This window comes from Guyanagaster necrorhizus (genome assembly GCF_019112545.1).
Source record: "Guyanagaster necrorhizus MCA 3950 unplaced genomic scaffold BT62scaffold_9, whole genome shotgun sequence".
Classification (NCBI taxonomy): Eukaryota; Fungi; Basidiomycota; class Agaricomycetes; order Agaricales; family Physalacriaceae; genus Guyanagaster; species Guyanagaster necrorhizus.
In genome coordinates, this window is record NW_025064888.1 from 264,603 (window position 1) to 329,147 (window position 64,545).

Here is a 64,545-nt window from a genome sequence, read left to right on the forward strand (position 1 = left end):
TCAAAATCTTCAAGACAGAGTATCTTGGCCTCATCATCATAGAAGGAAGATTGCAAATAGATCCAGTAAAGACTGCAGAAGTATGAGAGTGGCTGACATCTACCAAGAAATGAGGGCTGTAGTCTTTTTTATGATTTGCAAACTTCTGCTAATGATTTATTAAAGGATACAGCAAGGTAGCTCTACCATTGATGAAAGTCACTGAGAAATCTGAGTGGAAATAGGAGAACACATAAGAGCAGATATTCTAAGAGATCAAACAATGAATCTATTCTGATTTCATTTTAGCTATTTTTGTAGATGAAGGAAAATTCAAGATAGAAGCTAACATATCAGAAGAAGCTCTTGAGGCTATTTTCAGTAAGAAGCAGAACAGACAGTGAAAGCCTATCACATATTTATCTAAGGTGCTGTCTACCACAGAGTACAACTATGACAAGGAGTTGCTAGCTATCATGATCACTCTGGACATGTCAGATGACAACCAAACAATTATAAATGCAATGCACTGCAACAGCTGGAGTCTGACACTAACTGAAGATAAAGCAAGAGGATGAGAGTAATGATGTTTTGAGATGATGATAAGAGGAGAGAGGTATAGGAGTTGATAGGCTACAACTGCCAATATTGATACTAAAGTGGTAGTCACATCAAGAGTTTAGGAGTTTGATTAGTATATTGACCTTAGCTTGAGACTGAAGCATATTGTATACTACTGACTTATATACTGTATAGAAAAGTCTTGGTGATCAGGTACAAAGCCCATGTCTCAGTGCCTCAAACCCAGCCAAGACAGCTGAGCATAATCAGTCTCTGATCATAAGCCAAGGCAGCCATGATTTAGAGGCTAAAATCATGATACACAGTTAGTTATTACTCTGATTAGTTATTAATAAAGGTAAACCCAAAAGGCTTTATCATTGACTTCTATCTCAAACAGACTCAATTCTTCAGCTATCTTCTTTATTTCAGTCTCATAAGTCTTGAAACAGATATTTCTTGTCATCCTTGGAGTATCAGACATGAGAGACCCTAGGCTTTGGATCAAACATCTCATGTGTGATAAATGTCTCATTGTCTGACATCAGAATAATATATGTGCATACTGGTTAGTAGTCTATAACTAGTGTGTAGTCCTCCAGTGAAGCAGCTGCATAAATATGACTGTTAAGTATACTATGACCAGAGGTGATCACATAATCAATGATGTTATCTCCTTTATTACAATCCTTGGCCTAGCATATCCAGTCTAGGCATGCTGACCTGTCAGAATTCTTTTGCCATAGGTCACAGCCATTAGTTTATTGAAGAAATTCCTGAAAGTACTGCTGATTGTCATCTCCAGCAGATGCACATTCAATAGACAAAACAGTAGAGTTAAGGTCACCAGCTATGGATCATCTATGAGGAGAAGAGTTGCATAAATTTGCAAGTGATAGCCAGAACTTGGTGCTATCACCACCAGGGTTTCAAAGAGCATATACCACAAACACTCAATATAAGAAGACATAGCCATTACTGTCAGAAAGGGCAATATTGAGTGTCAGAACTCAATATTTGAGAATAGCATTAGGAATATTCAAGCATTGGACTACTTGAATGTCTTTCTGAACCTCCATCATAACTTCCCACTTCCATGGACCAGTTGTAGGTTGTAAGCATTTCTCAAAAACATTGTAGTTTCCATTCAAAATGCATCCAGCTGTTGAAGTTGAGGACTTCAGCTTTAAGATGATAAAGATTGATGGGTTTTGTAATGAGCATGCCATAGACCTCCAATTTCAACCCAACTTTTATTGTCCAGAATTTGTTCTTGACAAAAGAAACCTCAAGGGTGAAACAACAGGGCCATGAATACATGCAACTTTCTCAAAATGTCCAGACCATGAAAGGAGGCATTGAAGGCTTGTCTGACCTAATGTCATTGAGGTGCAGGAGCACCAACTCATGCAACTTGTAGCGCATGCGAGGGATCACCAATCTCCTTCCCCGGCTTACTTAAGTGATCCCGGATCTCCTAGACCTAGTCAGATCGGCCCAGGCTCAAATTCAATGACTCGATATATAGCCAAGGTGGCAATTGAAAAGGTGAATATACAACTTTTATATTCACTTCAGTGATTGATTTTGCTCAATAGCTAGACCTCAACAACTCGGACACTCAGCTATAAGGCCTTGCCATTTTTGGGAATAGAAGGGTCATTGTCAGGGGTGTTCGGTCTGATATAAGAACTAATAATGTTGATTGTCATGTAATCGATTGCTAAATAATTTCATGTGCCTTATTAAGCCTCGACACTTTTTTCGACATTACTCGGAAGTCTTCGAAAAAGTTCTCGTAAATGTTACTGTATATGATTGTAATGATACCAGTAATAAAGACATGGTGGATGCTGCAACTAGACTACAATAAACCGAAATGTCTCCTTTATGTACCGAGCATTGAGAAAGCGAGATAACAATAAAACACAGCTATATATCATTTAACACACCCAAAATCATATTCAGCGTCTCCTCATCAAACCCGCCTTTAGCAGCTAGAGCCGTACGCCAGGAGGCTTTCAGTGAAGCAGCTGGTGACTCCGTAAGTGGCGCCATGATAGCCCGGCACGCATTTTCAATCCTTCCAGCCATGGAATCCAGCAGCAACATGAGATCAGTACCCGACATGCTGTCATTCATGGATGGAAGAAGCATGTCAGGATCGCCATACAGATACTTGGGAGGGACGTCTTCGGCATCTTCGATGGATGCTGAACTCTGCTTCCTTTCCGGCGTTGGCTCCTCCTCGACCTTACGGAAGATACGCCCGGTCGCTAGGGCCTCAAGACGGAGGCAGAGCATCCCAAGGTCGCACATTTGACTGATGCTGAACTGAACACGAGAACCGGAAGGATTAGAAGAAGCAGGCTTCGCTTGAAGCTGCTTCCTTCCTTCCAGCTCAGATGGGTAAATTGTAGAAAGGGTCAGAGGTGTCTCCAGACCTTTTAGCTTCACTTCGCCTACAGGGACAACAACCATCCCCATACGGCGAATACCCTCCAAAGCCTCATATAACGGATCGGAAGGATCAACCTCCGCCTCAGAGTCCATCGCCCTACTCACCTCTAGCTCCTTGATAACCTCCGCACTACACATGATCTGCCCGCCCTGCGCACTCTGTTCAATCCGTGCTGAACGATTGACCATGGGGCCGAAGTAGTCCATTCGATGGGTGATAGGATCAACTTCGCATATTGGAGAACCGGAATGCATGCCCATGCGAACAGAAAGGCCCCGCGCAACGAGACGATCTTGGTCATCGTACACCGGCTTACCATCTTCACACTCCAGCATCTCCAACGGCCAAGCCTCCTGCAATAACGTCAGCTGGATCGTGAGACACCACCACAGCGCAGAAACGGCCGTCTGGAAACAGATCACAAACGCATCACCCTCAGTCTTCACTTCATAACCACCGCAGAAGCGCAGGTGACGACGGAGCAGCTTATTATGCATAGTAATTGCAGATCGCATCCCCGGATTGAATTCCCATAGAGGAGTGGAATTCCTGATATCCGTGAAAACGATTGTGACGTGTCCAGTGGGCGCAGGGACCTCTGCCGTCAGACGGCTAATGTCTCGGTCGATAATCTGATCTCGTGGTCGACGAGGAAGACGCTTAGCGACAAGCAATGGGTCGACAGCTGGATCCAGCGTTGGCTGACGAGAACGCGAATCAGGCAGCTTGAACAAGTCACCAACAGAGATAACCATAATCATGGTGCTCCCCTCTGCACCATAACTGATCGCAAAATCGCGCAGCTTCTGTGCAGCAATCATAGGATCGCCTCGTTCTCGTCGGGCAATGTCAATGGCCGTCTGATAAGATACGTAATCCCAAAGGCCCCGATTCCCAATGATGACAAACTCGTCCAAGTCGTTCAGCTCCAACGAATGTACATCTGGGCGGGCGTTGACAACGGGAAGAAGATGGAAGAAACCGAACGACCGCGAAATGTCGATCTCGTCATTGACCAGTCCAGGAGGCGATATCCAGCCTTCAGCTTTTCGTATACGCTTCGTCTCTTCTCTGTCGTACGGGTCATGCTTCGTAGACAACAACTGCGCATTGCCACCTCTGGAGACCACCGCTAGCGCATTACCCGCGTTTGCAACATACATTGTCTTCCCAACAAAATACAGCACAACCCCGGATGCACCGCTCCGCGTCAAGAAGGCGTCGTGTGAATGAGAAACACTGCCGGGGCTGGAGCTCCCAGACAACTTTCCATTCGAAGAGAAAAGAGAGTCATGCAAGTCTTGGTTGAGCTTGAGAAATGTGCGGCGCAAAGCATCCGGGACTCCTTCACTATGCTGGGCATTCAGTGAGCTCAGCTGGGTCATGAAGACCTCGATGAATCTGTCGTGCAGGTACTTTGCTAGCCGATTAGAGCTTGCACCACTTGCAAGCGCCTTCGGAGGCTGCGCTCGTCCGAACATTGCAAACACCGACTCTCCTGGGCGACCGGGAAACTCATGAACGAGATCAAGCATATTGAGATGCTCATTCTTTCCCAGAGTGTCCGCGATGCCATATCCCATACCCATAACAGTGGAAAGCGACGTTCGGACTCGACGGTCGTCGTTCTCATCGGGAATATCAACGCTGGCATTTGACCCTGTAGTAGTGATGGTAACGTCCATGAGTCCCAGCACGCGAAGCTGCGTCAGGTCAGTGAAGCCCGCCAGTGACTGTCGACTGATAGAATTCAAATCGCGACTGTAACGGTGGTTCGCAAGAAGTCTGGAATCAGCCTTGATCTGTAGCCTCTTGTTCCCAGAAAGATTGAGATATTTCAGGTTCTTATTGAAATTCCTGACAGAGTAATACTGATTAAAGCGGTTCACCACAGGGAAGCATCCATGTAACTCACCAGTTCCAATCGAATTCCCAATTGTTGATATTGTAACGCAAGATGTTGCTTCCCACATCCAAAGTCATTAATGACTTGATCTTCCCCAGCTCCTGAGGCAGTGTCTGTAATTTGTTCCCATTCAAGAACAATACAGAAAGCTTCGTCAACTTAGGAAGATCCTCCGTTGGAATAGCCGTCAGCTTATTTCCACTTAGGTACAACTCCTCCAGTTTCGTAAGATACCGGAAAAATGTCGCAGGTAGATCTTGAATCTCATTGAAGGAGAGATTCAGGACCCGAAGCTCCCTAAATATCGTTAAGGGAAGTAGAACTTCATCGGTGAACTGATTTTCTCCCAAATACAGCTTCTCTAATGAATACGCCAGCGGTGGCATACTACAGTGAGTTAGAGACGCCGTGGATGTTTTCCTCTCCGTCACAATGGAAATATCCCCAGATGAGCTTCTTGCTCCGACGCTCATACTTGCTGGATAATGCCAGATGTTAAGCAAGTTCGACGTCATGTTGATCTTCAACAGAGACGCGCACTGCCAAATTGATGCAGGAAGTTCCGTCAGACTGTTGTTGTGAGCATCTAGCGTTTCCAGTTTTTGCAAACGTCCGATAGAATCCGGCAGGGAGTCGAGAGAGTTATCTGCACAGGAAAGGATCTCGAGCCATTGCAGTTCACCTAATGAGTTAGGGATATATCGGAATGAATTGTGGTCGAGATTCAGTGAGCGGAGGGATGTTAGTTGGCCGAGTACAGTTTCGTCAAGCACGGAAAGTTTCGCATACGAAACATCAAGGGATGTCAAGGCATAGGGAGATTGTCCGATGGGACCCGGTATCAGCGAAAATTGCGTTATGGCATTGTGCGAGGCATCAAGCGAAGTGAGATGGGGCCCAAGTGCCACCTCCAGCGCATGCACGGAGTTATGATCTGCACTGAGTCGTTCCAGGCGGGGTAACATGCATATCACCGTTAAATCCGCCACTTGATTCCTTCGGCAATCAAACTGCTTCAGACTGACGAGTTTGGAAAAGTCATGAGGCACTTTGGAGACTTGGTTCCCGACAATGATCAGTCGTTCAAGATTTCGCAAATTTCCAAGCTCGTCCGGAATTTCCGAAATTGAGTTGAAGGAAATGTCCAAATCCTTCAGATTGCTTAATTCGCACACGACTTCGGGTAGTGTGGCGAATTGGTTATTAGAAATGTTCAGCGTAGTGAGATTTCGAAGTCGGGGAAAGTACCACGGCAGCTTCTCTATGCGGTTGTTCTGCACATAAAGATACTGAAGGTCGGGTATATGATCCAGGTATGCATCATCGAGGTCAGCAATGCGATTACAGGACAAGTCGAGTCTATGAAGGGTAACGCTGGATTTGACACTATGAGGCACTTTCTTCATAGCCATATGTGACAGCCGCAATTCACGGAGAGTAGTGCAGTCTTGGATGAAGTCGAGGGGTATTTCCAACATGGGGTTGCGTGATAAATATAGGGAAACAATAGAATCGGCGTGTTTATGCAAATCGACCGGAATTGCGCGTAAGCTGCGTGATGTGAGATCGACATACTCGTAGTTGTCGAAATTGATATCCTTCTCCTGTAAAAGACCATCAGTGACACGTGCTTACCATGGGAGAGAGGGAGATACGAACTGCTGGACCGAGGACTTGACTCTTATACACAAATCTTAACAGGAAAGACAGCCCTTCCCCTCCTCCGAGCAGCTCCACCCCGTCTGACATGTCGTAACCAGCCTGTGACAGCCGCCGTTGCACGATTTCCGCCGGTCGCTCCTGTTGGGCCAGAACACGTTCTGAAAACCATAAAAACCAAGAAGCAAACGAGAAACAAAGACACGAACCTCTGCCTCGCTCCTTTAGATACAATCGATGTGTTTCCCTGTCTGCACCCAATAATAATTTTGCGTTAAGCTTCGGCGTCAGCGCAGCAACCGTTACCTGAAACCCGACCTGTACGACATGATAGTTGTTGTTGGCGCGATAAATACGGATCGTGTAGTTTTTATGCGCCTCAGGGTGAATTAAAGACTTAGGAATCCCATTTGACGCTTGTTTGGCGATCCGAGTCTGGTTTCTGTGCGGATTTAAGCTCGCGGGAAGGCTGTCGTCAATGTTTCTCCGACTCTGTACGGAACCATTGCTACTGCTCATAGACATAAGGGATATTGAGGTCTTTGAGGCTACCGTATCATCTGGTAACGGCTGGGCAATATTATCCTCGCTCGAATAACCTTCTTCGGGATCCTCGCCTTCTGCTTGCACGGCCCAGCTTTCGGGTGCGACCCATGAAGGTTTGGAATCATCCGCCTCTTCATTCGGTGAAAGGGGTCTGATAACAATGGGCTGAGGTGCCACACGCATCGTAATGGTCTTGGGCGATACTTTACGGTCCATAAAACTGCCATGCATTTGTCTGACGGTTGCCATTGAAGAAGTGCGTGGAGGATGAGAAGGATTCTGAGGTTTGAAAGGGTTGTTAAAATCGGAATGGGACAGTGGCGGAAGTCCAACGTGTAAACTGAGAGTGCTGTGATCGGACGAGTGGCTACGGGAATGATTGAAGTTGAAATGTCCGCCACTACTGGGAGAAGTTGGAGAGTCACTCTTGGCCCATAAAGCAGGATCTACAATGCCGTCGAGGTCCTCGAAGTTGGTGTCTAACCGCAATTCATCGTCTTTCGGTGGCGGCGTGGGCGGAACCTCCAATGTCTCCAGAGCGTCCTTCTTCCTTCTCTTCTTCCTCAAACCGTGTTTAGGTGAGAGCGAGGAGGGAGAAGAACCAATGGTAAGGAAGTAGGACTGAGGACTGGGAACGGGAGGGGGCAGAAGGGACGGATGCTCGGCTTCATCTGAGCTTGAGCGTAAAGCCCCCCTAGATCGCTGCGGACGAATAAGATTTCGAAAAACGGACGACTTGGACTTGCGAAGCTGAGGCGCCTGGGTGAAAAGAGAGGTGTCGAGCATGCTGGCGCTGGTGCTGGCGCTGTCTGGTATGCTGAGCAAGCTATGGGATTCGGATGGACGGCTGGCGCGATTAGATATGTTTCCAATACTCCCCTGCCGGAAAGAAGAAAACGAGGATTTGTGCGAAAATCCGAAGGTCCGCTTTGCAGGCGGCGAAGGCTGTTGGATAGACAGGTATCAGCATCAATCAAAACGAGGCGCAGGTGAGGAGGCAAGGCCATGACAGGCTGAGAAGGCCTTGACACATGATAGACGCCTCGGAAACAAGCTGCACGACGCACCGGCTCCTCCCAGGGTGCAATGTCGACGTTCTTAGTCGGTGGTAGATTGCTATCCGGCATCATGGTGGATTGTCCCTTGTCGTCAACGACATCGACAATGCGCAGAGATACTTCCGTCGTTGAAGACATTGCTGCCGATCTACAGGTAGCGGAATCCGAAATAGGCCCTTGAAAGAGAATAAAGGCTGAGGGTAAAATGTCGAGACAAGGTAACCAGTTCCTGAGCAGTCACCAGGCTACACCCGCATCTGTAGCACGATCCGACAGTTTCGCGGTGCAAATAGCCCTCAAATGCCGGAGACGCAGCAACAGAAAGGACCAAGAGAGTACAGAGAAAGTGGTAATCGGAACAATCACTCCGAATATCCTTCGCTAGAAAGGCCATTGAAAAGTAGACGCAAATAATTGGCACGGCCACCGATCACGTTGCCGATTCACTTCCAACACGATGGTGGCTTCGTAATTCTTCACCAAGCTACCACCAATATTATGTGGCACCGTATTTGTTTCATTTGTCTCAATACTCGTCTAATACTTGATTTTCCTGCATGTCATGAGACATTCACGTCCGACCCACGGAACTATAACACGTCCTTCGACAGTCTGGACTCCTGAAGACTATCACTAACCTTTGTGAGGGAGAAGTATAATCTCTTTCGCCACACTGCTTCCCTATGCTCTTCAAAATACCCTTTTCAACAGATATTCTGACCCAACTTCACTTTCAATGAAGGATTCGGTGTCCCTTTTCCCACACGTCACTGAATATGTCCAGACACTAGGAGAACCATCACAGGTCACAACTTCGACTAAATATGGTGTACTTGCCCTCAAATCAACGTACTTACCTTGGTATCCATCTTATCGTACGTTGGACTCTAGGAAATGCGCCTGGAGCCAGTTTTTCCATGACCACATACACTACCAAATTCGACACCTAGCATTGATACGCCTTCGCTGGGTATTGTTTTGCGCCACTAATTGACGTTACCCCTCAATCCAGGCCCTTTTCTTATGTAGACGCACCGTTCAAATCTCTGGCTCTAGACTTTCCTCGACGTTCACTCTTATCTTTGCCAGAACCATTGACAGGTATCTCCGGAGAAACGTGTCATTTGGTGTCATCCGCTCAAGGTACACTGATTGTATCTACGACTCGCTCAAAGTCTCCTCGTCAATTGCTGTGCCTGTATGTCAAATTCTATCTTAGTTGACGTTGCTGAATGTCAATAATTCCGGGTGCCTGGTCCCGTATTTCATACCCTTGAGTTCCAGTGTTCCCTGCCTACCAACATATGTCTCTGTATCCGGCTTGACCTTCAAATCTATACAACGATGGCTATCAGGATCTGGCCCAACGTCGTTGCTTGAAACGCGTTCTATTCAGTCTCTTCAGTGGAAGCGATTGGGGAAATATCTCAGATGCGGCGTCGAACGAAACCCATTGGCTATTTGTGTGGATAATATCGATGATTCAGATTGGTCCTACCTTCGCTCAACTGACTCGAAGGCAAAGCTCGAAATCTGCGTGCTTGATTCGCGATACAATATACACAAGACAGCTATCCGAGACGCTGGTTTTGCTAACATTTAAAAGAAAGAAAGCCTGTCGTAAGCTGTCGTATTCTATTTTGTACCTATGTTTCAGCCCCTTTCTGGCCTGAGATCTTTGGCCTAATTAACCGATAGAAAGAGATGAAGGGAAGTTGGTGAGTGAGACTAAGCGTAGATGTAGCACAAGTATCCGCCTTGGGTGTATAAGACGTCTCCGACCTGTATGTCGGAGAAGTTGAGTCAACCTGCTTCAGATAGAGTCAAAGAACCGACCGTGATGTTGGGAATAATATCGTACACCCAAATACTAGTTTCGGCACTCGTTTCCTAGCACAACCATGTAAACCCTTCGCGAGTAACTTGAATAAGTACGGCACGCTCACCACCCAACCAGTCGCCGGCTCAGACTGAGTTTCGTATCCAGCACCTTCGATATCGAAGATCCTGGTTTCGTTGTCGCCCTGCCACGTCCACCACACCTGTAGCATCATCCTTGTAAATCAACAGTCTAGCACAAACGTCCACCAAAGACGCACCCAGTCCAGGTAAGTGTGGTGTAAAAAGAACATCGGGTCATTGGGGGATGTCAGAATATTTTCCATCTGTTTAGTAGTTAGGATGGAAAGGTGAACGACCTTAATCAGTGCTCACATCGCCTCCGACCCCTCTGTGACCAGCGGTGTGAATTGTCGGATTGAGAGTCGACTGGAACAAGGCGAAGGTCGTCTGGGCGTTGACTTCGTCAAAGTATGTTTGATTTGCGAGTGTGGTGTTCCACCATGACATTTGGCGGGTGAGAAGATGAGGTGTGTTTGTAGCTCCTGGACCGAGATTACGAGTGAGGTTGGCAAAAGGCCCATCCACAATAACATAATCATTTTCTTCAAGCCCTTCACCGCCGAATTCGATCATGACAGATGACTCGTTAAATGCGCCAGCATCTTCAAGTTCGTACCAATATGGCAACTAAAGTTGGACATCAGTATATATATTCGCTTCGGTACATTTCAACGTACGGCCCCAGTATAATTGCACTCCTCGCGAAGCAGGATCTCATGGGTATGCATGTAGTATCGGTGGGCCTGGCATGAACATTTCAGTGCTTTAGTACCCGGTTCATGAGATAATTCATGTGAGTTACCGCTAAGAATCTGCATGATGTGATGAGACAAAGATTGGCGCAAGATCGTAGACGCTTACTGTCCAGTCGTATGCCATAAATCCGTACCGGCGCCAGTGTCGGACTGCATGGAGTGCGCGCCAACCTGCCCACGTTATGCATTAGCCAAAGAAAGAGGCCAATGATTAGTTTCACTTACGAGGTCATCGTATCGTGTAACGACACCAGGAATAGACGACTGAGCAGGCAAAGAAAGGAGACACAGCTCGGCATCAAAGTAAGCAGTCTTCTCACCATCCGTCAGGGTCAGCCTAGACAGTAATCCTTTGAGTGGGAAACAATATATTGAATCGACAGAACCGAAGTCTCACCAATTAACGCGAACAGTCGGATCAGTACAGTTTGAATCTCTTCGAGTAGAATCCAAACGCATCGGTCGCGCAAGTAGTTGGGTTACGACCGCTGCTACGACAAAGAACCAGATTGACAGTGCAGGAAACATGGCTTATGGCGAAGAGTAAAACAGAAAAGATTGTGCGAGACCAGGAATGACACAGGTGGGGTAATTCTCGTCAATAAGGAGAGCTCAGAAGGACGAGCTTTTATATCAAGAGGGAGGCGTCGCAGTCGTGACCATGTACCCCAGAGCGCTGAAACTTGAAAAATTTGCATTCTTTTTGCGGGGAAAACCTGGCTGGAAGGGCCTCCGGGTGTCCATGCCTCTGCCTACTATTTTACACGTAGCTAAGGGAATAAGTCCGCAAGGCATGTGCAATCAGCAGGGACGTGAGTTCATGGAAGTGCGCCATTTTGGCCCGTTTTGGTGACGATCACGAACTGTCGGAAGAGATCTCGACAATCTGTTACGAGGGAATAAGGCTTGGAAAGAGGTGAGGAGATGGCACCAGTTGGGACAGCGTGATACACCGCCCATATGGACGACATTCTTCGTCCACTTCGGCGGTCAGTTTGGCTCGAAATTTCGACTCTGTAAGATATCATTAGCAGGAATCATTTTTTGGTCCACCACGCGGCGTATCCTGTATTTTGAACATATATGATATCCACGCGGAAAATGATGACATTGTGTGTAGTATATTTTTCTGATGGCGCGCAGTCGTAATACATCCAGTGGCACTGTTGCCAGGTCCCGACCCGGTTTTTGAGAACAAAATTTGGTTCAGAACACAAGTTTTGGCAGGATAAGGGATTTCCGCGTAACCTGAAACGCATTTTCAGTACTCAGTCCCCGTCATTACATTTCACCAGGCACAGCATAGCACAGTGAAGAAGCCACTGAAACTTGAATAAGCCGCTCCGTTCCTCGAGACTACCTACAAATTAGACCTGTAACTGGTCAGGCGCGACGGTGAAACCTTTTACAGAGCACACAAACCGGTGTTATGCTGAAAAACCCGGGTCCTTATCGGATATGTATCTGCGGCGTCTACAAAGTTGCATCATTCGAGAAAATCAAAAGCAAGAGAGCAAGTAGAGCACGCTGAAAGGAAGAAGGCACTGGGACGTCGGTGCCGCTGCTCCCGGTCCGGTACCGTTCCGAATGACTAAGCCTCCCGCAAACTTGTTTTCGGCAGATTCAGATCCATCTTTAGGCCCGACATTTAGGCAAGTACATTAACGCAAGACGGAACGTAGTCTCTTTCGGAGGATCGAATTCCATTCTGTCGGCTTTTCCAGTGCGTGGTAGTCAGTGTCCGAGTCCTAATTCTGGTAATACACTGGCACTCGAGCAGCTGGTATCAAGGACACGCTGGGAATCCGGCCGTTATTTTGCCACAGGAACTTCTTTCTCCACTGGGCAGATGTACCACCGCATGGATACAAGGCATCCGGGCTAGCTACGTATGGAGTATGCAGGCGGCCTGTTGAGTTTCGGAAACGTCTGCGCTCAACAAGATGGGTAGAATAATTCGGTTTGTACGGAATGTATATATCTCAAGATCTTCTGGTGTCGACTAAGCTCAAGGCGAATTATCGTAGTCTCATAAACCAGACTCAACGATCCGTATGAAGATAAGACGCTCAATGGTTGTAGAATTATCGCTGTCACCATTTTTCGATTCAAATATTCATTCCATCAGAGACATCTGATCATCCTAAGCTATCATGCTTCACGAGCAAGAAATTCGGAACCCGATGATTTCCTACGGACAACGGCGATTATTCCGGGGGAATGCCACGTTCGAAAGTGTCCGTACAGCTCCTGGTTTGGAATTGGAAGACTAGCGGCAAAGAAATGGTATGCTATCTATTATTAATAATGCGCGACTTGTTAATTGCTATCGGGAATAAGTTGAACTCGTGTCTTTGATGCAAAGCCGTATATCGTACTTTTTATTTGTTGACTGTCTTTTTAGATTGTAAGACATGTCAGTATGAACCAAATACGCAAAATCTGGAGCACCAACTAATCCTCCGACTTCCTGACTTATATCCCTCAGTTGTACGTGCGCCGAACCCATCGCGATGTCGAAAAAATATCGAGGCTCCAAAGGCACAGTGACTCTTGACTGCAAGTCGCGTCTTGTGAAGTCCAGATCCTGTGAATCCCCTTCTACATCTTCACAGCCTTTAGAAGATCCGAATGATTCTCTCCAACGAAGTCTAATCGCCTGTTGGTGGGGGCCTCCGATGATGTTTGCGACTGAGGTTCTTGCAATAGATTCATTTTTCCACCACGGTCACAACATCTCTCTTCCCACCTGAGCGGGTGCTATACCTGTACCGATCTCGGGAATAGGACGTTTTACAGCACAATGGTCAAGATCATATCATTGTCAACTTGAGAACAGTGCCCTATCCATTTTCAGATCGAAAGGATTTCGATCGTGAATTTCATCTGGATACTCTCCAGATACGCAGCATGCTCTGTGAGATAATTTGTAAGAATCGAGCTCCTTACCCGTCGGACCACCACTTTAGCCTGTTTGGGAGGGTAGGGATGCATGTCATCAGCACCGTTACCTACAAAATATATCGCAGCGTCCAAAGAAGGTGAATAGTAAGGAACAGTCAATAATATAATATCAGTACGTCTATACAGGGCAGTATGCACGTATCTAGATACATCATGGGCGTTGTAACGGTCGAAACGTATATAGAAAAGATACGCCTTATCCTGTATCCCCGTCCTTGGCGCCAGTTTCTGAAGGGGCCGAATTCGGGGGTAAGGAGGCCACTGCAACACTCCCAGCTCCAAATTTCAGTTTAAATTTTTTCGGAGGCGGATCATCCCCGGGTTTTGCTCGAGGACCTATCGGCCCGCCTGCTCCCTCCTTTTGTGCACCATGATCTTGCTTCTTGATCTTCGTCAGACGTTCCATTAGTTCATCGTCTTCATCATCTGGCCGTCGACGCTTCTCGCTAAGCCGCACGGGACCGATGCCAGTCATTGAAGACATCATTCCAGGAGCAGGGGACTGTGGACGAGGCGGCAGTTTTGTCTTTACAAGGGACTCCAGGAGATTGTCTTCTTCGTCATCGTCAGCGGCAGGTCGTTTCGATGGCGGGCCAGGTGATAGTGACCGCCGACTCGATGGCCGAGGACTCGGCGAGGCAGAAAGCTCTGGAGAAGGTGGTAGAGATGTCTTCGATGAACTTAATGGCTTTGGCCCTATTAGCTCTTCTTGGTCGTCCGAGTCTTCTTCATCATAATCTACCAGCGGCGTTAAAAGCGTACGCATGGTAGGGGGATGAGTGGGTATGGGAGAATGTTGTATGGGAGAGTGTTGCGATGAGAAAAATCCTCTTGATGATCCACGTATCGCCATTCTCCGCTTGCGTTTTAGCGTGTTCACGGGTGACGTAGAGATGTTGTTGCCACGGTGCCACGAATGACTAATGGAGGGAATGTAATCGTCCTCGTCGTCGTCTGCATTGAAGTAATCCTCTTCCTCGGCTTCAAGCGTACGGGCCTGAATGGGCCAACCACGGTGATCGAGCTTGTCAGGTTTGCTTTCAGTTGGAATCGGTTCATTATTGATCTCCCATCTCCGGATGAAGAGTTGAAATCTTTGAGCACCAAGAGGTGTGTCACACAAAGCCCTAATCTCGGCTTCATGTTTGGTCATGCAGAATTTGATGAGGTCTTTCATGTTCTCCTGGAAAAACAATGAGCCAAAGAAGATTTCTAGAATAAGAAAGTTTTCACCCTCCGCATGTGTTCAAAGTATTCTTGACATGAACAACTTAGAAGATTGTCCCTGCGTGATTCCCGCAGTGTCAGATCCAAGATGGGCTTGAAGATGTCAAACTTCATAACCTGTCCGTGGATATTCGAATTGTTCTGTTTCAGCAACAGCCGGAAGAATCGGAAAGCAGCTTGAGGACGAGTAAGACCTCAGACAGCAAGCAAGGAAAATGAATGCCCACCGTGCCGCAGGTGCTTATCCCGTGCCTTGAACAATGATGGTACCCGGACCATAATATTGGTTGACATCAAGAAGAAATGACTTCGAAAATGATGCTGGAGGACGAAATTGTACAACAGATCACATAAATACACGAATTCGTTGGCTTGTTCCCGAGTGAGGTGCAAGACAGGCTCTGTTGTCTCAAGGTTAGAAAGCGATGTCGATGACAGTCCGGAAAACGACATACCCGTGGTGTTTCGCCATTCCGGAAGGTCATTGAATGGTGTGAACAATGTTATCACACAATCTTTGTAGAAGTAGTCCATAAAGCGTTCGGTACCTGGGTCATCTTTTCGTGTTGGCATCTTGGAAGCGGGCTGCGGATAACGAGATCAGGAAGTATAGGTGAGATATATAGCTGCCACGTACATGGGCTTCCGAGTTACCCCCAGTAGTCCCCATATCAAGCGGAAGATCTAACCACACCTTTAAAGCATCCCCTATCTGACTTTGAACGGCAATATCTTTGCTATGCGCCATTAACCTGCATGCCATCTCGAGGATTGTCTCTGCCTTGTCGGAACCTTTCTTCCCTGCCTCACGCTCCTTCTCAATGGCCACCACCTGCTTGAGCACATGCCCCCGAACTCCATTAATATCGTGATCCAACAACGCGGCAAGAATCTCTCCACCAGCACTAATAACAGGTTTTGACACGTCCTTGTTCTCAGGCAAACCCAGTGCCCATTGAACAGCAAACAGAATCCCTCGATCAACAAGTGACCTAAACAGAGCCATTCGGGCAGGTAGCTGAACATTTTTGCCCATGACACATAACTGCTGGACCAAAAAAATCACTTCCCGACGCAACACGAAACCCTGATCGTCAGGGTCAGTTGCTGGAGGCATCGGCGTTGTCGGATGTATTCCATTTGTTATATCTGTACCAGGCGGCTTCCCCATCGCCTCTGTCACGGAGGGTTTGATGTCTCCGTTCGACTGCTGCTGCTGGACCTGAGGGGGGGATTTCCTGATTCCGCCTCCACTCAACATATCTTCATCCACATAGAGACGAACCACCTCCCGCAGAAAGATGAGGTCCTGTTGTATATGATTGATAATATCGATTTGGTTGAAGATGATACAGGAATTGAGGACGTTGAAGGTGGAGTCATCAAGAGCGCGCGCCAAAGCAACGTCTTTGAGAAATTGGAGACGGTAGGTATGATGAATTTTGCGTTGAATGGAGGGTTGAAAAGTGATGGGCTCATGAAAACGCGCGGTATCGGTGAGAAACTCGCGGTAGTTAGCCTTGTGGGAAGGAAACTCGGGATCATCTTATAAAAAGATTAGGCAGGCACACAGAACCACGAGGAGATATCAAACAAACATTCAAGCATCCCGACAACTCCAAAGAACAGGCTGTCTTCGCAGATGTGCTCGTACATACCATGATCATTGAGCATTACTAAAGATGAGAACCGTTAGTGTATTGGAGCAGTTGCGAGGAGAAATCCTGCTGACGTATCGTCTGCATAATGCTGAAAAGGGCGTGTAGGTTCTCCAAATTTTCTTCCCGTTCGGCAACGCGAAGGACTTCAATTAATTGTTTGATGTAATCCTAATAAGTGACAACACGTGGACATCAGTTTCTACCGTTCAACATCGATATAATAGCGACGAGATGTATACTACACGCGATGTAACGTACCTCGTGTTGGATATACTCGCATAACCGCTCTTTGACGACTGGCGTCCTGGCTAGACCTTTAATGGCCGCTTCAATATCACCGATTATGCCCATTTGTGGCGTGGGCAGGTGTCCCGACCGAATAATGTTCGAGGTGGCCGCCGAGCTTTCTGGACCAAGGATAGGGGATGAAGGTCCTATGATAGGACCTTGGTCGTCTGCGGCAGGCCGTAAGCTCAGGATACAGAGACCGGGAATATAACGCACCCCCGATATTCATGTGTCGCTGGACCTCGCTGATAAAGTTCCAAACCTCTGCGCAGCCCTCGGCCTCTTGAAAGCTGAGTGCGTAGTCCACCCCATCTGGTTCTGTCCAAACAATCAATGTATCTTGAAAAGATGATTAGCATGTCCTTGGAAAATGGAGGTGAGAAGCCACACCTTGCTGCCGTTGATATACATCGTTTGAACGAATGGTGGTACTAAGCACGACCTCCTGAAGATTTCGTTCGGAACGGGCGGTCAAAAGTGCTTCGGTGCCGTCCTGAGAGAAGTGGCCAAAGCAGAAGGCAGTCCCTCGGTCATGCCATCTCGATCCTACGAGTTCATAAACCTTTATGACGAAGTGAGTTTCCGTTTGAACCAAATATGACAAAATCAGACGAAAGGTAATATGACAGCCGCATGGATAATATAGCCGATGACAGAGTTGAATGGCTGAACAGAAGACGCTGGAGCAACCATACAACAACGCAAATTCAGTGGCAGCGACCATTGAATGCATACTCATCAAAAATAACGGAAATGAAGAACAGTATGATGCAACACGAGAAAGAAGCATGAGATGAAAGAAAGGGGTGGACGTACCTTGACGCGCTTCATTTCATGCTCGTTTTCTTGTACCCAGTCTTGTCCATCTTCACCAACCACGTCCAGGCCCTCGTTCGTAACGTCTTGATTGATAGATGGGGCTTCTATGATTTGGACTTGTCCGTTGACATCTGGGAGGTTGTCGTCAAGGCTTGAAGAGTCAGATATCGATTGCGGCTGAGATGCACCCTTTGACGCTGCCACTGGATGGCTTTCAGACAAAGTGTCAGCGATAGATGTTGGAGGCGGACTCAAAACAGCAGATATCTTTTCCGATAGCTTGCTGTCGAGCGAAGACGGGTCGGAAGCGGAGGTAGATGGCTCATTGGAAAGTGGAACGTTGATACGGGTCTCTCGGCCGGCAGCATCTGTGTCAGAGGCAGCAGGTATAACAATGAGTGATAAAGGAAGATTTTCGGCGCCAACGTCACCATCCATGACGGGCTGGACGTCGGCCGCGACGGAGAGGAGGAGAAAACCAGACAGTATACAAACAACGCGTGCAGTCCCACGGTCTGGTACCGTCGGACCGATTCAGACGCTGACAAAGCATCCAAACTCGATTTTCTCTGCCGTCATCAGCACCAAGGGCGATGAGCTCGAGGACAACCACTGCAGTCGTTGCGGGCGCCGCCGTCGCTGGGCTAGTTGCCTACGCTGTCTACTTCGATTACAAGCGAAGAAATGATGCCGAGTTCAGGAAAAGACTGCGTAAGTTGGGTGGCTGTCATTACCGAGATGGCTAATCTTGCTTGCTGCTCATAGGTAAAGACAAGAAACGCGTTGACAAGTCGATAGCTTCATCGGCCGCTCCGCAAAATACAGTGTCTGCGGACTCACTGCGGGAGGCCTTGGAACGGGTCAAAAAAGAAGAAGTGCCGATATCGCCTGCAGAACGGGAGAATTATTTTATGTCTCAGGTGGCTATGGGTGAACAGCTGGCCCTTCAAGGTGATTAGTGTTGACTCTCACTTATATCCGCGTAAAATTTCTAATTCTTTGACCAGGTCCTGATTTCCAACTGCCCGCGGCACTCTCGTTCTATCGTGCCCTCCGCGTGTATCCCTCGCCGGTCGAGCTCATGGTTATCTATGAGAAGACTGTCCCGGAACCAATCTTCAAGGTGGACCTCCTTTTCCCGATCCTAGATCATGATGTCTGATTATTTTCTGCAGATGGTGATTCAAATGACTAATTTGGACGTGAGTTCATCTTCTTTGGATGCGTTGGATGAGGAAACAAGTCCAGTGAGGGGTGGACCGCCGTCAGAGACATCCTCCCAGGAGTGGGATAAAGTCACAGATCCCGGGTCAAACTCCGTGGTACCATGATGATCCGTAGGCATAGTCAGAGGTCCCATATCCTCACGTTTGTCCGCTGTTTACTTTTCAATATCTTTGCTGCCCTTTTATCATCAATATGTTCTAATACACTTTCTTTTTCTACCCTATTAAATCTTTAGGTAACGGCTAAAGTTCAAGGTATGATCTTGTGAGGACATGCAGTACAGGACCAAGACTAAGCTCTGTGTAGGGTATTATAACTACTTCCCACCAAAATCGACCGGCGTTACAATTCAAACAGAGGACACTCCGGAGGGTCCCAGAAAATACGTTGTTGTCAATAAAGATTTCAAAAAGGGCGATCTCATCTACAAGGCGAGAGCAAACTGTTAACCATCTCTGGCCAGCCAAGTCAATGTTTTCACTTTTAGGAGCATCCCGTTGTCACGGCTCTCGATGCTGACATACAAGCTGCTGGAACCCACTGCTCTCACTGTCTACGTCTCATTGAATCTTCCATCTCGATCAAATCGTCTTCAGACCCTCTTTTGTCGACTTACTGCTCAAAGGCATGCCAGCTTTCATCAAAATCCCAGTCGCACAACCTTCTCTTCACCACTGAACGACCTCTTCCGCCGGAGATCCCCATGGACCCTCCTACACCACAGACCGTTGAAGAACGCAGGAAGGCGCAGGCTGCGTTTGTCGCGTATCTGCAGAAAGAACGAAAAGCCGGGCCTCTCCTCGTCGCAAGATTTGTAGCCCGCCAAATTGCTTTTGAGACGCTGAAGCTGCTGCCTGGGTATACGGGAAAGCAGGACGAGCAACATTTCACAGATTCGGAGGGAGAGGAGTACATGCTCGCAGACCACATGGAGAGATTGCGATACGTGGAGGCTGATCTCCCCAAGGAAGAGGCACCACTTCTCGCGAAGGTCCTGGGCTCTGCTGTTGCGGACTTGGACAAATTTATGACGGATGAACACATGGCTCAGCTCCGTGGCAAAATCGCGTACAACGCATATGGGGTCTGCTTTGGCGGAGGCCGGGATGACAAGGTCTGCCCATTTTGTTTGGTTAATGTTTGGTAATGCTCATCTGTTCGTGGCTAGCCTGCACCAACTCAACGTCCAGAAGATGTGGAGAAGACCCGAACCCCATACGGAACCTCTCGCCAAATTGGATCAGGGTTCTACACACTTTCATCGTATCTCACCCACTCTTGTCGACCTTCTGCGCGTCCTTCGTTCGCCTCTGGCACGGCCCAGATTCATATCATTGCCAACAATGACTTGAAACAGGGAGATGAGGTCACCGTGGCTTTCGTTGACGTAACTCAACACGAAGGAGAGTCTGCTGTAGACTGCAGACGAAGGAGAAGGATAGAGTTGGCTCGCGGGTGGAAATTTGCATGCACCTGTCAAAGGTGCGGCGAAGAGACGATAACAGAGAGCGACGAGGTTGCTACACAAAAAGATGAGACCAAGGTCTAAACCTGTGTCAGCCCCAAAAATCACGGCTGAGCAGCCGCTGACATTGTAGGCCAACAGCTTACTTGCAAACTATTCATGGACTTGTCACCATATTTATTGCCAAATCCACGACATTAATTGCCCTGGCGTGCTTGTGTTTGTGGGAATATCATAGCTTCGGTTTCTGAGGGCTGAGGAGACCTAAGTCGCCCAGCCAGCTACTAATCGTCCTGGTGACCTCATCCTTTGCTTCCACCATTATCCAGTGCCCTCGTCCTTCCAACGCGACGTCTTGTAATCGCGGGACAAACTTGCGAGCGTTGCTGACCTGGGCCGGCATGGCAGCCGGGTCGCTCGTGCCCCAGAGAAACAAAACTGATAAATCGCTCGGAAGAACCGACGGAAGGTCTGCCACTAGGATGAAAATTGAAGTTAGAGTGAGAATGCTAAAAGTCGAACATGCCTCTTTCTTCGTCAAATCGATATTGAGACGTCCGATAATAATTGAGAGGTCCCGTCATTCCTTTCTTGAGTTCTGTATAATAATAGTTCAGTTCCTAAAGAATGACAGCGGTTGGTACAACTTCGGGATCGAAATAGAGTGAAATTAGTTTCACCTCTGGAGTCAGAACAGACGGCGAACTAGGTAGGTGTCCTTCACCAAGTATCTTTGGCCACAAGGAAACATCTGTAAAGTTGATGTCGCTTCCCGGCGGAAGAAACACCGCGCTTAAGAAGGGCAGCAGCTAACAGGAACTCTATAAGACCGAAAGCATATATGGGGGGTATGGGATCTCACTGCCGCTTCAACCTCTGGCGTGAAGTTCGGGTCGTTGAAATAGACCTGATATTTCATATTAGGGAGACGACGCGCGAACTCTTGAATGGTGATATATTGCCGCAGCGGAGGAGTGTATGGGATGGACATTCTAGAAAATTGCCCTTATGACCAGCAATCTACTAAGCGAAATAAAAGGCTTACAGGACCAGTGAAAGCAGTCTATTGGGATGCCATAGGGCCATTCGGCTGGCAATGAAGGATCCCCAGTCATGGCCAATAACAACCTAGACATCGATTCAGCCCTTCAGCACAAACGAGACGGAATTCCTGGACTAACGGCTCTCTCGACACCGAGAAGATCCAGTAAAGCTATGAGATCTGCGCACAGCTTCTTTGTCGTATATTCGGAAGGATCGACTGGCTTGTCGGTATCCCCATAGCCTAACATCGTTGGAGCGACCACACGAAAGCCCATTTGCACCCAGGGTTTCACCTGGTATCTCCAGCTGTACCTGATAATCCAGCATTATAAGATTCAAAACGTATCGAAGAATGTCACAATTCGTCGTCACCAAAGGTCGGGGAAACCGTGTATACAGAGAAGTGTCGTAGTTTGAGAATGAAATGTTTCTGGAAGTTGGTCAACGAAGTGGTACGTGCGACCAGTTGAAAGCCGCTCGTTTCTGTGGTTGAAGCTAGCTGGATTGCTAGGATCCATACTGGAAGAGAGAAGAGACAGCGTTTACTCTACTGTGTGTCGTGGATTAAGTAGTATCTGGGTAGTCTTGCCGACCCCGGTGATCTGTGTTATTGCAGAGAGAAATCATGCTCATTAAGTACGTAAAGATACAGATCGGAATACTAAAGAGTTGCGGTGCCGCAGCTATCAATATAGAAAACTATTCAATAATGCGCAACCCTTTTGAACCTTCCTTCAAGGCTTCTTTTAAAGATCCCTATATACAGTAACCCGGTTCTTTTGACACACGTGAAAATAATGTCCCGCTCCCGGATGCATTATTGTCGATAGAATATTCAAGTCACTTCACATACATGGTTTCACCTTGCCGGTATGACGTTCAGGCTGTTTTCCCTCAGGATTGTAGGTTAATTCTTGTTTTGCTTGCCGCTGGAATGTTGACAGGTCCCGATGCTGCAAGAATAGACCGCCATCGGTGTCGGAAACGGCGTCAATGGCAGTCGCTGTTCTTTGACGACTCGAAGGCTCAGCCCCAACACTGCAATCAGTCCGAAATTCCTCCAAGTTGAATCATAGGACAGCCACTTTTTCTGGTCAGTATCTTTTGCGCGCGCATGGTAATCATACTCAGATGGAGATATGATTGTCCAGCCTGACTGTCCAACGTATGATACGTATCCTCTAGGAAGTTCAAGACCAAATGTAGACAGGGATCGTGAGTCAGCGAAATCGGAGTTTGAAGCGGACCGTGCTGAGCGTCGGCAACCGCCATCCCATCTCTCTTTCTGTCATCATCTGCCGTCGTACTTCAACGTTCATTGGTGCCTCTTGAACATCCTTAATATCTTTCACCGACACTCTTCATTTGCATCCCATTTATCCTATCACAATTTCCCTACTTTTCTGTTCCCCACTTGTCCCCTTTTCTGCTCGGACGACTTGTTCAAGTAAGGTCCGATTTACTTTTATCAAGTCGTGACTGTATCTCTAACTCCTGCTTCTTCAGTAACAGATATGCCTGTACCAACTCCATCTTCTGTGTCTGCCTTCATAGCCTCCAAGCCTAGCATCACGAAAACGCATGGCCACTCGCATGCAAAGAAAACAAGGATTGTCAGGAGGCGAGGAAGAGCTATGAACAGTGACGACGAGATTGTGAGAGAGGTTGGAACAGACTCAGAATCGGAAAACGGCGCAGCATCCAGCGACGACTCGTCTGATTCAGACACTGAACAAATATCTGATGATGACTCTGGTCACAGACGTCCCCGAGTTGGCACCCCTAATACGAGCGAAAGTCCAACCAATGGAATACCCGCAGAAAAAGAGCCAAGTACATCCTTTTTTGTGCCTTCGGGGAACTGGTCGGAAATGGTGGCAGAAGAGAACAATAATGGGCCTGCAGACCTCCCGGTTATTGATTTCACAGAGTTCAATGGCAACACTTCGGCATCAAAACCGACTCGGCAGCGGAAAGCAAAGAAAGCCGCACCGAAAGCGAGGCAGGGCTCCGAAGCTACTTCTCTTCCATCTCCCCCACTGTCCGTCAGTGAGTATCACGAGGAAGAGTCCGGAGAAGAGCCTCCTCCGTCTGCCTCTTCGACACGCCCAGCTCACCGTAGTGTATTTATTCGGCGTCCCCCTGGACAGACTGCCCGTCAGGCCTATCAAAGCAGGCTGGAATCGGATCCGTCGTATGTTCCGACGGTAGGAGAGTTCTGGGGCCACGATGACAGGCTTTTGGATAAGGACTTGCGCAGTTTGAGTGGATGGTGGCGTGGTCGGTGGCAAGGTCGGGGTAGGGGGCGGGGTTTCGATCGGAGTTTTGCGATGCGTGGTCGGGGCGGTTTCATGGGACGAAACGCGTTTCCTCATCAAGATTCCGTCCAGGAGGATGAAGAAGCGGAAGTCCTTGATGTCGCGCGTGTTGAACAGGCGTGGACGCACGATGGATTTGAAGAGATGAAACGCAGCGACGAGGCTCGTCGGTCAGCTCAGCAACAACAGTCTCATCCATTCCGCGGAGTCGGCCGTGTCGGTGGAGGGGCGCCTACTCGGGAGCGGGGCGGCTTTGCTCGTGCTGCAGGTTCCAGCGCGCCGCCTGCCCTGTCCGCCAATGCACCTTTGATGTCCTCTGGTCGTATCTGGTATCCAATGAAGCCTGAGCTTGCGTGGACAAAGCAGCATGAAGGCTTCCTCTATACCGATGTAAGCATGAAGCCGCGCCGCGGTCGCGGTGCAGGATACAGAGTTAGAATACCCGGAAGTCGTGGACAGATCGTCAGAACACCACTGACGTTAACCGAGGAACTGCCGATTCCAACGCCCTCTGGCACTGCAACCACCAGCGTGCTAGGTTCGGAGTACGGAGAGAAAACCGTCGTCGTTCGCCTACCCTCTGTAGAGAAGTCGAAGGCGGTTTCAGGCAAGTCTGATGTGGAGGATATTGTTACCAAGGTTAACGATCTTTCCATTGAAGATATATTCACCGTTAGGCCGCAACTTGTTACGGCGAAGCCCATACCTCTACCTGAACAACCGTCCTCCAGAGCTCGTTCTAGTACTCTGCAATCACAATCCACGCCATCACTGGCAGTTCAGCAGAAGCTCGAGCAGTTGTTAATACAAACTCCGCCTGAGTCAACTAGATGGTCTCAGACAGAGGGTGCTGTTTTGCGTAATTCGTCATCTAATGGCTCTCAAGAACAACAGCAGCAGTCTTCATCTTCCATGGGCGACGCCCGATCTTCCTTGGCTCCTGTTCCAACCGCTTTTCCTTCAACTCTTTCACAGCCTTCCCCTGCATACGTTTCTCCTTATCACTATGGTGTTCCGCTACCACCCGGTGTCGCTGTGAATCCTGTCGGTATGCCCTACGAGGTTGCTACTGGTCGTCCAGTCTATCTGCGGCCCCCGCCTATGTACAACCCTCGTCCAATGATGCCTCAGTTGGCCGCTACTAGTGCTCCGTTCGTGCCTGGACACCTGCATCATCAGTCAACGGCTTCTACCGACTACTCTTCCCACACACCCGTCAATGGCTTCATTGATCCAGCTACTGGCATGCCCATATTCTCCTTTGCCCCTCCATCTTCTCGGATTGAAATACGTGCACCCGGGGAAGGAGATCCTGGCAAGGCCTCGGGTAAGGAACGTGCCTCGTCAGGGTTAAGATCCGCGGCTGCTACCTTTGAGCCAATCCGACCTGCGGAGGGTACAGAACCACAATATTCTGAGGGGTCAGGTATTCCCTTGTATACTTCTGAGGAAGGCACGGAGAATGGGACTGCTCCGGTGGAACAAGTTGGTATGATGTACGCGCCTTATGGGCAGTACTATTATCCCGAGACGTACGGATATATGCCGTACATGGAAATGTCGCGGGTACCACAGTACGAGATGTACAATGAGCACATTCCTCAAGGGACCGTTTACTATTAATCGCACTTCTTCCTATCTCTTCTCATTTTGCACACTATCTGTCCTCTCCTTTTTCGTCATCACATACGCCATGTCCAAGTCTACGATCAATCCCTCATTATCTTGCATGTTTTCGTCCACGCTTTCACCAGACTTTGGGGGGGGGCTCCCTCTCATTATACATACGTATATAAGCATACCTTGCAAATCTTACTCGTTTAAACCGCCGTAGTATGTCATCTCTTTATTTGTAGTTTCTTGTTTTCGTTATGTGACGCATACGCTTCTATGCAAATATCATTTTTTTTGGTTTCAGACAACAAAAAGTTACAAGTACCTGACTCGCCATTTGTTGACCCGTTGTCATGTGTTTTCTAATGGGACAAGACAAGGACATGATGCCTGATTGTATTCTGAATCCTTTCTATTACAAGTCTTCTTGTACTAACATGCTTCGGACTCGGCTGCAGCTTCGTTCCGCGTCAAAACATCTTCTTCAGGAGCAACAGCAGAGTCCTCCTTCCCTCCATTTTTACCTCCCGGCAGGAATTTTCGCTTGGGAATGACTGCGTAAAGAGAAGTCTCCCAGTCTCTGGTCTCGACCCACTTGAGCATGATCTCGAAGACCTGATTCACGGTGAGCACCTTACGCGTTGGCAGATTTTCAAGGTAGCGGCCTATGGGAAGACAGGCAGTGCGAATGCCAGACTCTTTGGCTTTGTCGAGACAGAGATTCTTGGAAAGGTCAGGAAGGTTCTGTACAAGATATCACAAGAAAAATTTTACCTTGAAGCGGTTGCGATCCACTATGCCTCCTATGATGTAGATCTCGTGGGGGAGGAGCTCAGTGAGCTCCTCCTCGGAGTCTGCAGTCAAATAAACCATGGATCGCTTGATATTCTCGGTCCCATCTTCTGTCTCTGGACAACTGTTTCTCGGCATGTCTTCGTTCTCAGTTCCAGGTGCCGTTGATAGAGCGTTCCCAGACCAGAGTCTCTCGTATCCCTCTTCCCACCATTCGGTATTTATCCATCTCTTGTACGCCGCGTCGCTGGTGGCTTCGAGGCGATCTCGGGTACGCCCGTTGACAGACGAGCAGATTAAAGAAAACGGATATGATGCCTGGCGGTTTGCACTGTATGTATATGCTAGCTGTGAACACAAGGAATTGATCTCCTATTCGTCGCGGATCAGGTAAGGATTAAATATAATCGGGAAATAATGGCGACAGACCTTGTCAAACATTTTAACGTCGAAACCCAAATCGATGAGTACTCTTCCACCAAATTCAAGCTTTGGTTTCTTTTTCTTGCGTTCTTTTTCTGCCTCATCGGCACTGTCGAGCTCGCTGGCAGCGCGCTTTTCAGCTTTAATTCGTCTCTTTTCCTTTCTTGCGGCCTTTTCCTTGGCTCTGCGCTCGATCTTGGTTGCAGCCAACCGCTCTGCCTTTTCTGCCCTCTTCTGCGCAGACTTTGACAGTGCAGGAGTTGCTGGAGCAGCAGGTGAGTCCATTCCTGATGACTCGTCAAGGAAGGTAAATTGCTTTCGATCGTCACCCCGGCAATTACCGGTCCGATGGCGTTTTGAAGCTCGTCTCTTTCACTTGTGCACCAGTACTACCACCATGGCCTCCACTGTTATTGCCCCTCTCAAGTATCTTACTGTATCCCCCCTCGCAGCACATACAGCTACCGTGATATTCGTCCATGTCAGCTCACTTTCCTTGGTTATTAGATCACTTACTAGTTTACAGTTGCACTAATGACGCCTTTCGACAGGGATTGGGCGACACAGGGAACGGGTGGAAACCCGTCGCTGACATGTTTCGTGTTGAGCCTGCTCTAAAGCACATAAAATGGATTCTACCGCACTCGTAAGCATCTGTATCCTCCCAATGGTTCCGCGGAGTTGAATCTTTTCTTTTTATCCCCCATCCATCCGTCACCTCTTTGGCTCATCATGGTTGTTTCTTGTCACCAGACCTATAATGGCTGTCACTGCTAACATGGGCATGGAAATGCCATCATGGTACGTCTATACGATGTCTCTCGAGCCCTTTCATTCTAACTCTGTCTGCAGGTTTGACATCGCTTCCTTTGGTTTGAAGGACAAGGAGGATGAAGTCGGCATGTTGAAGACCGTCAAATCGCTTACTCATTTGATTGACACGGAGGTCGCAGCTGGAGTTGACCCCAGTCGTGTAATTCTTGGTGGCTTCAGCCAGGGAGCCGCTATGTCGCTCTTGACGGGACTCACGATGGAACGCAAATTAGCCGGGATCGTTTCGCTCAGTGGGTGGGTTGCACTCAGAGATAAATTCAAATCGGTCGGTGCATAGTTTTCACCGGATTCTCATGAGTTTCTCACTTGGAACTTCTAATGTAGATGGCATCTGGACACGCCACATCAATACCCATTTTCGTGGGACATGGTACTCATGACCCGCTCGTCAAGCTAACGTTTTCTCGCGAATCTGTTGAATTCTTGAAAAACGAGATCGGCATTCCTGAGGCGACGCCCGATAACCTAACAGGGCTGTCATACCATGTCTATCAGGGTGTCGCACATACTGCGAGCCCCGACGAGCTTGACGATTTGAAGGCCTGGATTACAAAGATCATCCCGGCGTAGTGCGAAATGATAGACGGGCGGTTTGAAGGATTCTGATGGATACATTAAACCGGCTAGAAACCCAATGGACACTGTATCATTAGAAAGGACGTTCTCATGCCTACTCACTTCTACGTGCGCACTGGACAGTTGTTTTTTTTACCTTCTAGCATTCCGTTTTCCCGTGACTGACTGCACCCCTTCATTGATTGACGTGTGATTTCCATGACGTCGCTTCAGATGTTACTTGGCGGAAGAAATCCGGCAATCCCAGGAACGGTAAGGCACCGTGACCTTCTATTCTACGCCACAACAGCGCAACCCTACACACTTACGGACACTTACTTATCTTTGCAGAGCGGGCCACTCTCCCGAAGGTGTAGGACTTCCCCAAGAGGAAATGCTTTCCCCTCGTTATATGCGTTATGTAGCCATCACACAACATTCAAATGTATGGTTAGCGGTGGAGGAGGGAATTGTCGATAGGATTTGTATGTATTGTTTGGGAAGCTCGATAGTCGGAGCAACAGTGGGTTTGCAACAGAACGGGAGCATCTACGGTTTATCGCTGGTACGCTCCGAGTCAGTTTTGATATCCCCCTACGGCTGTGACCGCTGGTAATGTTCCGGGTCTGAAGTAAATTTCCTTTGTCGCTCTCTTAGAAGCTGAGCGAACACAGGGTAAGGTACCTGATAGATCAACCAGCATAGAAATGTTTGTCTTGTATGGACATATTTTCATTGCAAAAGAACACTTGGTAGGAAACTTTCAATCCGGCGATCGGAGAAGAGATTCTACCCAAACCGATTGCTGCATGATATATGGTCCACTGTGGCCACGGTGGAGATCTAGCGCCGCTGGCTGTTATCAGCGAATGTGACGAGACGAATCTAGTAGTTCGTCTACAAAAAAAAGGCGGCTGTCCCTGAAGTCAAAGTCCAAGTTATTCGGACTACTATAAAATCGTGACAACGGTGACGACTAGTAGTACTTTATTTTTTGCTTTGCGTAAGGGCTGCTTCTTGTCAATGTCGTATATCCTAAGGGACTTTCCGACACCGGCGATTAGTCGACCATCGAAAGCCACCACCGACAACGGGAGAATCGATCTTAGTCTAAATTGTGTTAGCATTACATGTACTCACCAAGGTGAAGGGTTGTCACGCCCATTCTCTATCTATGGTAGTACCCGCGAATAGATGCACGGCTCCCGAATCCTCAGTGAATGATATCAGCTATCTTACGGATCCGCAAACTTTTGACACTTACTGTAACGACCAGTCAATAGCTCTGACGCAAGAGCTCCACCAGCGTGTACTTTTGGAGAGGTTACCGAAAAAGGGAGATACAGGTAATTACAAAGTCCTCTGGTCTCCCGCTCCAGAGCAAAGTAGCAGGTGAAAGAAGATGAATTCTCCGTTAGTACCGCGTCATTCTTGGATCAGTTTGACTGCCGCTCCTCCTAAAATGCGATGATCGCCTTCAAAGTAATATAAATAATCGTTAGCGGTATGCGCAATTATTCCCTGCGCCGGCTTGTCACCATAATAGAGTCCGCGGGTGTCCAGCGTTTGAACGAAGATGATTCTGTATTACTATTGTTCGGCTAACCTTGAAACAAGAAGAGAAAGGAATACTAACCGTAAGGTGCGGCCTGATCAGTACCCGCAATTCGTTCTGTGCAAACATGTTGCCTCCGGGGGAACGCACACAAATTCCGAGGAGCGGCATCAAATGCATGTTGCAGTGACGGGTACAGTAAAGCCACGGACGAGAGGATATTACCAAGATAGCAACGTTCTCCTTAAAAGTTGGGGTGAACCAAGCGGACAGGAAGCTAGGATGAGAGTACCATTCAGTGAAACGCGACGCAAGTGGCGAAGACTTGGGTACTGGTAGGATAAGAATAGTGCGCTTGAATACGCTGTTGCTTAATTTGCGCTTGACATTTACCTCTTGTTGCTGAGGCGTAGTCCATTCAGCGATGCGACCATCAGAGTGGATATGACGAAGTCTAAGGGAATGAACCCGTGTGAGGCCATGATACTGAGTTGTTTAGTAAACCTTCAGCGCCAGACAAGAAATGGCATTTTCAACCGCTTAGATAGTTTCGTGGACCGCTAGAAGGCTGGCAAAGGACCAGAATAAAAAGGTTCTGTTCTGAGACAGCAAAAAAAAGGTTCAATGAAGTCAACAAATAAACCTACTTGCGATCGGATGAAATGAATGATAGTCGAGCACCGGTCAGCCTCGACGGGGGGAACATATTGACAGATTCCGTCTCGGTCGAAAAGATGGACCAGCCTGGCCTCAATCACCGCTACCATGACCCTTTGCCCTTTGAGATAAATTGGGAGATATTGACGAGATACGATGCGATGCGTCCCCCGCGTCATGCCTCTTGCAGCTTAACTGTTCTTCCGACCTAACAGTCCTGAGACTCTAAAATCTATATTCAAGAAGGATCAGCAATAGTCAAACGAGCATTGGTCGTTCCGACTTAGCAAAACAAAGTTCCTATTGCTTGTTTAATAGTGGTAAGGTCGATACCGGTCGAAGTAGATGCGCTGACTCAGCAAGGAAAAGAGTTTTGTGAAACTTGAATTGCATTAAGGACTACTTATATAAAGAGCATTCCTGAAGCATAGGTGAGTACATAAAAACTATATATCGGGGTATCATAAAATCATCAAGAACGTTAAAAAAAGTGAGAGCGATTTGTCTAGCAAAGCAAATAAAACATAAGATCGATAACGAAGTAGCAAAAGCGGAGATAACATATAACTGTACGTAGATGATACGGAGCATTGGGACGTCATGACAAAACCACAGGTTCACAAAAAAGGGACAGAAAAATAGCAAAAACTTAACGAGGATATTAACATATCATAAAAGCAAAGCGATATGAAAAACGAGATGAATTCAAACAGCACCTTCGAAAGCGGGTCAATTATTCCCTGATAATCGATATTCGTATGCTTGATAATCCACATTCGATGATGGTCGGACGACAACTGCAGGCAACTCTTCGACGGACGGGGGACCATTTTGCACGACATCGATCAGGACATGCTAGACCCTAGAGCGTCATATGAGCACAATCCCTGCAATAAGACACATATCCATACCAGGGGAACCCAGATAATAGTTGACCACCCGATAGCGCGATAGATGGAGATATCGAGCCTTCCGGATGTCGTTGCCAGACTCCTGAGATTCTTCTCGGTATCCTTATGATTGGGAGTATATCTATATCCGCCCAAGACTTGGGCACATGATATTGCAGGTGTAGGAGGACGAGATACTGCGGTACTAAAAGGCAACAACTGGGTATGCAAATTGACAGTACTACCACTGCGCACAGAGTCATCGTCATGAACAGTGGGTGGGAATGACCAAGCAGACATCACAGTGTGGGATCCATTGGACGAGGTCAACCATGAGGTTTAGGAATCCAGACAAATACCAGGATGATCCAGCAGAGGAGGCAGGTGCTTCTCTTCTGAATGGATCCAGGTCACCAAGACCAGCTGGTGTCGAGAAGTGGGACCATATGAAAAAGGAAGTAGTGGAGCTGGAGGAACAGAATTGACATTGGTGGTAGAAAATCCAAACCAGAAGAATGATTTAGTGGGAACCGAAGCATTGTGGTCTCCTTGAGGCTGCCGGCCACCGTCATTTGGCAATGACCCCAGTGTGATGAGTGGAAAAAGACAATGCAGAGATGGATCCGCGGCGGGAGCCAGCTGAAGAAGTGATCCACGAGGCTCCGTCTCGAATAGCGTCAATCTCCTCGGTGGCGAATGATGGCCTAGATTTTTCCTCCATCTGCCGAACAGGAGGCCACGAATCCTCGTAATCATTCATCGCAGTGAGGTTACGCTTAATGATCAGTAGGGTTCCAATGAGACAACCAAACGCTGCAGTGCCGAGAATAGTAGCAACAACGGAAGCATAGGCAGCAAGGCCCGTAAAGAAAGTGGTAATACCAGTGCCTGATATAACACCAGTGACAGCAGTAGACGTGATTAAAAACGAAGCTGTTAGGGCCCAGAGCATCCAATGCTTGGATCCAAACGAAACGGAGCCACGCAAATGAACGTGGAGTAGTGTGATAGCAGAGACAACGAGGAGACAGGCTGGCCTTACGGTCATGGCTAATCATACTCGCACTCCAACAAGCAGATCTTCAGCGATACTCAGACAGGATGGTCCTCCCAGAGATTTACATGATGACCAGATCTTCTTTGCAGAAGATAATGTATACATCTTGTCAGCTGGAGATAGGGAGCGAAAGTCCAGGAAGACCGAATTCAGACTATGAAAAAAATCAGACAGGCGCCACGATTTGTCTTGGAAAAGACTCACAGGTGAAACACGTCGACTCAACGGATGGGGTGGCAAGATAGGAATAAAAATGCGAAGAATAATAAAAGTAGAACATATAAACGAGAAAATGGTCGGAGCCACGGTCAGAATGAGAGGAATCATTTTACAAACAGGATCGTGGATTTGAAATGAGCGTCGAATGCATCGTGCGTGAAAGGGGTAAGGCGCGTTAGTGGCTCAAATGGGACGCTCTTGCAGATCGTTGATGAAAAACAGTCGTAGGACTCGCTTGAGCTGGAATAGACCTATTTGGCTCATGTTGATGGCTAAATAAACGCGGCAATCATGTGACTGAGAATTTACCTTCCGGAAAGACCCGGTACCGAGCGATGTCGAGCATCTCACCTCTGATATGCCTAGATGCTGGTGACTTGTATTCCTGGTATGCCATCTACTAGTGAAAGCCTTCTGCTAAGCACAATGGTATCCTGATTGTACTCTCAATGTCATGATAATTCCTCTATATCATCTTCGGTACCCACAGCCTATCGACCGACAATCCTCTTGTTCCCTACAGCTTGTGCCTATCGTGCTTGTCATAGATACTTGCCAGACAACAAGTGTTGTAATACCTAAAAAAACAAACGATCACGAATATAGCAAGTTTATCTAGCACAGTGCCATTGGTTCGATAAAAATGGACGCAAGCGCTCGAGGCAGTGATCCCGACAAAAGCACAAGCACCAAGACCGACGATTGTGTGTCTTAAGGATTCATATATCCCGGAGCATGTGGCATAGAGTTTAGAGTTTAGAAAACCGGTATATGGTCCCATGTGTAGATAATAGGCTTGTTTTTGTGTCTCGGGTCAATGTACTTGTTACCACTGTACACAAGATGGGGTACCACCTATACAATATTACAGCGACATATGTTGGTGGGCCTCGATCGTGGTGTGGTTCGAAGTCAATAGCTCAGTCCTGGTTAAAATGCTACGGCAAGCCCTGTATCTGAAAATTTCAGAACATATATGAATACCGGCGTTCAACTATTGAAGATATGGATAGGTGAAAGTACATGTCTTCGGCACGACCCGAAGTCAATTTGCAATTTGCAGTTCTCTCGTCGGACCGAGTGCCGAAAAAAAATGTTCAGGAGGAAGTGTCCCAACGACTACGACAAACTCTCTTTCATTTTGCCTGGGATTACTCTCCAACGTCGTCATTAAAACATCTAATGTCCATCCAAATACATGGCAAAGGGCTTTTGCTCAAAGCAGACCCCATCGCAGCGGTATTCCGAGAGGAAGTTATATCTTCCCTAATGCATGCACCCCGAAAACCGAAACTCGTGGGTATCCTCGCGACTTCCTCTGCCCCGAGTAGGATGTATGCAGAATTTACCAAAAAGCAATGCGAGCAATTCGGTGTAGAATTCATCCTGAAGAAGACCGGCGCCGCAGAGTCGACGGACTTGCAAGAGGGCGAAGGTGTTGAGGAAGCTATAATGGAGGCGAATGAAGATGATCAAGTAGATGGTATCATGGTATGCATTTGCCTTATTCCGAAAGTTCTAAATGAATTTCCCTCCCCAGGTATACTACCCGATCTTCGGTGCCCAACAGGTTTGTAGCAAATTTAGAACGATACTACCTTACTTCAACTCGCCTCTGGTAGGATCATTATCTTCAGCAGGTATGCAATACTTTAAGACTTAGATAACGGTGATCTCAACCTGTTTTTCACAGATTGTCACACCATTCAAAGACGTTGAAGGTCTTAACGTCAAGTTCCATTACAATTTATATCACAAGTAAGGATAATCACCGTTACCCTGGCTAGTCCTAAATTATCTGCAAGCATCCGCTTCATATCACCTCAGACTCTGACGTCCTCGTTACCATCCAACGCCGCTGCTTCTACTACGGATGGTGATACGCCACCTCCGGGTATGGTCAAATCGATCATACCATGCACTCCACTCGCTATCGTGAAATGTCTTGAACATGTTGGGGTATATAACAGAATCCTGCCATACGGAGATCGTGCTTATGGGAGAATAATTACCGTGATTAACCGGTGAGATGTCAGACCTTGACCTCCGAAGCAAATGCTGATAGTAATGCAGATCAGAGGTCGTTGGTCGACCGCTAGCAGCGCTCCTGGCGAACGACGGTGCCAGAGTATTTTCCGTCGATATTGACTCTATTCAGGAATATAACAAGCGTCCGCGACAAACAGACGCCACTGGGACGCGTCGGTTCTATCCGCGTCACGTCGCGCAACCTAGCGTGCTCACTTTACAAGAGTGCCTGGCCCTCTCTGACGTCGTGGTTTCGGCTGTACCGAATGCTGACTATCAAGTCAACACAGAATGGCTCAAAGATGGCTGTATCTGCTTGAATATCGCTGCCGAGAAGAATTTTGAAAAGGACGTAAGGGACAAGGTAACGCATCTCAACCTGACTCATGTTTCTTTCCAATATAAAGCTTGCCCTAAGGTCTCACTGTATATTCCTGCCGTGGGCAAGGTCACGATTCTAATGCTTCTCCGAAATCTGTACGTGGTGTCTAGCCATCCTATGCCTTGTGTTCCTAAAAACTTGTTAGACTTCGACTTCAACATTACAAAACTGTATCATCCCAATAGAGGAAGCTCGGAGGAGGAAGTGGTGACAACGAGTACGATTATATATCCATAAAGACAGGACAGTGTATGATGAAATTTCTGGGTTAACATTCCCATATTCTAAGGATTGGAGACGAGAGTATTTATACAGAGCGGAAGCGATGCCCTTCCAATGCGAAAAGATGCTCAAGAGAATGCAATAGGTACGTTATTCGTAACGGACGGCATTGTTACCCAAAGTGAGCATCCGTGATATCAGACAGTCGTGCAGCATGGTCTATTGGTGTCTGCGTTCCAGAAGGAGGAAAACTCGGTGTTACAGGGGTGGCGATGCCGGATGCGTCAGCCATGAAACGTACGCGCTGACGGTGCAGCTACAGGATCCAGGAATGTGACGTTAGATACATGACGTGGTTGACGGGAGAACAGGGACATACCTGAGGTAATTTGGGAATCAAGACAAAGATGAGGGCAGTAAGATTGACGGCGAACAGCCATGGGTTATAACTAGTGTAATGTGTTGACGCAAGAAATCTAGACAGGTAAGCAATGAGGTTCGGCGGCACGGAGAATATAAAGAAGGCGTACAACACGACTGGCACTGAGAACAGCCATTTCTTGGCGGGAGTATATTGAGCGCCATCATCGATTTGCTCCCATAACGTTAGGTCATCGTATGCCCCTCCACGCAAGTCCCCTTCGAATGGCATGCCGGTGACCCAGTGGAACATTAGATATGATAGCTGAGAGACCTTATGAAACTGGAGATGAATCAAGGTGCTGGTAACGCACAGCCAGATACAAAAGATTGACTAGAGTCCAGCTGACTTGCTGGGACATGCCAGGCATAGTATCAATCAAGACCTTGCCTGCACAAATGAGAACGACGTGGATGAGCCATGCACCTGAAAGTCATTCAGCGAGCTGACATGGGAATGGCACCCTACGACGCACCCTTGGCATTGACCCAATTGGCGTTGATATTCACGAAGAGGCTCTGGTCGAGGGCGTCTTCTGCGGAACGGTCGCCGACTTGCTCGACCTTGACGATGCTTCCACTGCGTCCACGTCCCCTCAAAAGCGGGGGCTTGGAAAGGTCGAGTGTTGGTAATTTGACAGAGGTGGTCCGACTGCCCATGGTAGCAATTTTTCTTTTGGAGATGGTGGATGGTATCAAAAGACAGCGAAGCCGAAAGTGGAAACACGATTCTACTTTCTCACACTCTACCCCATTTGCTCGGCGCAGACGACGACGACGACAAGTCTGCTCGCCCATGAAGCTCCTCCACTGGTGCTCGGTATCGCCTGAGGGACCGTCTGGATTGGGTGCTGTACGCTTCAACAAGCCAGTTCGCGTGTCGTTTATTCGCGTCTTTCCGTCGGGCGCACAACCTTTTGTCAACTGCCCGGACATCGTGGCGTACGTTGTTCTGTTATTGCCATGAATGCTGACTGCTGAATGAGATGCCCGCTAGTGAAACGGAACCTAAAGCATTCTATCTTGATATTTTCTTCAATGCCCACCCTCTTCATCCGGTCGGAGAGTCCAAGGAAAAACAACGAGCTCCGAATGCGCTGGTTCCAACATCAATTGCGTACTCTGGTGGACAAGTTGATTTTACGGTCGATATGGGAACAGAGGTGCATATCCCTACTGTCCTGGGGCTTACATGACTAACCGCCGTAGTATTCAACGCGTCTTATGATCGTCAAGGGCAAATTCCAAGTCCTTTCTCTGGCAGTTTACGGCAAGATAGTATCAGAAATACCGCCAGCACCAGAGACCTATGAACCTGCTCCTCTGCCATCACCGTCATCCGCCCCGATTCCCATGTCAGTTGATCCAGCCAATGCCGCGGATCCAACGCAACTGGCTAAGGCCCTTCTCATGCTGGTTCCAGATTCGCCACCTCTCCACCTCGTAGTTCGACTTACTTTCTGTCTGAAACCTGCCTATGAGGACTGGGATGATCCTAAATTCCCGTATCATAATGACACAAACTTGCAGATTGGTAATGACTTCAGTCTCGAAAGAGCCTGGAAGATGATTGAAACGCCTATCCGCGATAACACTTCGGAGGAACTGATATCTAACTTCTCAGAGGGAGTTGCAGGCCTGCTTGGTGGCAAGGTATGTACGACTGCTCTGTCCGATAATTGTCTTGTGACAAGCAGCTTTAGAGCGTATATCAATCATACCATATAGCTAAACTATTCAGTATCTCTGCTTCTCAGATGCCTTCATTGGGGCTGGCTCTATGTGTAAGTTGATTTCGCGCAAGAAGTAGTATGACCTAATAACTCCCATCCAGCAACAAATTGATCCCACAGATGTATTCGACGTCAGTGTCGTCGATGACGACACAATCTGCCACCTGATGGATGCCGTCGCCAATGCTGATTTTGCTCGGCATTTTAGTGCTGAGGCTTTCCTTAACGTACTCCAAGACATCCAAGATAATCCGATTTCAGACCGGTCGTCCAAACTGGCCGCGGACCGTCTTGCGGATAGAATCAAGGGATGGGGCGTCTTTGAGGATGCGCTTTCAAATTCCAATGCTGATTTTGAGACAAGCATGAAGACGTTGAATGACATCGGAAACGAAGAACAGTCAATGGGGACATGGCTAGAAACTATGACGTTTCACGAAGATTTGGTAACGAAGTTATCTGAGAATTCTGTCTCATCTACACAACTTCCTCCTCCACGAGTCCCTTCTACTTCAATCGAGCATGATGAATTTATTCGTTTTGTGAGGGCATTTATCGGTATTGCCGCCGTCTTTGCGGCATGGGCTTGGTCCGATAGCACTGGAGCTGAAGCATGCAGAGAGCGTGCTTTGGCAATCATTTTGATGTGGCAAGGCGTTGAAGGCTATCGAGAGGTAAAGGCCATCTCATCACGGCACTAGCGTGTATCTGACCCACAAGTATCTATCTAGATTGTGAACCGTCTATTGCTTGTTCGTCAATTCTCGCGGCGCCTGAAATGGATCGCTGTAAACGAAGACGGGGAGCCACCCAAAAAGTCTTACTCCCTGGCGGAGCAGATCATCATCGAAATAGCGAAAGATCCCCAAGCTCTTCTTCATTCTGACTTTGCCGAGACCGTGCTTGATCTCGTTCCCCCGCTTTCCTTCATATCTGAGAACCAAAGGTTGTCTTTGCGGAAAGCTGCTTTGGTTGCCACGGACGGTCTCCCCGCAGCCATCGAGGAGCTCGCGTTTTCCAGTGATCATCCCCTCTCTTTGCGCAGGCTCCGTACGATTCGAGTGTCACTAGCAATTGTTGAAAGGGAACTTCGGACCGAAAACGAAGCCCATGCCGGCGAATTCAACGTCTTGGAAACCATCTGGGATGAGCATTCCGTTGGGCTTGTTCCCCAGCTTCTATCGGTCTTGACAGGAGTTTCAGGGGATCTAAATGAACATTTCGTAATCACGTCTTCTCCTCCTGCTCTGATGAATCAGGAACTTATTGAACAATTGTTCCATACCGCTAATGACCTTCTCCGTCTGATCTTACTTCTCTGCCCCTCCTTCCCTTTGACTCCGCGTCCGTTGCGTTGCTTCAGTGTTACGTTAGCGGACATTTTCGCTTGTTCCGAAGCAGCAAAGACCTTGTACGATCAAACCAGTTCTGCGTCTGCGTCTGCGCAAATAGCTCGACAAACGTGTATAGCCCTTATATGCGAAGTCTCCCAGCCCGACCTTCTCACCGAGACAGGCAAACCCACGAGCCGGATTGTCTTCCAAGCTTTGCTTGAGCATGGCGATCGCAGCAGCGGTCGTGATCCATTATCTCATTTGACACAAGTGTTTACTCTTATACTCGACCACGTTCTCCCTCAAGCACAGGGTGAGAATGATACTTGGGTTTCAACGGTTCTTCCGCCCCTTCTACCAGAGATTAAGGACTTCCTGCATTTACTAGACGTCCAGAAGAAAGCACTTCTAATCGGGCGGATCATCGCGTTGGATGACGGCTTCATTGGTATTGCAGAATGGCTTTTGATCGAGGAGTTGAAAGTTTTGCTCCAGACGGTGACGATGCTGAGACTCACCGAGGACACGCCCGCCACTGTTGCTCGGCGATGTCAGGCTAATATGTCTCTTCAAGTTCTCGTCGAACTGGAGAAAACCTCGCAAAGTTGGTTCGTTACAACCGTTTCCGAAGTCCCGGATGTTTGTGACACTCTGAAGGAGTGTATCATGGCATTGCTCGATGGCCAATTCACTTCGTCTTCTCTAACGGCGCTTGTTTGCTCGCTAGCGACACATACCGAACTCACTGGCATCATGTTCCCGGTTCTTCTTGGTCTTGTGAGGACACAGCACGATACGCCAAAACAATGGTCGCTGTCTCTCGAGATCTTGAAGAGCCTTCCTTCCGTCGCAATGTATGCGGGGCCTCTTCGCCAAGAGTTAGGTCAGAGTATATTGGCTTTGGCAAGCACCGAGGTGCTTAGCGTCGATGTTGTCGAATCATTGATAGCCACGCTAGAGTGGATGTTGCTGCAGGAGGACAAGAGCTTCACTATACTATTAGGGATCACGCCGGATGAATTTTGGTCGTTGCATGAGCGTGTGGTAGAAAAGAGTCCAGCAGATAAGGTCGAGTTCTTGGCAGGTCTGCGATCTCAGATAACCTTTGATGAAGATGAAGTTATCGTCCCACCGAGCATCGACCTTGACATCAATGTGGAGCTCTCCATTCCAGAGATACGTGCACTCTTCCAGTCAACGATCGTTGAGGAACCACCTTCAACTCCCAAAGGCACAAATGTCCAAGACATGTTAGGACTTGTCATATCACCTCCCAATGCCGTTCTGCACTCGCCATTAGCGACGACACTCACGAAAACATATGCTAACAACGACTTTCGTGAATTACGACAAGTACCCTCAGCAAGGCAGAACACAAGCCGACTGCCTAGTACGCACGGTAAGTCTTCATTAATCAAACAATATTACGTTTACACTAAATTTTTGATCGCAGTCGATGTGGGTCTTCGTGGCCATTCGACCTGATTACTGACTAAAAAGTCACAACCTCAAAATTGTGGCGTTTTATGCAGGATTTTGAATTTGCCTCGCCGGCTCCCTCGATGCAACTGTCGGAGCCCTTTCAACCGGGTCTTCATACACAATAACAATAGTGATACATACAACGGTACCGTGGGAATGAGGAAGGGTAGTGGGTAAGAGACGACAAATGCAAAGAAAAATGAAAAAAAAAGATATTATTTTATTCAGGGTGCAAATAGGATCGTCGCAGGCGAACGTGATTTGGATGCAGGTTTGGTGATCCGTTGGGAATTATCTGATTCTGATTTAGATCATCATAAGAGCGAAAATACCGGTCCATGTCGGCAAGATCGAATTCTGATGGTGGTCGGGAGGAATCTAGGTCGGGAGGGGGGTTAGTCAGGATTGGTGCGGGAGGCTCTGGCTCTGGCTCTGACTCGGGAGGAGGTTTGGGTCCGCTGCCTATGTGATAAGTTCGTTTTCTCTTCGCTTTAACAGGCTGTCTCTCTGGCCCCAGGGACGCGCCCTCTCCGTACCGAGGGGGACCGCTGCGAACGGTGAAGTGCTGCAAGGAGCGGGTGTATGGAGATAACGTGTGGTTGGAATGGCTCAGCGTAGAGAAATGGCTGATAGTGTTATTCAGTAGAGAGGGTCGAATTATTATTTTGGGAGATGACTCTAAATCAGATAACATTGTGGTATATGTTGGATGAGAACCACTAGGAAGAAAAGCACTGTCCATCGTGGGTGAGGATGACACTGAAAAGCGTCGATATCGTTCTGAGGGGGGAGCAGGTGGAGTGGGTATGGCCTGTGTGGAAGATGGGGTGTCGGGACTTTCGGGGGTTGTCGGCCGTTGGTGTGGAATGCGGAGAGACGCAGTTGTTGGCGTTGGTGACGACCTGAGGGAGCTGAGACCCAAGCCGGTCAAAGAACGACTGCTCAATTGATAATCACTGAAGTAAGGATTTGTCAAGGAGTTTGCCCGTCGGACACCTGGTAGGAAACTTGGAGAAAGGAAGCCTGGCGATGCAAACCCTGGACGTGAAGAAGTCGCTATAGAGTCACGTAGCGACATTCTACTATCTCTTCGTTGTGGGTAAAAGGATGCGGATGCAGTCGAAGACCCGTCGCCTGGGCTCTGCAGCATGGACTGGGAATGGTATATCCGGGGCCGAGTGATCATTCCACCACCTACAGCAGGAATGGTCTCGTACTCTGTCACTGGGTTCTCCCTTCCTTCGTTCACGTCACTGTTCGGGGGGGTGGTGTGTTCAATGTCATCATCCCAGTCAACAAGGTCATACGATGTAGATTCATCGTCATAGTCACCGACCTCGCTTTCTTCTTCCGCCAAGTCCGCGAGTCCACGATTAGGCATAAAGAGGCTGCTGAAACCGTTAAATACGCTTTTTGTAGGGACTCCCTCAGGCCGTAAACCGTATGTGGGATCGAAATTTTCGAGATCGGGGAAGGTACTACTGGATGTGTCCTCAGCGCGAGGTGCAGGGGGTGACGAATGCGTTGATCGGGTAGTAGCAGCTCGACGACTTTCAGTGGCAACAGAGGGCGCGTAAGATGAAGGAAGACGTCGGTTACGAGGGGAAGAATGGGAACCGTGATACTGATGTTCAGGAAGTCTCTGTTCAGCACTCGGTACCTCAGCTACATTCTTGAATGAAAGGGGAGCTAGCTGGGGCTCGGATGGAGGGTATGGAACAGGGCGAAGAATAGGTTTCTTGGCAAGATAAGGCGCTTCCACTTTGGCTTTTATCCACTGTTGGCTTAGCCGATGAATGATGCCAGGGAGATCTTCACGGAACATTTGGCGGAGCTGTCCTTCGATCTCCCTCTGAATGAATTTCTGGATGACGGCTATCGAGTCGAAGGTGCTATTGATGTCCACGCTTTGAAGAGGGTCGGTTTTAAATACCAGAGTAATACCCTTCTGCTTGGACACGACAAGGACGACTATTGATCGCAATTTGAACTGGGAAAGGCGTAGAAGCATCGGTACGACGAGCGGCTGTTTGGCAGCCAGCATGCCTTTGGTTCCGGCCATGAGATGAATATCGGGTTGTTTGTGATTCAGAGGATTTGCCTGACATTTATAAAAAGGAATTAAAAGAGAAAATTGGTAGCAGATATTCAACACGCACCTGCACTTTGGTCTTGAGTACCAAATGTGCATCCCCCGCGTAAGACATTCGAAAAATACCACGAAACTGATCCATGGTTAGCTCTCCAATCTCTCGTATCTCGAGCTCTGGCGGCTTTTCATTGAACATGAGGCTCGAGATGAAGTATTACGGAACGGCAAAGCAAGTACCTCGGTGCCCATTTCCAACTCGACGACCTCTATCTTGTCAGCTATGATGGGGGGCTTGTCGCCTTTGTTGAGAGCATTGTTGAGCATCTGGATGGCATCGTAGTGGAACTGGTCCGAAAACCGAGGCCAGTTGAAGGTGAAAGACATGACATTGCAGGAGGCAAATAGGGACGAATAGCTGCTTGCTTTACCTGCGGCATCTTTTTCCGGCTTTTCGTCATGATGCTAATCGGCATCTTCCGGTTTGCGTCACACCGACGACGCCGTCCTCTGTTACTGCTAAGTTAATATTCTTCGCGGCTTCATTTTCCAGGTCATAATTTAGGATACTTCTTCTAGTCTCTTCTAGGCCGGAAAGCGTATCAAAGAATCACTATAGTCTGGTGCATTTTCTCACTAGTACCGTCTGCTGGTCTACTACATTTTTTACCATCAAAGACTCTGTGGACTGGGCTTCTCGACTGGATCTCGGGACTTGGTCAAAATTGAATCCCCCCATATTTACCCCTGGCATAATTATTTGAACTGATCTACTGTTCCGCTTTGCGCCCGCTTTCTTCCGTTTGTTATCCTTTAATACTTACCACCCTTGCCCATTGGCTAGGAATGTCCTGTAAGATCCGGTGCCCTGTGTCTTCCTCCAGCTTTTCCCACTGCTCGTACCCAAACCGTGTGATATCGTCACATTGAACCTGGCCTGTGAAAAAACTTCCGTCTAGCACTGCCATACATTCCATCGTCCCAGTAGATGAGAAAGGGCCATTTACCAACTCGTACCTTCTACGGTGCAAGAATGTCCACTTTCCGCTTCATATCTTGCCCAAGTCTTACTAGTTTTTCAGGTCAAGGCAACTCTTGAGCAGCTCTGATGGTAAGGACCAGGATCCGGCTGATACTCGAATGCGGTCCTCTTTTTTGTATATCAACTGTATAATACCACCTTGAAGTAGACGCTATAAAATTAAGCATCTCGTTCTACGCCCTTTCAACTTGGCTGTTAAGCCGAATAACGTTGATGGTTCAAGGCTTGTTAGTTTACCACGGCTTGTCGCGGTATATTCAGTACCGTAGCGTCCTCCCTGCTTGCTTTCATCCTCCCTTATCACCTCGATCTGAAGCCCTACATCCACTCTGTTACCTGACGTTGCCATAGTTAACGTGGCCCACGGACAAACGCCACGTGCGCCGCGCCGTTGATTATGGCAGTATTCAATTTTCTAAGCACTGGCATGGCGAAACTAGTACTACTATTAGGCCAACCATGTCAGCTGCTACAGTCAGATTCCGATGCCCGAAAGCGTTTCTCCTAGATGAAATCCGGTGACTCAAAGGTCTTTCGATCCCTTCTTGGACCTTTCGTCATGATTCCTTTGGCGATAGCATCCGAGCCTTCGTTTCTCATTACCCGTTATGACAACAGAGCAATCTGCTCCTGAATTCCTGGACTCGGTGACCTTCTGATCAAGCACTTCATGTATATTATCTAGCTAGGAAACCCACATTATTCTAGGCGATTTCCGAAACCTCGTGAGTTATGAATGGGAGGCAGGTAACGGTCCAGACCCGACCCGGGAGATAAAAGGTCCCATCCACACAGCACAAGCAAGTTCCTCCGCCTCCCTTCCCTGACTACCGCCATCATGGTCTCTGCATTGTTTAATATTAGGAAACAAGTAAGCATCCTCCCCCTCATTGTTCGTTGTCTTACCATCTTCAGTTCACGTTCTACGGCTCCTACCACACTAATCCCGTCAATGTCACGATTCATATAATATGCGTGCCGATGATTTTGTGGTAAGTACGCCGCGTTTATCCCGTCTTCTCAGCCCATAGAATCACTCCACAGGACTGGTCTAGTCATGGGCACCCACGTCCTACCGACATGGCTGCCCAACATCCACTTCGCGATCAACAAATACCTCGCATTCGATCTCAACTTCTCCACCATCTGGGCTGTCGTGAACTTGCTCTACTACTACATCCTGGAACCCACGGCTGCGGTGCGCCCGATATTCTCGCCACTTCTGTATCCTTAGTCATATCGTGCTTCCAACAGTTCATATACACCCCTCAAATGACGCTTTGTTTTTTGTCAGCCATGAAATTCTCCGAGCGACCAGATCATATGGCTATCGCTTTGACTTTACATGTGCTCTGCTGGATCGCCCAGTTCCTCGGGCATGGTGTCGCGGAAAAACGCGCTCCTGCGCTCCTGGATAACCTTTTGGGTGGTATGTCTTTTTATTTTGCTTGGCTATAATGGATGACTAGATATCTTTATGCCAGCTGCCGTTCTCGCTCCTTTCTTCGTACATCTGGAGATCCTCTACAAACTAGGATACAATCCCGAACTGCACAAAATCATCACTAACGATATCGGCAAGGAAGTCGCCAAGTTGAGAAAGGCGGAGGGTGCTAAAACGCGCTCTGCCAGTCAAACCGTAGCGGATGACCACTCGTAAGAAAGAACTGAATGTGGTACATAACATTGTACACTCATGAACTTATTTTTGTACATGTAAACTTATTTTGAATCTTATTATACTTCAAGTATTTTTGATATCTCGCAAGTCCGCAATTATTATAATTCGGTGGCAGAGCAATCGGGCCGGTAATGGTACTCATAGCCTCTACATATACAGTGATTATTACAGTGGTATATTAGACGATTAGATTGTATATGCAATACCTCTGCCCTTTCAGTATGTGTTCAAAACGTGCAAAGAAAGCGAGGATAGCTGAACCAAAAAAAAAAGGAAGGGGACATCCATATCATTCCCTAGCGCCAATCATTTGAGGCTTATATGATGCCAAGCTGAGAACCTCTCGCGGTTTCACGAGAGGTTTTATTCGAACGGGTAACGAGCCCGGTACGCCATTTCGCGTTGCATCCAATACTGATCATCAAGTCAGCCAATGAGAAAACAATAGAGAATGCACCAGAAATTACCTTCTTCATAGTGGTCATTGATATGCTCGCGCCTCTTATCAACTTCATAATCGTCTTCCGCCAGGGCATCTGAATCAAACATTCGCTCTCGTCCACGATGCAAGAATTGCCCCCAAGCCTTTCCACCGTTACTCCACGCTGCGCGATGACTAGGTGTCCCAGCCGCCAAAAGCCGCATTATCTCTTCATCGTGTCGCTGTTGGTGCCCGTCCATCTGCTCTTGAAGACTACCTTCAATAGTTGTGTGTCGAATGATGTCAATGGCATTGTCGTGAGGTACCTCCCGTATTTCAGATACTTTCCGTGACGACAGGGCTGACCGCCTCGGCGAACTAGCAGATTCACGTGCGACGGACGGATCCTCGTCAGGTAACGACATTGCCGTCCGAAGTGGTGACGGCCGTTCTACTCTCGACGTGCTAGACGAGGCAAGGGGGGATGAAGATAGGCCGTTGGGAGACCCGCGGTGAGAGGAAGATAGTAGAGATAAAGGCCGGAATGATGACAACGAACTGGCTATCTCAGGCTGTTGTCTGTGTGAACGGGGTCGGTTTGGTCGAGCAGGCGCGGTTTGTTCAATCAAAGGCAGTACAGGCCTCACTTCGACAGGACGTTCTCCTCCTTCTTCCTCTTCAAGGTCGAAGACCATATCTAGATAAGACATTAGCAGTAGGCGCCATGACATATGGAGATCCACAAACCTGTATTGGCGTGAGATTGAGGGGCATCCCCGGTCGCACTAGATCTCTCCTCCGATTGGACATCAAAAGTCACCCTTCGCTTAGGCTTTAATGATGGTGGTCGTTCTCCACCACCTGGAGACTCCCGTTCTTTACCTTTGGAACTGGGCGTCGACCGCGAAGCTTCGGGATCGCCGGGTGCAACCTGTGCACTATCACTTGTGCTTTGCGGCTGCTTGCCGGTTTCCTTGCGATGTCGCGCCATTTCCTCTTCAAGATTAACAAAATACCTGTAGCTGGCTGCGGTGTTGAGACCATCATCAAGATTTCTGCGAAATTGGAGCACTGTGACGCCTTCTTCATTATGCAGGTGGGATTTCTCGGACGTGAGAGTGATTGAAGACCCGATAGACGAAGGGAGTCCGTCATGGGGAGCCTGATCCTTGATTGCCCGGGGGTGGTGAAATGACGAAGTGGCAAGAGATGCCGAAAGCGTCGAAACACGAGGAGCGGGTGGTGACCGCGAGGTACTTGTTGCAGGTACTTCCACAGGAACAAAGTCTCGTACAGAAACAGTAGCTCCGTTGGAATCACCGGAGCTTGCCTCTTTCCACGACCGAAGTGTGGGTGACTTTGGGTTACCTTCTTCTTCCGCAACACGTAAACCTTCTCTATATGTGTCTACGAGAACCTGGACTTGCGCCTTGAGTTCATCTTCGGCTTGAAGCAACTGTGCGATCTTGACATTGACGATCTCATTGACATCTTGCTCTGCCTTTAGTCGGAGCTGTTCAGACTGAGTGGCGGCTATATTTGAGAGGCGAAGGAAGACAGGATCGGAAGTAGCAGGATTTGAGGAATACATCGGCTCCAAGTCTTTGAGATAATGAAGACCTGTTGGCGGTGGTGACAGGGTTGGAGACTTTGGGAACGACGGCGCGACAATGGGGGGAAGAACAAGAGAGAATAGAGGAGAATACTGCGGCGACTCTTCTTGGAGCGATATGTCAGCTTCGGTCTACAATTAGGAAGAAGTCAGCTCTAGTACGCCACCGCGAAAAAAAAAAAGACGCGTGGCGCCTGCAGACAAGGCAAACAAAATGCGCCCAAGAATGAGACTCACCAGTGCTCCTTCAAAGACTTCGATCCATCCTGACGGCGTCCTGAGCACATCATCCTCCACCCATCCCGACTTTGGTATAACAGGCCCTTCTCGAGTGGCCAAGTTTGCATACGAGTTCATCAGCAACGGAGCAGAAGTAAAGGCACGATATACAAGTGTCCGGCAAACGAGGCAGCCCAAAGACATGAATTGAGCGAACCGCGACGATCCCTCAATTGGTGTGCCACGAGAACGGATCCTCAACGTCAGTTGCGGGTGCGCCTGCGACAAGTAGCGTGAACGACGGCCAGTTCCACAGGAACAGCGAGCTTACCGCCGAAATCCCGTCGTGCTTCACATACACTTGGGCAAATCCTGGCTCCGTCGCAAGCTCCGCAGGCACTGGCCCGACCGGTTTCGAAGCCTTGATTTGTACATTGAGACATTTGCAAGCGAAACGGGATTTTTTCTTGCGCGAAGTCTCTGCCGCCATCGCAGGATACAGCGGAGAAGCGCGAGGTGGATGAAGGTGGGCGTCAACAACGGACTGATTTGGTTTGAATCGTGGATATAACGGGTCACGGCCTCGCTCTTCGCCGAGTCATATTGCACAGCTCTCAGGCTACGCTACTGATGATAGCTCCGAGTACGTCGTGTTCGCTTCTCTATTTACACAACTATTAAGTATATAACAGACCGCCTTCAATCAGTCTAGCGAGTTTTCTTCGACTCCTTGCTCGCTGCATCCGCCTCCTCGACCATGACCTGCCCATATTCATTCACTCGCTTGGGATCAATTCGGTATATCCACCGCTGGAAATAGAGTTCAGTCCCCCAAGTCGCCGGTCAGATGGTGACTCACTTGGTATAGGAAGATCAGAAATACCACATCGTCTCGGAAACATGCTAGCCGGTGCAAAAACGGCATCTTGATGCAAAACCTTGCCACAAACGGACATCAGCATCGAGAACGGGTCCTGGGCGTTCGGGACGTACGCAAATAGATCATCGACGACGGTCGAAAGAGTCTTATAGATCATCGACTTCATGGGCATATGGGCAACGCTCTACCAGCGGGTCAGCATCAGCAGGTGAGCAGGGAATGGATCCCACCTTGAGTTTGTAGTTGATAATCAGCTGAGGGACCAGTTGAGCCTGCCGAGGGAGTCAAAAGTGTAAAAGCATCAGAGCATCCGTTACATACGAATCCGAACATGTACACGAAGGACGTCAGGGTCGAAATGACAAAGCTGTACCATCCTTTGTGCGTGTTGTAGACCAGGGAGTACACGGTGTACGCAGCGAGAAGCGGAATCGCTGCATATGAGACATAACGAAACGCCAATTTATCGTACCTGCAGAACAAGTGAGCAGACAATTTAGCATTAGATATGGGAAAGAGTGGCGCAAGGCGTTAACACCGCGGCTGATCGCCAACACATCCTGCCTTTTCAATCTGCATCATCACTTCAACAACTCGACTGCCGGCTAGGAAACCCAAATAAAAAGGCAGGACCCGTCATGATCGATCTCAAATAGGACACCGGCCGCAAAGGTGCATCGGGTATAAGGCAATTAAGATGTTTCCGAAATCAAAAAAACTTCTCACTCTTGAGTCTTCTTCTCATCTTCGCTGAGAACATGCTTGTCTTTGATATCGAGCTTGTATGGGATCAAGGAACCTGTTGGGGCGGATACTAAAGATATATCCACGGCTTTTGTTATCTGTACGAAGGCGTCAGAGTTTGTTGATAAAACACTCTATATCTCACCTTCCAAGCTTCGATCAGCACACCCATACCGGAACCAAAGAGAATCATCCAGCTGGTGTTCTCGTTGTTGTCGATGAGGTATAACAAGATGACAATTTGGACAAAGACGTTCGTGACAATAGTTCTAGGCAGGAGTCAGTACCCTGCATCAAACTTCACTCTGGACGACCAAAGCTTCTCGCGGAAGCCTGCGGAGCTATCCAAATGATAAGCTCATCATCGCAGACGATGTAAATCGGGGGATTTCACGCGCAAAGAAAGACTACCAGAGCCCAGATGTGAAGGTCTAGATGGAAGCGAAATACCTAACAGAGACTCCAACCATCTCCTTCTTCTGCCGCCAATGAGAAACGTCGGATTTGAAGGCAAGCATCTCGAATCTGCACTAATCAGGAATCGCGCCATAAGCCTCAAGAAAGGGGAACACCCACAGTACATGAAGCACGCTGACTAGGCCGGTCAATCCGAGGAACCAAGGATTTGTCTCTAGCAACATTCGCTTGATTTCGTCGATTTCCGCGCTGGCCGATGTACCTTGTTGCTTCTCAGCGTCCTTGAATCCCTGCGTCATAGTGGCGAATAGCTGGAATTTCATGTACGACATAGGCTGGAAAACAACTTGGACTGGCAGCGCCTCGGTGCTACTGTTCACCTCAACATAGTGACTTCGTAGGTGCCAAAATTCATTGGGGAAAATGATGGGCTTGTAGAGACCTAAGGTAGGTTCGAAATCGTTGTATATGAACTAGAAGAAGGGCTTTGACCTTTTGTTCCAGTTTCATCTCTCACGTTGGGCACGAGGTGTATGTCTGAAATGCAACTACATGTCACTAAAAGCCAACCAAAAGATGATATAACTTACGCTCAAGAATTGGTGGGGGAAGCGAAGAGTAAGGAAGAACAGCGGGATCCGAAATGAGAGCAAGGGTTATGTTCTGCCGAGGGATGAGAGTTTTGCTGGCGAGAACAGACTCAAACTGACACTATGCCAATGTGGGACAATAACATCCACTTCTTCGGCCTCTTCCTCGACAGCTGTCTCGCCACTCAAAAGGTTCTTCTCCTTGCGAACCTTTTCCCGAGGAAAATATGGCGTGAGCACTAAGAAAATTTAATTAAGATTTCTCATGCATAGCAAACATACGCACGTTTTCGAACATGGTGGATGTTTCCCGCGTCAAAAAAGCTATTCGAGGGATCCAAAGTTGCCCCATTCTTCAGCAAGAAGATATCCGCCCATAGGGAGCCATTGTTCTTGACGACCTACGATAATGATTAGACAAGGTCAAAACCAAGCCAGCCACGCACATCCGGGAAGTCAATGGTATACTCCACGGACCGATGGTCATTATAGTCTCCAAACTTGATATTATCCCACACGAAATGTGGCAGATTGTCTTCCTTGTTAGTGTTGCGCCATTGCTTCGTGAAGACATCCGTATGTGGGGCCGTAGTAAAGTACACGTGCATGGAATATGTTTCGCCGAGAGGCCACGCCAAAGATGCATGCGTTGGGAGTTGACTCCATGGATCTACAGGATTCGTATTGACGGCCTGCTTTCCTCCAGTAGATACCGCTGTATCTGGACCAGCTGTCTTTGGCGCAAAAAACTTCGTGGCTACAGTCCGTAAATAGGAATCCGACAGCCAAGATGATTTTTTTGCATACCAATTTGCGTGATAGCCCAAAAGATGAATATTTGCTGGAAAACAGGCCTCGTTACCGGCTCGAGCAGAAATCACTCAATGCGCACCTGAGCGAATCCAAAGAACTTACGGAAGCCTGTTTCTTCTTGCTGGGCGCCGCCGGTGGCTGGAACAACCGCAGGAGCTTGCGCGGTCGACATTGCAAGTTCGAGTACGTGGGCAAGAGGCGACAAAAGGAGTCCGGGCCGATTTTACCGACCCGTGCAATTTAGCCGCAGCTTCTCAACTGACGGTGTATGGCGCCATCGGAGCCTACCATTAGAAAGTTTCTGCAATTTAACTACATAAATCTATTTCAAAAGGTTTAGAAAAGCACTCGAATCCAAACGGTAAAGTGTATGATATTACAGCCATAAAATGATCACTGATGTCGCGAAGAGGTTAGGAATCTGCCTGGGGGAAACTAGATAGCATTGGCGAAGTCCCACTACAACGCAACGTGCTCAGACATGCGCATGGCTCTGGGCTACCAAGTCAATGAGACGGAGACTTCTTGCCAAGCCAACCTTTCTGTAGGATCCCTGAGGATAGTACCACGGATAATCGTGGTGAAGCCTTCAGCTTCTTTGGAGCTGCTCTAGATAAGAAGGTTAGCCGTTCCATCTTAGAGGAAAGCTAAAGACTTGGAATGTCGACGTCACGAACAGTCGAAGAAGGGAGGTTGCCATCATTGATAACCTCGCACACGAGAACTCCAAAAGAATAGAGATCTCTTTGAGGCAGATTAGCATACTGGAGCAACAATGGAGGGGAATCGCATAGGACCACTGGTGCTTTGAACCGCAGAGTCCCTCTTGATGCGACCCGTTCCCGTGCAGTCGTATCGGGCACGCAGAATCCGAAAACGGAAACCTTCGCAGTCAACATTGGAAGACGGTTACCATCTCAATTTTCAGTCGTCAGGAATGAGAATATTGTCAGATTTGACATCTGCGTGAAGGATTTCGATGAGATGGAGAGCTTTAACGCTTGCGGTTATTTCCAAATAGAACCGAATCTTCAAATTCCTAGGAAATCGGTTTCTGCCTTCTTCCGGAGACCGTCAAGGGAACCGATGGACTTCTCTCTAGGAAGCAGTCGCTCTCCTCCACTTTTCTCAAGCACTACGCCCAAAAGAGTTGCCACATTAGGGTGCATAGAAAGGTGGAACATTACTCGAATTTCATCAAGAACTTCCCTGATAATTGAGATCAAGACATGTGGCTACCTATGTATACTTTGGCGAGGAGTTTTGACCGCGGCAAGTAAAGACAGACCGCTCAACAGCAATCTATCTTCTTGTACGTAGAAGCTGGCTCCCAGTCACATCTCCTTCCTTAAACGAAGGTTTTCAGGATCAATGACGTCAAGGTAGGCGATGAGTTCATAGGTAGTGGGTCTGCCTGAGATGTTGGGGAGACAGAACGCTTGGTCGGCCGCTGAAGCGAGACTCGAAGACATAGCTAGCATTGGATTTCAAGCCTTTGGTCCCTTCGATCCCCAGTGATTGAAAGAATTGCACCTTGGTTGCAGCCATAGTGCGCGTACATCGACAAGAGGGTATTCAATAATGCTGTAGCTTGGCGTTGTAACCACATTTGATAGGCGCTCGTACTAGCGAGGATACGAAGATCCAGCAGTAGAAGTTCCAGGGTCTCAGATTCCTTCCCTTACGAAGTTACGAACATCCTCATTGCTCAAGCTTCGTCTGTATGTGCATTTGAACGTGGAAGACTGGAGGTGAGCAGCAGAAGGGAACCCGCGCGAATGCCGTGGAATACCAGATCTCGGCTATCGGTTTCCAGCCCATTTTGCTAATATCATATGAGAGATAACATGAGTGCCCCCATTGTCTAATGGTTATGACGTCAGACTTCTATCGAGCGTTTAGATAATCAATCTGGAGGTTGCGGGTTCGAGTCCCGCTGGGGGTTTTAGTTATTTAATTTTGGGTTATTTCATAATTATTTAAATAATAGCCGCATGATAATACTATTCAAAGTAGTGTAATTGGCTGAAGTGCATAACTGAAGTCAGTTTACTGAAAAAAAAAAAAATACCACAGAGGTGGACTAATATTATAACCTTCATGCTGACTATGTTTGGGCACTAAAGAGTAAACAGAAGAAGATGAGAGAAAAAAGATGAAAGCAAAAGAAAATACAATTAAATGCAGAAGTTAATGAGTGCTTGTAAAAAGACAGAGTTTTTATAAATATAAATTGTGAATGTATCCATAGACCAGCAATCTCAGAATTATATGGGCTAGGATACAATCCTTGGTATAGACTGGCTGACAAAGCCATGATAAGAAAAATATGTTTGCAGACATCTGATAAACCAGATATGTATGAGAATAGAACTATAGAAAGTGACCCAAAGAGCTGGATGAAAAGGAAAAGTTTGATCATAATAGTTAAGATAGTTGATAAAAATAAAGAAGAGGTTAATATTCAGATTATTGGAGGAGAGAATGATAATTTTATTGCTATCAAAGAATATATCAGCTTTGTAAGTAGATAAAATGAAGGTATATGTATCAGAAAGAGCTATATCAAAAGGTGATAGGCCTATTTAGGAGATGGTAACTCCTTTTATTCTCTCTTTCTTTTTGTCACACTCTCTATCATACAGATCAAATGAGAGAGATATAAAAGGCATATAGTATTGGTATGCAGAAGCTGTTATGATTTTTCTATTTTCTTTTATAATTAACTCCTATTTATGCTTAGTCAGAGTACTAACACAAGTGCTTAAGACCATGGGACAAGGCTTAGTTATCACAACTAGCTGAGTCTATCACTGTCTTTCAATGTAACAGCATAACTAATGATGCACAATCATCCTTTTGTATACAGTGATGATGCTTCAGAACAATGAACACAATGGATTCAGAAATATATAATAGGTAGTAGTATTATTAGCAGGACTTGTACAGTATTTAAGACAGCTTGCTCTTGCTGGAAACTTCAGCTTTGAGCTAAAGTTTATCTTTATACTATTCTACTCTCAAGCTGATTCACTTAGTCTTGTAACACACTGATCCAGAAGTGCAAGACAGCTTCTGTTTATCATGTGTTTCTGCTTATATAATACTTAGATCTAACAATTAGCTTGAAGCTTCTAGCTTCTCTTTTTCAAGTCCAATTATGCTAAAAAACTGAATGCCAGCTCTAAACTCTACTGATCTGAACTTTGATTGAGAGTTCTTTAAACTCTTAGCCTCTATTGTCAGAACTCTTTTAGATCTACTTGTGATCATCCAGCTGTGCCAGGGACATCACTCAATTACTGCTTGGACAATCTATTATTACTAAGAATTTTAGCATATCAGATATATTCTATGAAACATAATCCTTGATCTCCTCTTATATAATATTCTTAACTCTAGAAGAATGTCCTACCAGCCTCCAACCAGCCCTCTATCAGAAGCTGGGCCTAGCAGTCTGTATCAGAGAGGCAATCAAGAAGAAGAAAGATATAAATATCTCTCTTGACTCAAATCAGAAAACTATTGGGTTGCAGGATTCTGAAACCTATAGTTTCTGATCTCCATCCCTAATCAAAAAAATGAAGACCTCTCAGAGGACTTTTTTCAGCAGTCTCTCTCTTCTGACTCTTTTAGTGTCTCTCAAATCTATAGAGTTGCTGACTGTGCTAGAGATTCTCTCAGTCTCACTCAGATGGCTTTAAGACTCTGTCTGACATTATCTAAAGAATAGTCTCACAGCCCCTCAATTCACAACTCTATCAGAACCAGTGCTAGAATGGAGCAGGCACTCTCAAATAGGCTTAATGAGGAGTGGCAGATCTAAAAAAATAGAAACAAAATTATACACTATCTATTCTCTACATAGGACCTCAATGTTCCCTTTAACTATAACCAAGCTCTCAGACAGGAGAAACAGAGATAACAAGATGCCTCTCTACAAGCCTGAAGTGAGCTTGAGGAGTGGATCATTGCTAGAAAGAGATGGGCTGTTGAAGCCACTGAGTATGATCAGTAGCATTGAGAAGAGCAGTGGAACATTGAGAGGGCTCAACTGGAAAGAGCAAACATCTTGAACTGGTACAGACTTTAACCAGAGGTCACATCAGTACTTGCACTAGTATAAGCTGATCGATTTCTTTCAACTCCAATTTTTAGAGAATCCAGTACAACTGAATCTGACCCATAGACATCAGAGCACTAGGCCAATGCAGAAACTCTTACTACAGATGAAGCTCAAGCAAGAAGTGATAGAATCTCTTCTCTAGCTTAGGATGATGTCCCAAGAGCCTCCTCTTGTCCTCCAACTCTCCAGTATCTCCCTCTCTGACAAACCTCTAGTATCAACACTACATTCAAGGATGATGAGTCTGTCCTTAGGCACTATGGACTATGAGTACCTAACAATACTCACATCTCTGCTCATGCTCTCTAAGGCTTTCTCAGGAGTTAAGTGGTCAGGCAACTCCTTAATAATAGGTACTGAAAAAATGTCTGCCTCTATTGTAAGAGAGTGGTAGTGGTGCAAGCAGCAGGAGGAAACTGGTATGACTCTGATATTAGAAGCCAGCTCACTTTCACCTACCTCAATGCATCTAACTTTTCAGGCCCCATTGCTGGGCCCAGCACCCAGCCAGAGCAGTGGGTCAGCAATGACGGTACAACTGTCAGATATAGAGGAGAGTTTCTTTGACCTGCCCACTAGTTCCCTCCTTGAGGAGAAAAGGGATGATGAGCCTGAGGATGATAAGGCAACTGAAAGCAGTGATCTGTCATGTGCCAAAGAAGAACATTTCTATGCACTGGTTGAAGATATGAATGAGGAAGCATTAGAGGAAAAAATTCAATGAGCAAGAACCAGAGAGTACTAGGAGTTGTACAAGAGAGAGGTAAACTTTCTATAGTGTGATACCAACTGGTTGGTGTCATAAATAGGACAATTATATTTGAATTCTGAATCTAATAAACAAACAGAGATTCTACAACATGTGGCAACAGACTATGCTGCCATATAATACAACAAGAATCATTTAGAAGACTAGATCAGCAGATCACTGGCATACCAAATGCTGTAACCCATACAACCAATACCTTGGTCACCTCCTATCACCCTGAAATGAGCTGTGTATATAGCCCCATCAATCTGGAGTACATTTTCATACTCTATCCTCTCTTTCCATTCTGTAGCAATCTGGCTGTCTAGGTCCTAACCTTAGTCAACCAATTCATCAAATTTGTATCAGAATCCCTGGATCAGCAGAGGAAGTAGAGTTTTAGAAGCATAGCCCTTATCTGATAAAGCCACTGGAAGTGGAAAAGAACCAATGTGGGATGATCCTAAGATAGACTGATTGGGCTTCACTGTGTAAGATAGTGTTATTGTCTGAAAAGAAGCAGCCTCACAAAGAAGCTCTATTATGGATAATAATTTCCTTTATTTATTTCTCAGGCCACTAACTGAATGGTAATGCTCTCTATTTTTAGACTGGCCCAATCTTATAAGCATATTACTAATAGATGCTATTATACTGCTGTTATGATTTTTTCTTTTCTTCCTCTTTTTCAACTATGATACTCCTATTTATGCTTAGTCAAGGTGTCAAGAACAAGCACTTAAAAGCTGTGGAAAAAGCTTAGTCATCACAACAAGCCAACTTCACTATGGTTTTCCAATGTGACTGATGTCCAGCGATAAATGCACAATCAACCTTTTATGTATGGTAATGATGACCAAGGACAATGAGCACTCAGGACAGAGGTATACACAATAAGTATGTAGTATTAATAGCAAACCATATACAATATTTAAGGAGGGCTCACTCTCACTGGAAACCCCAGCTTCAAGCTAAAGTTTATAACCACTATTCTATCTTAAGTCAATCATTAACCTTATGACATATCGATATAAGCATACACCAGTGAACTCAGCTGATCCCTTGAAGTGTGAAGAGATATCTGTTTATCATATGTATTGGTTCATGTGATGCTTGGGCCTAACAATTAGCTTGAAGCTTTCTTGTTTCCCTTCTCAAGCTCAACTATGCTGAGAAGCTGAATGCTCCTCTCCAACAACAACAACCCTGACTTCGATCATGAGTTCTTTGAACTCCTCGCCTCTATTGTTGGAATATTGATCAGACTACTAGTGATTATTCAGCTATGCCAAAGATGCCATTCTATTACTGCCTGGGCTCTCAGACATTATCAGGAGTTTCAGCATATTCAGACTATACTATGAAATGTAATCTCTGATCTCTCTCTCTATGATATCTCAGAATCCCAAAGAACAACCTATCAGCCCCCAGAAGCCAGGTCTAGCAGCTCACATCAAGGGGATGGTCAAGAAGAAACAAGAGAACAGCGCTTCTCTCGACTTGGAAACCAGCACTCTCATGTCTCAGGAGGACATGGAATCTTTATACCAGATGCAGTCCTTTATGGTGAAGACCAGGACCTTTTGGAGGACTTTTTTAAACAGTCTCCCTCCTCTGATCTCTCTTCTGCCTCCTACACTCATAGGATTGCCGACCATGCCTGAGACTCTCTCGATGCCCCTCAGATGGCTTGACAATTCTGACTCCCAACTTCTTGAAGCCAGCCTCACAGCTCCCAGCCTTAGATCAGAACCAGTTTAAGGGTGGGAAGGATCCTCTAGAACAATGAAGAGCAATAACAACAGGTATAAAAAAAAACCATCTATCACTACTTCTCCATCTGGGACTTCACTGTTCCCTTCAACTATGATGAAGCTATCAGATAAGAGGAGCATAGACAGTGCAGTGAGCCACAGCCAGTATGTGATGAACCTAAGGACTGACATACAGAGGAGGAGTTGCAGGGAAGGGCAGCCATCAAGCATGATAAGCAGAATCGAGACTGCTAGTGAGAAGTGGAGGAAGATCAGCTAGCCAGAGCTAATATCTCCAACTGGTATAGACTCCACCCAGAGGTTGCCAGTGTACTCACACTTATATGAGTGGATCTCTCCCTCTCTTCCTCTATCTTCAGAGAGCCCAGCACATCCTGAAGCAGAACTCCTGAGTATTGGGCCAATGGTACTTAGACTAGGAGGACCCACCATCCTCCAACCCCTCAATATCTCTCCTCTCAATGAACCTCCAGCACCAACTCCACCTTTGGAAGTGACAAGTCCATTCTTGGCCACTACAGACTTTGAACTCCTGGAAATGCCCACATTCCCACCTGTGTGCTTCAAAGATTTCTTGGAAGTCAGGTTGTCAGACAACTTATCAACAATGACTACTGACAAAATGTCTGTCTTTATCATGAGTGAGTGGAGGCAGCACAAGCAACTGGCAGCAATTGACACAATTCCAAGATCAGTAGTCAGCCTTCTGCCACCTATGACAATACACCAGGTCCTACAGCTGCTAGACTGAGCACCAAGTCAAGGCAGCATGATGATGGTACACTCAGGAGAGGTGGAGAGTTTCTACAATCTGCCTGCCACTTCTCTCCTTGAGGAGGAAGGGGACAACAAGAGAACAGAGAAAGAGGAAACTGAGAGCAGTGAACAACCATGACCAGAGAGAGTCCTCAGCTATGGACTACTCAAGTCGACAGATAGAGAAGAACTGGAGTTGGAAATAAAAAAGATGAGAACATGAGAGTACCAGAAGTATTACCTGCATGGAGTAAACTTTTTATGGCATGATGCTACTTAGGTAGCATTGCAGCTAGAATAATTATATCTGAAATCTACAACTGATAAAAGAACAGAAATCCTAAGGTATGCAGCAACTGACTATGCTGTGACCCAATATAATCACTGACACCCTGAAGACCAAGTCTAAAAACTGCTGGCATATCAAATGCCAGTTTCCATATAACCTATGCTGTGATCTCCAGCCATAACCCCAAAATGAGCCATATACACAGCCTCATTGGTCTGAAGCATCTTTTCATACTCAGCCCCTTCGGCCTGATCAATGGCAATCTGGCTATCCTAAACACAATTATTGCTGAAGGAAAGGCTCATCAGCTATTGAAATCTCTGGACCAGCAAAAGGAGTAGACTTCTTGGAGCACAGCCTCCATCTGATAAAGCTACAGAGAGCAACACTGTTATGATTTTTCTTATTTTCTTTCTATTTTTCTTTCTTTTCCCTCAGAAATAACCCCTATTTTTGCTTAGTCAGGGTGCTTAGGCCAGTGCTTATGATCATGGGAATGCTTAGCTCAGCAGCCCAGTCAGTCATTCTCCTATTGCACTGCTGTGTGCTGTGAAGAGAGAGACAATGCTCCTTTTGTCCCCAAATTGCAGTGCATGACTACAGCTCTGCAGCAAGACAACAGCCTTTGTGGAGAGCCTGGCAATGGTAGGGGGAATAGCTCTACAGCAGACAATATCTTTTGTGAACAGTTATTTATAGCAAGATAACAGAACAGTATTTAAGTAGCTTAGTTCTCACTGTAATATCCCAGTCTCGAACTAAAGTTTTACTTTACCATCTTATCTCGAGCAAACTGCCATGCCTTGACAATACAATGCTAGTCACACACCAGTGAACTCCGATAGTCTAACCCGAAGTGCGAGGTTCTATCAGTTTATCATGTGTTTCTAGTCACGTGGAATTTAGGCTTAACAATTAGTTCGAGACTTCTCGCTTCCTTTTCTCAAGCCTATTTGTGCTAAGAAACTGAATGCCCCCTGCTCTAAATCTGTCTGATCCAAACTTTACACACAAATTCTTCGAACTTCTAGCTTCTATCATTGGAACCTTGATCGGTTTGTTGGTGATCATACAGCTGTGCTGTGGACACCAATCTATTACCGCCTGGGCCATTCGACACTATCAAGAATTTCAGCGCATCTGCATAATCCTCCAAAATGTCACACCAGACCTCCCCCTCCATGACATCCCTCCCTCTGTCTGAAACTCCATCTGACACCCCGAAGAAACAGAAGATGAGCCTGGGCACTCGACTGAAGAACGTTCTAGGGAAGAAGAGGAGCAGCAGCAGAGACATGAGTATCTCCCAAGACCCCTGTCGGCAATTGTCTGAGACCCTGGAAACCCTTGGGCTACAGGATTTCGATGAACCCGACCTAACACCCCCATCCCCTCTGCTGAGTGCAGCATCTCTGCATCAAGAACAACTGTCGCCCAGTCTGGAATTGGGCACTGAGCTAGAGACTCTCTGAATGCTGTTCGGATGGCTCCAGGCACCAGTCCTGACACCCCTCATCAACAAGGAGTAGCGGGAGAGGAACAAGGGTCAGTAGTCCCGACCCTTTCTTCGATGACACCAACAGGAACAAGGTCTAGTACTGGCAAGCAGCATCAAGAGCTGCCAGTAGATTGGAACGAGGAGAGGCAACCTGCCTACCAAGGAGTGGTCCAGTGATATCAAACCCAATATGGCCAACCCTCCACTCTCTTGCCAACTACCTCGATACCACAGTCAGCACTCCCGACTCTCTGTTCTGGAAACTGGCCACTCCTGTCAGTGAGCCTGACCTCTGGACCAGACCAGCCAGGACCATCCATGCTGATGACTACTACCATGGGGAGCTGGCACTCCTCGATGACGACTGCCTGTTATCATACAGGACCGACACCATCACCGAAACTGACAATATCCCCATCTGGGGAGATGGGATATCGCCAGCCCTCGGATCTATCGGGGGCAATGATGAACATATTGACCCTACTGAGGACCTCAAAAGAGTCCTCGACAGGCCAATCGCCTCCCTCTTCCTTTGCCCCTGCTTCTACAGAAACTTCCGCCGGTATCGCCGAGCAGTGGCGCCGACAGCAGAGGAAGAAGAAGAACAGCCCGACCAGGAGCTTACTCCTTGACCCGGACCCGATGATGCCAAGTCAAGCACTCAGCCTCAGCTTACCTGCCCTGGAAACCTTTGGCCCGCAAGGCAGTTCCCTCCTCGAGGGGACCACCAACAAGGGGGCCAAAGAGGACGACAAGGCTGAGGAGGAGGACCAAGGGGGCTGAGCAGTGAACCCCATCCTTGAATGAGGAAGTATCGTCAGCATCACCATGCACCAAGAACAGGAGAAGAAGTGATGAGAACGAGAGGTGTGGGAGGAGGAATTCATTCGGCTGTATCAAGAACAGGTAGCCGAATTGTGGAGGGACGATCTTTGGTTAAAATCGTCTCTAGGATGAAGGTACACCGCTGCTGATCCTATTGAACGGGAAGAGATTTTACAGTATGCCATGACTGAGCAGCTATTTTTAATTTCAATCAGTGGTTCTTACATTATCAGATGATGGCGATGCCACCATATCGATTAAGATTTGGAAAGCAACAGGCACCAATGCCGTGGACCCCAAGTGTCATGCTGTCCAAAACAGCAAATATGGCATCGTCAATCCAAATGGTGACATCAAGATACTCGCTCACCATGTCAGCCGTCTGCAGTACGGCATCTTGGCTGATCCGATCTTACATGCAGCCGAGAGTTTATCACCCAAATCCCTGGACTGGTACAGAGAGCCGATTACTAGGAGGACAGCCACCTTCTGATGAGGCATCTGGGTCAGCACCGGCCAACGAAAAGAAGGATGATCCCGAGGCAATGGCACAAGGGTGGACCATCAAAGATGGAAGAATCGTCAAGAAAGAAGGCCCACTGATGCCAAGAAGCCTCATCACTGATGACAGATCCCTACACTCCTTTCCAGAGCCACCAACGGATTGGGCCAGTCCTCCTGGGGGGGAACTCCCGAATCTGATGTCGCCTCTTGATCCGAAGGCACATATACTAAATGTCAGACCGACACTAGGGCGGGACCCTCTTCCTTTTAAAGGGGTGTCAGACGATATTGACTGCTTTCTCATGGACTGTGACTAATATTTCCAAGTTTTCACCTCATACTTCCTTTACGACATATACAAGGTGAACTATGCTACCACCTACTTTGAAGACAAGGCAAAAGTATGGTGAGTACTACTGGCCCCTAACTTCTGGTCGACCACCCAGCAACACAGTCGGTACCCCGCTTGAGTGGTACTGAAACAGATGATCCACGACAAGTTCATGGATCCAGCAGTTCAGGAGGTCCACAAGTCGAAGATGAAGGAATACAGGATGGGTGACAAAGTGGCATCTGATTACTTTGATGAATTAGAATGACTCAGGAAGCTCACCGGAATCCAGAAAGACATAGCTGACTCGGGATGAATGGTTGAGTACATGAAGTAGAGAGTACCGCCTCATTACCTCAAGACCATCTTGGATCTCAGCCATAGCGTGCCGGTTGGCTACAATGACTGGAAGTTCCGAATCATCCTAATGTGGCAGGAATGACAATGGCAGAAGGTAGAAGCAATGAACCTGTGGGACCAGCACAGGTACCAGAGACAGGGCTCGAAGCCCTCCACCTCCCATGTGACCATGTCTGCCAGGCCTGGCAGCTCAGCCCCAACTTCCAAGAACGATGGGAAGCAAACTGGTAAGGGTCCAAGTACCAGAACGAGCAAGCAAATCGATGTGGACCCCCTCAAGAAGGAGGGGAAGTGCTTCAATTGTGGCCAACCAGGCCACATAGCGTGGAACTGCCTAGAGAAAAAGAACAAACACACGTGGAAGGACATCAGGGCACAGATTGCAGAGCTAACAAAGGAAGCTCAAGACCTCAGGGACGATGACAAATCTGAGGAGGTAAAAGACGGGGCTGAGCAGTAGGCGATTCAACTGTCTCGGCCAAAGAAATGAGCAACAGGTCACAATCTGCTGGACAGACTGACATTTTATCTTCTTTAGTATTACCATCTATGTCTAAATTATGCGTGCATTCGAATATACCCAACTCTGTTACTCAGAATCCAGAATCGCCTAAGGAATCGATCTCAGCAACTCAAGTGCCGACGAAGGGCCAAAGAAGGGCAGAGAGCCCTAATAAAGGTACGTCATCACTTAAAGATCATCAAGCTAAAAATATGAAACAGACTCAATCGCCTTCAGGCCGAACAAGAGCAGGGAGCCCCACCACTTGGCTCAAGCCATTTGATACTGAATGGACTTAGCAGGCGATCAAAGATGCCAAGGATGAAGCAGTGGCAAAGGCCGTACTCAAGAATTGGGTACACAAGACCCGCGCCGAGGAAGTGATCGATGACATGATCACAGAAATGTGAGAAGCAGAAAGGTGCCAGGCCTTGGAATGGCTTGACGAATTGCATGGACCATGAAAGTTCATTCGATGAACTAAGTCCTCTGGACAAGACCTGATAACCAAAGCACAGATCGAGATCTTAACATCTTGATCCACCCATACAGTCACTGCCCTGATCGACAGCGGCTGTATGGGAAGTTCCATTAATCGAGCTTTCATCACCAAGCATCAACTACCTACCCAGACAACAGCAGCCCCAATTCTGGTCTATAATGCAGATGGAACAAAGAATCAAGCCAGGTTGATCACCGAATATGTTGAACTCAGACTCACTATCAGCGATCACTCAGAATGACTTGACCTAGCCATAACCGATCTAGGAATCAGGGAGGTATTCCTTGATCACGATTGGTTAATCAGACACAATCCATTGATTAATTGGAAAACCAGATGCATCATTTTCGCTCGATGTCATTGCTGGAAAATTCCATTCGAATTACCGGATGAAGATCCGGAGGATTGATGGGATGAAGAAATGGAAGATGGCGAATCAATACTTGCCATCGATCTCCAAAGGGCCATTAGCATTCGCACAATGCACCATGCTAATGACCTGGCAGCAAAGGCTAATGCTGGAAAGGAGGAAAAAACATTTGAAGAAATAGTACCCACATGGGCATGCGACTACCGGGATTTATTTGAAAAGGAAAGTTTCGATGAACTACCCGATGCAAAACCCTGGGACCATGCAATCAAACTGACTCCTAACGCCAATGCCAACCTAGATTGCAAGTGCTACCCACTTAGCAATAACAAACAACAGGAACTTGACAAGTTCTTAGAAGAGAACTTATCCAGTGAGAGAATCTGGCCATCAAAATCACCAATGGCATCACCTTTCTTCTTCATCAAAAAGAAGGACGGGAAACTCCGACCAGTACAAGATTACCAAAAGCTAAATGAAATGACAATCAAGAACCAGTACTCACTCCCTTTAATTGCAGAACTAATGGACAAGCTCCAAGGTGCAAAATATTACACCAAACTCAATGTCTGCTGGGGATACAATAATGTACGGATCAAAGAAGGTGATGAATGGAAAGCCACTTTTCGAACCAACCATGGTTTGTTCGAACTGACGGTAATGTTTTTTGGACTCACCAATTCACTGGCTACGTTCCAGTAGATGATGAACGACATCTTCAAAGATCTCATCACCACTGGAAAGGTCACAATCTATTTAGATGATATACTCATCATGACCAAGACCAAGAAGGAACATCAGCTGATAGTACAGCAAGTACTATCACAAATGCAGAAACACTGACTGTTTCTCAAAGCTGAAAAATGTGAGTTCAAGGTACTAGAAACAGAGTGTTACGATTTTACCTTTTTTCGCTCTTCTTTTTCTTTATTTATGCTTAGTCATAGCACGGGACCGCGGGAAGGGCTTAGTAAGCACAACTGGGCCGCCTAGATACAACAACGCTCGACGATGCACAATGACCCTATTATGTGCAACAACGATGCTCAAGGACAACGAGCACCATGGACACAAGTCGATACAATAAGTAGTCATATTCTTAGCACCACCTGTATAGTATTTAAGACCGACAGCTCTTGCTGGTATACCCCAGCTTCGAGCTAAAGTTTATACACACCATTCTACCTCGAGTCTACTTCTGACCTTGAGTCACTCCGCACGAAGACACATATAAGTGAACTCAGGTGATTCCTCGAAGTGCGAAGGAACACCTGTTTATCACGTGTTTACGCTCACGTGACGCTTGGGCCTAACAATTAGCTCGAAGCTTCTTCGTTCCCTTTCTCAAGCCCAATTGTGCTGAGAAACCGAATGCCTCCCGTAACAACCGCAGACCTGAATCACGACTTCTTCG

The 64,545-nt window shown here is 47.3% G+C and overlaps 19 protein-coding genes and 1 non-coding gene across 20 annotated transcripts; 7 read left to right on the forward strand and 13 right to left on the reverse strand.

Annotated features, from left to right (window-relative positions):
* Positions 1 to 2,265: 2,265 nt before the first annotated feature.
* On the reverse strand, positions 2,266 to 8,527 carry BT62DRAFT_966493 (L domain-like protein). The gene is made up of 5 exons (XM_043188821.1): positions 8,180 to 8,527; positions 6,776 to 8,057; positions 6,567 to 6,727; positions 4,917 to 6,511; positions 2,266 to 4,858 (listed from the first exon to the last, which is right to left on the reverse strand). The coding sequence occupies exons 1-5, from the start codon at positions 8,306 to 8,308 to the stop codon at positions 2,473 to 2,475; spliced, it is 5,553 nt and encodes a 1,850-aa protein (XP_043041016.1). The 5' UTR covers positions 8,309 to 8,527; the 3' UTR covers positions 2,266 to 2,472.
* An 879-nt stretch (positions 8,528 to 9,406) lies between these two features.
* Positions 9,407 to 11,695, reverse strand: BT62DRAFT_1060726 (Di-copper centre-containing protein). The gene is made up of 10 exons (XM_043178607.1): positions 11,225 to 11,695; positions 11,053 to 11,164; positions 10,934 to 10,998; positions 10,845 to 10,884; positions 10,750 to 10,815; positions 10,385 to 10,699; positions 10,270 to 10,335; positions 10,117 to 10,212; positions 10,007 to 10,060; positions 9,407 to 9,952 (listed from the first exon to the last, which is right to left on the reverse strand). Exons 1-10 carry the CDS (start codon positions 11,353 to 11,355, stop codon positions 9,899 to 9,901), a joined length of 999 nt encoding a protein of 332 aa, XP_043041017.1. The 5' UTR covers positions 11,356 to 11,695; the 3' UTR covers positions 9,407 to 9,898.
* Positions 11,696 to 13,987: 2,292 nt separating this feature from the next.
* On the reverse strand, positions 13,988 to 17,691 carry BT62DRAFT_891375 (DUF625-domain-containing protein; the record flags this gene model as incomplete). Its single annotated transcript, XM_043183066.1, has 10 exons — positions 13,988 to 14,346; positions 14,473 to 14,974; positions 15,025 to 15,194; positions 15,246 to 15,591; positions 15,656 to 16,563; positions 16,617 to 16,694; positions 16,751 to 16,847; positions 16,938 to 17,113; positions 17,184 to 17,306; positions 17,358 to 17,691. The coding sequence occupies 10 exons, from the start codon at positions 17,689 to 17,691 to the stop codon at positions 13,988 to 13,990; spliced, it is 3,093 nt and encodes a 1,030-aa protein (XP_043041018.1).
* Positions 17,692 to 18,461: 770 nt separating this feature from the next.
* BT62DRAFT_986357 (uncharacterized protein) lies at positions 18,462 to 20,954 on the forward strand. The gene is made up of 8 exons (XM_043189998.1): positions 18,462 to 18,497; positions 18,552 to 18,737; positions 18,794 to 18,909; positions 18,962 to 18,988; positions 19,249 to 19,267; positions 19,320 to 19,444; positions 19,501 to 20,127; positions 20,182 to 20,954. The coding sequence occupies exons 2-8, from the start codon at positions 18,698 to 18,700 to the stop codon at positions 20,560 to 20,562; spliced, it is 1,335 nt and encodes a 444-aa protein (XP_043041019.1). The 5' UTR covers positions 18,462 to 18,497; positions 18,552 to 18,697; the 3' UTR covers positions 20,563 to 20,954.
* On the reverse strand, positions 20,711 to 22,040 carry BT62DRAFT_966502 (epoxide hydrolase; the record flags this gene model as incomplete). The annotated part of the gene is given in 7 exon segments (XM_043188822.1): positions 20,711 to 20,987; positions 21,001 to 21,098; positions 21,159 to 21,287; positions 21,341 to 21,470; positions 21,524 to 21,606; positions 21,660 to 21,834; positions 21,895 to 22,040. The coding sequence occupies 7 exon segments, from the start codon at positions 22,038 to 22,040 to the stop codon at positions 20,711 to 20,713; spliced, it is 1,038 nt and encodes a 345-aa protein (XP_043041020.1).
* Positions 22,041 to 22,829: 789 nt separating this feature from the next.
* On the forward strand, positions 22,830 to 25,797 carry BT62DRAFT_986359 (uncharacterized protein). Its single transcript, XM_043189999.1, has 2 exons — positions 22,830 to 22,974; positions 23,029 to 25,797. Exon 2 carries the CDS (start codon positions 23,037 to 23,039, stop codon positions 25,461 to 25,463), a length of 2,427 nt encoding a protein of 808 aa, XP_043041021.1. The 5' UTR covers positions 22,830 to 22,974; positions 23,029 to 23,036; the 3' UTR covers positions 25,464 to 25,797.
* An 89-nt stretch (positions 25,798 to 25,886) lies between these two features.
* On the reverse strand, positions 25,887 to 26,991 carry BT62DRAFT_993212 (uncharacterized protein; the record flags this gene model as incomplete). Its single annotated transcript, XM_043190389.1, has 3 exons — positions 26,676 to 26,991; positions 26,229 to 26,618; positions 25,887 to 26,198 (listed from the first exon to the last, which is right to left on the reverse strand). The coding sequence occupies exons 1-3, from the start codon at positions 26,952 to 26,954 to the stop codon at positions 25,887 to 25,889; spliced, it is 981 nt and encodes a 326-aa protein (XP_043041022.1). The 5' UTR covers positions 26,955 to 26,991.
* Positions 26,992 to 27,019: 28 nt separating this feature from the next.
* BT62DRAFT_930533 (Phospholipase/carboxylesterase) lies at positions 27,020 to 28,200 on the forward strand. Its single transcript, XM_043185949.1, has 5 exons — positions 27,020 to 27,150; positions 27,221 to 27,315; positions 27,423 to 27,470; positions 27,522 to 27,768; positions 27,828 to 28,200. The coding sequence occupies exons 1-5, from the start codon at positions 27,067 to 27,069 to the stop codon at positions 28,071 to 28,073; spliced, it is 720 nt and encodes a 239-aa protein (XP_043041023.1). The 5' UTR covers positions 27,020 to 27,066; the 3' UTR covers positions 28,074 to 28,200.
* Positions 28,201 to 29,483: 1,283 nt separating this feature from the next.
* On the reverse strand, positions 29,484 to 30,449 carry BT62DRAFT_1004268 (uncharacterized protein; the record flags this gene model as incomplete). The annotated part of the gene is made up of 3 exons (XM_043177016.1): positions 29,484 to 29,588; positions 29,665 to 30,099; positions 30,261 to 30,449. 3 exons carry the CDS (start codon positions 30,447 to 30,449, stop codon positions 29,484 to 29,486), a joined length of 729 nt encoding a protein of 242 aa, XP_043041024.1.
* A 550-nt stretch (positions 30,450 to 30,999) lies between these two features.
* Positions 31,000 to 31,460, reverse strand: BT62DRAFT_1004269 (uncharacterized protein; the record flags this gene model as incomplete). The annotated part of the gene is made up of 2 exons (XM_043177017.1): positions 31,000 to 31,125; positions 31,182 to 31,460. 2 exons carry the CDS (start codon positions 31,458 to 31,460, stop codon positions 31,000 to 31,002), a joined length of 405 nt encoding a protein of 134 aa, XP_043041025.1.
* A 134-nt stretch (positions 31,461 to 31,594) lies between these two features.
* BT62DRAFT_779428 (uncharacterized protein) lies at positions 31,595 to 32,545 on the reverse strand. The gene is made up of 2 exons (XM_043182256.1): positions 32,422 to 32,545; positions 31,595 to 32,371 (listed from the first exon to the last, which is right to left on the reverse strand). The coding sequence occupies exon 2, from the start codon at positions 32,206 to 32,208 to the stop codon at positions 31,729 to 31,731; it is 480 nt and encodes a 159-aa protein (XP_043041026.1). The 5' UTR covers positions 32,209 to 32,371; positions 32,422 to 32,545; the 3' UTR covers positions 31,595 to 31,728.
* A 1,073-nt stretch (positions 32,546 to 33,618) lies between these two features.
* BT62DRAFT_891456 (NAD-P-binding protein) lies at positions 33,619 to 35,083 on the forward strand (the record flags this gene model as incomplete). The annotated part of the gene is made up of 7 exons (XM_043183069.1): positions 33,619 to 33,927; positions 33,977 to 34,006; positions 34,059 to 34,076; positions 34,130 to 34,194; positions 34,242 to 34,460; positions 34,510 to 34,828; positions 34,883 to 35,083. 7 exons carry the CDS (start codon positions 33,619 to 33,621, stop codon positions 35,081 to 35,083), a joined length of 1,161 nt encoding a protein of 386 aa, XP_043041027.1.
* BT62DRAFT_1074915 (Orm1 type endoplasmic reticulum protein) lies at positions 34,998 to 36,148 on the reverse strand (the record flags this gene model as incomplete). The annotated part of the gene is made up of 5 exons (XM_043179062.1): positions 34,998 to 35,384; positions 35,448 to 35,544; positions 35,599 to 35,753; positions 35,803 to 35,915; positions 35,965 to 36,148. 5 exons carry the CDS (start codon positions 36,146 to 36,148, stop codon positions 35,241 to 35,243), a joined length of 693 nt encoding a protein of 230 aa, XP_043041028.1. The 3' UTR covers positions 34,998 to 35,240.
* A 326-nt stretch (positions 36,149 to 36,474) lies between these two features.
* BT62DRAFT_892072 (uncharacterized protein) lies at positions 36,475 to 40,040 on the forward strand (the record flags this gene model as incomplete). The annotated part of the gene is made up of 6 exons (XM_043183093.1): positions 36,475 to 36,651; positions 36,698 to 37,141; positions 37,192 to 37,272; positions 37,323 to 37,895; positions 37,953 to 39,954; positions 40,009 to 40,040. 6 exons carry the CDS (start codon positions 36,475 to 36,477, stop codon positions 40,038 to 40,040), a joined length of 3,309 nt encoding a protein of 1,102 aa, XP_043041029.1.
* A 53-nt stretch (positions 40,041 to 40,093) lies between these two features.
* BT62DRAFT_986365 (uncharacterized protein) lies at positions 40,094 to 42,545 on the reverse strand. The gene is made up of 3 exons (XM_043190000.1): positions 42,367 to 42,545; positions 42,197 to 42,310; positions 40,094 to 42,138 (listed from the first exon to the last, which is right to left on the reverse strand). Exons 1-3 carry the CDS (start codon positions 42,511 to 42,513, stop codon positions 40,258 to 40,260), a joined length of 2,142 nt encoding a protein of 713 aa, XP_043041030.1. The 5' UTR covers positions 42,514 to 42,545; the 3' UTR covers positions 40,094 to 40,257.
* A 1,054-nt stretch (positions 42,546 to 43,599) lies between these two features.
* BT62DRAFT_930541 (DUF962-domain-containing protein) lies at positions 43,600 to 44,966 on the forward strand. Its single transcript, XM_043185950.1, has 5 exons — positions 43,600 to 44,039; positions 44,084 to 44,160; positions 44,213 to 44,366; positions 44,423 to 44,597; positions 44,653 to 44,966. Exons 1-5 carry the CDS (start codon positions 44,007 to 44,009, stop codon positions 44,826 to 44,828), a joined length of 615 nt encoding a protein of 204 aa, XP_043041031.1. The 5' UTR covers positions 43,600 to 44,006; the 3' UTR covers positions 44,829 to 44,966.
* Positions 44,928 to 47,637, reverse strand: BT62DRAFT_993219 (uncharacterized protein). Its single transcript, XM_043190390.1, has 5 exons — positions 47,433 to 47,637; positions 47,120 to 47,380; positions 46,018 to 47,014; positions 45,317 to 45,967; positions 44,928 to 45,263 (listed from the first exon to the last, which is right to left on the reverse strand). The coding sequence occupies exons 1-5, from the start codon at positions 47,589 to 47,591 to the stop codon at positions 45,139 to 45,141; spliced, it is 2,193 nt and encodes a 730-aa protein (XP_043041032.1). The 5' UTR covers positions 47,592 to 47,637; the 3' UTR covers positions 44,928 to 45,138.
* A 100-nt stretch (positions 47,638 to 47,737) lies between these two features.
* BT62DRAFT_930542 (cleft lip and palate transmembrane 1) lies at positions 47,738 to 50,733 on the reverse strand. Its single transcript, XM_043185951.1, has 16 exons — positions 50,625 to 50,733; positions 50,540 to 50,573; positions 50,179 to 50,489; positions 50,019 to 50,133; positions 49,853 to 49,971; positions 49,733 to 49,805; positions 49,635 to 49,679; positions 49,302 to 49,584; positions 49,176 to 49,250; positions 48,871 to 48,994; positions 48,708 to 48,823; positions 48,303 to 48,453; positions 48,212 to 48,253; positions 48,095 to 48,165; positions 47,961 to 48,039; positions 47,738 to 47,911 (listed from the first exon to the last, which is right to left on the reverse strand). The coding sequence occupies exons 1-16, from the start codon at positions 50,715 to 50,717 to the stop codon at positions 47,810 to 47,812; spliced, it is 1,833 nt and encodes a 610-aa protein (XP_043041033.1). The 5' UTR covers positions 50,718 to 50,733; the 3' UTR covers positions 47,738 to 47,809.
* Positions 50,734 to 51,124: 391 nt separating this feature from the next.
* BT62DRAFT_930545 (uncharacterized protein) lies at positions 51,125 to 51,454 on the reverse strand. Its single transcript, XM_043185952.1, has one exon. The coding sequence runs from the start codon at positions 51,442 to 51,444 to the stop codon at positions 51,193 to 51,195; it is 252 nt and encodes an 83-aa protein (XP_043041034.1). The 5' UTR covers positions 51,445 to 51,454; the 3' UTR covers positions 51,125 to 51,192.
* A 944-nt stretch (positions 51,455 to 52,398) lies between these two features.
* On the forward strand, positions 52,399 to 52,490 carry BT62DRAFT_t60. The gene has a single exon. It is a non-coding gene; the product is annotated as a tRNA-Arg (tRNA).
* The last annotated feature ends 12,055 nt before the right edge of the window (positions 52,491 to 64,545 follow it).

Coding starts and splice junctions, on each gene's coding strand:
- BT62DRAFT_966493 (XM_043188821.1), bottom strand. CDS start 8,308: ATGTCTTCAACGACGGAAGTATCTCTGCGCATTGTCGATGTCGTTGAC. Junction 6,728..6,775: donor TCTAAAGGAGCGAGGCAGAG/GTTCGTGTCTTT, acceptor TATGGTTTTCAG/AACGTGTTCTGGCCCAACAG. Junction 4,859..4,916: donor TGGGAATTCGATTGGAACTG/GTGAGTTACATG, acceptor TTACTCTGTCAG/GAATTTCAATAAGAACCTGA.
- BT62DRAFT_1060726 (XM_043178607.1), bottom strand. CDS start 11,355: ATGTTTCCTGCACTGTCAATCTGGTTCTTTGTCGTAGCAGCGGTCGTA. Junction 10,885..10,933: donor TTATGGCATACGACTGGACA/GTAAGCGTCTAC, acceptor CACATCATGCAG/ATTCTTAGCGGTAACTCACA. Junction 10,336..10,384: donor ACAGAGGGGTCGGAGGCGAT/GTGAGCACTGAT, acceptor ACTACTAAACAG/ATGGAAAATATTCTGACATC.
- BT62DRAFT_986357 (XM_043189998.1), top strand. CDS start 18,698: ATGTCTCAGGTGGCTATGGGTGAACAGCTGGCCCTTCAAG. Junction 18,738..18,793: donor TGAACAGCTGGCCCTTCAAG/GTGATTAGTGTT, acceptor TTCTTTGACCAG/GTCCTGATTTCCAACTGCCC. Junction 19,445..19,500: donor AGGGCGATCTCATCTACAAG/GCGAGAGCAAAC, acceptor TTTCACTTTTAG/GAGCATCCCGTTGTCACGGC.
- BT62DRAFT_986359 (XM_043189999.1), top strand. CDS start 23,037: ATGCCTGTACCAACTCCATCTTCTGTGTCTGCCTTCATAGCCTCCAAG.
- BT62DRAFT_930533 (XM_043185949.1), top strand. CDS start 27,067: ATGGCCTCCACTGTTATTGCCCCTCTCAAGTATCTTACTGTATCCCCC. Junction 27,316..27,422: donor AAATGGATTCTACCGCACTC/GTAAGCATCTGT, acceptor TCTTGTCACCAG/ACCTATAATGGCTGTCACTG. Junction 27,769..27,827: donor TCAGAGATAAATTCAAATCG/GTCGGTGCATAG, acceptor CTTCTAATGTAG/ATGGCATCTGGACACGCCAC.
- BT62DRAFT_779428 (XM_043182256.1), bottom strand. CDS start 32,208: ATGACCGTAAGGCCAGCCTGTCTCCTCGTTGTCTCTGCTATCACACTA.
- BT62DRAFT_986365 (XM_043190000.1), bottom strand. CDS start 42,513: ATGTCTTTCACCTTCAACTGGCCTCGGTTTTCGGACCAGTTCCACTAC. Junction 42,311..42,366: donor AGTTGGAAATGGGCACCGAG/GTACTTGCTTTG, acceptor TTCAATGAAAAG/CCGCCAGAGCTCGAGATACG. Junction 42,139..42,196: donor TACTCAAGACCAAAGTGCAG/GTGCGTGTTGAA, acceptor TATAAATGTCAG/GCAAATCCTCTGAATCACAA.
- BT62DRAFT_930541 (XM_043185950.1), top strand. CDS start 44,007: ATGGTCTCTGCATTGTTTAATATTAGGAAACAA. Junction 44,367..44,422: donor TCCTGGAACCCACGGCTGCG/GTGCGCCCGATA, acceptor TGCTTCCAACAG/TTCATATACACCCCTCAAAT. Junction 44,598..44,652: donor CCTGGATAACCTTTTGGGTG/GTATGTCTTTTT, acceptor TCTTTATGCCAG/CTGCCGTTCTCGCTCCTTTC.
- BT62DRAFT_993219 (XM_043190390.1), bottom strand. CDS start 47,591: ATGGCGGCAGAGACTTCGCGCAAGAAAAAATCCCGTTTCGCTTGCAAA. Junction 47,381..47,432: donor AGCACGACGGGATTTCGGCG/GTAAGCTCGCTG, acceptor TACTTGTCGCAG/GCGCACCCGCAACTGACGTT. Junction 47,015..47,119: donor AAGTCTTTGAAGGAGCACTG/GTGAGTCTCATT, acceptor TCCTAATTGTAG/ACCGAAGCTGACATATCGCT.
- BT62DRAFT_930542 (XM_043185951.1), bottom strand. CDS start 50,717: ATGTCGACCGCGCAAGCTCCTGCGGTTGTTCCAGCCACCGGCGGCGCC. Junction 49,251..49,301: donor GTCAGCGTGCTTCATGTACT/GTGGGTGTTCCC, acceptor TGATTAGTGCAG/ATTCGAGATGCTTGCCTTCA. Junction 48,454..48,707: donor GATGAGAAGAAGACTCAAGA/GTGAGAAGTTTT, acceptor CTTGTTCTGCAG/GTACGATAAATTGGCGTTTC.
- BT62DRAFT_930545 (XM_043185952.1), bottom strand. CDS start 51,444: ATGTTGACTGCGAAGGTTTCCGTTTTCGGATTCTGCGTGCCCGATACG.